The 71,053-nt window shown below is 35.5% G+C and overlaps 8 protein-coding genes across 10 annotated transcripts in view; 4 read left to right on the forward strand and 4 right to left on the reverse strand.

The window, feature by feature from the left end:
• The first annotated feature begins 7,409 nt into the window (after positions 1–7,409).
• LOC148550307 (uncharacterized) lies at positions 7,410–15,816 on the forward strand. The gene is made up of 6 exons (XM_088494421.1): positions 7,410–9,001; positions 9,357–10,597; positions 11,846–12,064; positions 12,311–12,572; positions 15,235–15,346; positions 15,787–15,816. Exons 1-6 carry the CDS (start codon positions 7,410–7,412, stop codon positions 15,814–15,816), a joined length of 3,456 nt encoding a protein of 1,151 aa, XP_088350547.1.
• A 5,729-nt stretch (positions 15,817–21,545) lies between these two features.
• Positions 21,546–22,382, forward strand: LOC107606662 (uncharacterized). Its single transcript, XM_016308702.1, has one exon. It carries the CDS (start codon positions 21,546–21,548, stop codon positions 22,380–22,382), a length of 837 nt encoding a protein of 278 aa, XP_016164188.1.
• Positions 22,383–32,004: 9,622 nt separating this feature from the next.
• LOC148550308 (serine/threonine-protein phosphatase 7 long form homolog) lies at positions 32,005–37,626 on the reverse strand. The gene is made up of 5 exons (XM_088494058.1): positions 37,502–37,626; positions 36,220–36,962; positions 36,053–36,140; positions 35,539–35,951; positions 32,005–32,227 (listed from the first exon to the last, which is right to left on the reverse strand). Exons 1-5 carry the CDS (start codon positions 37,565–37,567, stop codon positions 32,005–32,007), a joined length of 1,533 nt encoding a protein of 510 aa, XP_088350184.1. The 5' UTR covers positions 37,568–37,626.
• A 3,415-nt stretch (positions 37,627–41,041) lies between these two features.
• Positions 41,042–43,499, forward strand: LOC107609346 (uncharacterized). Of its 2 annotated transcripts, none has more exons than XM_021107263.2 (2): positions 41,042–41,221; positions 42,452–43,499. In XM_021107263.2, exon 2 carries the CDS (start codon positions 42,458–42,460, stop codon positions 43,295–43,297), a length of 840 nt encoding a protein of 279 aa, XP_020962922.1. In that variant the 5' UTR covers positions 41,042–41,221; positions 42,452–42,457; the 3' UTR covers positions 43,298–43,499. The 2 variants fall into 2 exon arrangements, with proteins under 2 accessions (XP_020962922.1, XP_016166761.1); XM_016311275.3 differs by lacking the exon at positions 41,042–41,221 and adding an exon at positions 42,204–42,363.
• Positions 43,500–46,819: 3,320 nt separating this feature from the next.
• LOC107609347 (dolichyl-diphosphooligosaccharide--protein glycosyltransferase subunit DAD1) lies at positions 46,820–50,000 on the forward strand. The gene is made up of 5 exons (XM_016311276.3): positions 46,820–48,298; positions 48,390–48,437; positions 49,123–49,210; positions 49,402–49,445; positions 49,700–50,000. Exons 1-5 carry the CDS (start codon positions 48,215–48,217, stop codon positions 49,781–49,783), a joined length of 348 nt encoding a protein of 115 aa, XP_016166762.1. The 5' UTR covers positions 46,820–48,214; the 3' UTR covers positions 49,784–50,000.
• Positions 50,001–50,687: 687 nt separating this feature from the next.
• Positions 50,688–52,520, reverse strand: LOC107609969 (transcription factor bHLH51). The gene is made up of 2 exons (XM_016312031.3): positions 51,893–52,520; positions 50,688–51,408 (listed from the first exon to the last, which is right to left on the reverse strand). Exons 1-2 carry the CDS (start codon positions 52,181–52,183, stop codon positions 50,929–50,931), a joined length of 771 nt encoding a protein of 256 aa, XP_016167517.1. The 5' UTR covers positions 52,184–52,520; the 3' UTR covers positions 50,688–50,928.
• A 3,775-nt stretch (positions 52,521–56,295) lies between these two features.
• Positions 56,296–58,812, reverse strand: LOC107609457 (uncharacterized). 2 transcript variants are annotated; one of them, XM_016311444.3, is made up of 2 exons: positions 58,655–58,812; positions 56,296–57,219 (listed from the first exon to the last, which is right to left on the reverse strand). In XM_016311444.3, exons 1-2 carry the CDS (start codon positions 58,703–58,705, stop codon positions 56,560–56,562), a joined length of 711 nt encoding a protein of 236 aa, XP_016166930.1. In that variant the 5' UTR covers positions 58,706–58,812; the 3' UTR covers positions 56,296–56,559. The 2 variants fall into 2 exon arrangements, with proteins under 2 accessions (XP_016166930.1, XP_016166931.1); XM_016311445.3 differs by having other exon boundaries at positions 56,296–57,216; positions 58,655–58,791.
• Positions 58,813–68,096: 9,284 nt separating this feature from the next.
• The window catches only part of LOC107608689 (Clathrin, heavy chain), a 12,205-nt gene continuing 9,248 nt past the window's right edge, over positions 68,097–71,053 (reverse strand). The window contains exons 25-30 of the mRNA XM_016310395.3: positions 70,359–70,844; positions 70,087–70,257; positions 69,810–69,995; positions 69,267–69,389; positions 68,761–68,871; positions 68,097–68,580 (exon numbers count right to left, since the gene is read on the reverse strand). Coding sequence (XP_016165881.1) covers positions 68,410–68,580; positions 68,761–68,871; positions 69,267–69,389; positions 69,810–69,995; positions 70,087–70,257; positions 70,359–70,844 — 1,248 coding nt within the window. The 3' untranslated portion in view covers positions 68,097–68,409. The remainder of the gene's footprint in view (positions 68,581–68,760; positions 68,872–69,266; positions 69,390–69,809; positions 69,996–70,086; positions 70,258–70,358; positions 70,845–71,053) is intronic.

The following is a 71,053-nucleotide window of genomic DNA, read 5'->3' on the forward strand; positions in this document are numbered from 1 at the left end:
ACATAGTTGTATGGAGATTAGTATTAACTACTCAGAGTGCTTCATAAAATTCATATCTAATATTTTGAATTGTATTAGTAAATGAACCGATGGCTTTTGGAAATTTACGGGTAGCCATAGAAATAATTTTATTTCGTTTCATACAACTGTAATACATGGTAGAAAGTATATTGCATTATTTTCATGTTAAGATTGCCAACTCACCCAATTTACAAATAGTAGAAGCGTATTAGTTAAAATATGGAATATGGCAAATTAACCTTTATACAAAGGTAAACTATATATGAGTTTCCACCGATGTTTTATGAGTTATTTTTTTGTTTTATGAGTTACTTTTTTAATTTTTTTGGTGTTCACGATATTATATATTCTGATTGGTTAAGGATTAATCCTTTATGGATTAGGATTGCATTTAAGGGTTTATTATTGGTCAATAAATTATTGTATACATAAGGTGGAATATTTATTTAAATGGATGAATGAGCTAATAACTTGATCAATTCAAATTGATTTTTATGAGTTATTTTACTTGTCAAGTATTTCCTTGAAAATAATAATGTCAAAAAATTCAAATGACCAATTACTTTCGGAATAAGTTTGAACTTCTTAAATCACCTGGCCATAATACTCTATCACCAAATAACATACCTTCTAAATTTTCCATGAAATGTATGTTTGAATGGGATTTTCTTCACATCGGTTAATAGACGTATTAACCATACCACCAAAGATATAAAACCAAATATCAAACATACTATTATACATTAAAAAAAAGGGACTATTATTTATAGCTGAAATTTTATTTAGCCATTGTTAAGTGCCATTAAGAGGACACAACAAATATTTCATAACAAAAAACAATCAATCATGTCAGGTGGACACAAAAATTAATTATTGAAGAATACATGTTGAAAGTAGAGTGCACAATAAAAATAAATAGAATAGTATATGTAGAGAAATGCTAGATGGCGAATATAATTTATTATTTTTGACTAGTAATTAGTCATTAATATTTAAAAATATGAGCTAAAAGTATATTGATGAATTACTAAAAAAATTTAAAATTTATTTAGATATTTAAAATAAAATTATAAGATAACATAAAATAATTATTTAAAGGGTTAAGTACGATTTTGGTCCCTAACGTAGGGATTGAAAATTTTTTTCCTCCCCAAATTTATTTTGCTTACAAAATCGTTCTTAAGGTTTAACTTAATTTTAAAATCGTCTTTCAGACATTTATACCCTTACCCTTTATCACAATTTTGACATCTCCTCTCTTGCTCTGCTTCTTCATCTTCATATTATAAAAAACAAACCAAAATATTTAAAGAAATTCAAGCAACTTGCACTTTGAACAATAATTAACAAATTCAGCACTATCAATATTCCAGATTCAAGTCAAATCAAAAGCAGAGATTCATCAACAGAGCATGATATTCAGATATTTCATAGCAAATTCAGAACAAATTTCACAGCAAATTCAGATATTCCACAACAAGTTCAGAATCACCAAGCAAAAAATTCAGATATTTCACAACAAAGTTCACAAAAAATTCAGAAGTTCCACAAAAAATCCAGTTCACAAAAGAAGAAGAAGCAACCACAGCAGCTACAAGCAACGTCAACAGAAATTACAGAACAAGCCACAATTCATCACGGCGAGTGGGAAGGACCAACGGAACAGCGACGGGCGGCGAGGGTTGTGGAGCAGCGGTGAGAACGTGGGTAGCAGTGACGAGAGCGACGAGTAGGGAGGAACAACAGCGAGCGGTGAGGGGCGAGGACCGGCGGCAGTGGCGACAGCGGCGCATCCCTCTCTCTCTCCCCTTCAGCTGGCGCATCTCTCTCTCTCTCTCTCTCTCTCTCTCTCTCTCTCTCTCTCTCTCTCTCTCTCCACGGTCAGCGACGGTGACTCAACGACGGCGACGATCCCAGTACGATGACGCGGCTAAACGGCAGCGACGGCGGCTCCCTCCCCCCTCCCTTCCCGCTTCCCCTCGTGATCCTTTTCTCTTTCTTCTTCCCTCCCCCTGCCCTGGTAATCCCCCCTTCTTCAATCTGTTTTCTTTTAGGGCATTTTTGGAATAAAAATTAAAAATTTTGGTAAAAAAGACAATTTTAAAATTAAGTTAAACCTTAGGGATGATTTTATAAGCAAAAAAAAGTTGAAAACGAACAAAATTTTCAGCCCCTACCTTAGGGACCAAAATCGTTCTTAACCCTTATTTAAATTTATGTCCGTTTTTGTAATTTTTCATCTAAAAGTGATTTTAAATAATATAATCCAAACAATATTTAGTTTACTATAATTCATTTTGAATGAGAATTACCAAACATAAATCACGTTAATACCAACTCACTTTTAATCAAAATCAATTTTACAAACTTAATTTTATACAAACCTCTATTTACATACCGTAATCCAAACACACACTAACTCGCTCGTCGTTTAAACAAATATAAGAGAATCTTGGTTTGCTTATTAGTTAAGTGTGACTATATACACAATAAAGCTATATTTTTTATTATGTGTCACTTTTTGAAGTCTAAAAAAATGTGTATCCTATTAATAGAATATAGACACTTTCCAAGTGTAATACAAGAAAAATTGTTCTCTTAGAGATTAATTTCTTGTAGTCTAGCTATAACAAATTTCTTTTATAACTACCTTTAAAAATATAATTAAAAGTGGTAAAAAATATTTCTTTTACTAAATACTAAAAATATGGCCAAATTTTTAATCAATTGTCATCCTCACAAAAATATGTTCATTGACTTTTTTGTCATGCTTTTGAAGTATAGCAAGAAAAAATATGACCAAATCTCTAACCAATCGTCGCCATCATAAAAGAGTATGCTGACATGCCTTTTTCTTGTTGTAGTGTATTTAGATTCTCCTTCAATTAACTATTGGTGCTAAATTTCATTCACAATAAAAAAAATTTTGTCTATTGGGATCTAAAATTTATTTTACTCAGTATAATTGTTATTACTTATACATATTAAAAATTAATTTTTAATTTAATTTACTAAAAATAGTTACTATAATTTAAAAAAAAAAAGTAAATTATTGATTTTATCTCTAATGTTTGTGATAAGTTTTAAAGTTGTTCTTAACATTTAAATTGTCCTATTAAGTTTCTAATATTTTAAAATTATAAAAATATTATCATATCGTCAACTCTGTTAATAACATTAGAAATATAACTATTCATGTTGTCTTTTTGTATCAGCTTAAATTTTTGGGATGAGTGATTTCATGATATGAGATATCAGAATATTAAAATATAATCATTTATATTGTCTTTTTCTATTAACTTAAACTTTTTGAAATAAATAATTTTATGACATTTAATAAAATAGTTCACTAATAGAGATACATATATAGACGTTATTGTCTACTGTGGCAAACTACTCTCATATTATTGTTAGTGAATATTACTAAACTATAAATATAAATGCTACAATTCTTAAATTAGCTTTGATAAACTATTTTAAAAAGTAAAAATCTTATTAAATTAAGTGCTTGTTTGGGCACCATTATCTTAATAAAAAAATTTTAATGAAAAAAGATATTTTTTACCATAGAAAAAAAAGATGTGTTTAGCAAATTTCTAGTAGTAAAAGTAAAAACACTAGAAAAATAAAAAAAAAAATCTTTTTTTGAGAAGCTGCAATTTACATCTTTTTTTAAAGGAAAAATAGACAAAAATACACCCGAATTTTCACACGGTGGACAGATGTACTCCTCAATTTTTTAATGAGTCATTTGCACACACGAATATAAAACTCCGTTGTCAATTCTACCCTTCCGTAGCCTGAATAATTTTTCCGGTGGTGGTAAAAGCCAAGTGGCACGGTATTGTGTGATGTGGCCAATTTGATGTGACACAATGGAAAATAGAAATATTCATTATGAAATTTGTTGAAATAAATATAAGAAAAGGGAATAATGAAACTACTATTCATCCTCTTCCTTCTCTAATTTCTTCGAACCATAAGAACCCTAACACAGGGTGGAAAAAAATTCTTTCTTCACTCTCTTCATTTTCCTCTGTATATCTTCGTCCTTTCTGTCGTAACAGGGGTTTGTAAACTCTAATGTATGAAAATGTCACACTTTCAATGAAGGAAGAATATACCTCATGCTTGTGCCAGTGGTTGCGGTGACTCGTCTTCTGCGCCAAAAAATAGGAAGAAGAAGAAGTTCAACTACAACAATGACAAGTGCCTGCATGGACTTGACGCAGTGGTGCTTGAGTCTGCTACAGAGTGGAACCCTGGAAGATTGTTTCTTCGTTGTCCATTATGGGAGGTATATGAATTCTGATTTTGTTTATGATGACAAATGTTGTGAATTTTCTGCAAAATGGTTAAAATTATTGTCGAATTCATGATGCAGAAGGCTGAATTGAGGTGTGACTATTTCATTTGGACTGATGAAGTTGTTGATGCTGGAAGAGATTGCAGGATTCAGGGGTAGAGTAAAGAAAGAAAATGGAGGTCTGCAGAAGAAAGCAACTGGAAGGTAGAAAAAAAATAAAGAAGATGTTGCAAACAATTGATGGGATTAATCAAGAGTTAAAGAGCACTAGAAAATGGATGCAGTATGTATGCTTAGGGATAAGTATATGTATTCTGTGTTTGTTTATTAACACATTTCATTAGTAGTTGTAATTCCCTCTAAGTAGAAGGCTGTGTTGTCACTTTCATTTCCATCAGTATTTGAATACAAATGATTGTTTCAAGGTTATTAATACAAATGGTTGGTTCAATTTTATTTCTAGTACAATTCCTATGCAACAAAACAAACTGAAGATCTAATTCATTATGAACAATAAGTAAGCATAACTATGATAATCTGTCATTAACAACAAACTGAAACACAAGTCATGAAGCCAGAGGCTTAAACAACAAACTACAATTCCAACTTGCAAAATAGCAAACATGTCTATGTCTATAAGCATCAAAACAGAGGTCTACATCAAAATATTAATCGACTAAATCCAAACCACGGAAGTACATGTCTAAATTACAATACCATAAACATAGCCCTAAATGATAACAACAAATCGCCTTACATTTGGTAGGCTCAATCCTGCTGAACTTGATGCTTCTTCCTCTTTGAATATTGTACTTCCTCACGGATCTCTTAAACTCATCCATGGTAGCAAACTCCATCCCAAGATCCAGATGAACTTGGCCAAATGGTGCTGTTGAATTTTTCTGAGGCCACACACCCTGTTCACTATCATAATCATCCTCACAATCGGATGACATTGGACTGTGTAAATCTTTAGATTAGTACTGATGGTAGTCAGGGTCGTAGTCACTATCATCATCTGAATTAGAGAAATCAAGCTCCACATGAGGAACAAAGATCTTTGGTGCCTCATTCCTTCCTCATTGAACAAACCTTTGACCAGTCGGTGCTTGCTTCTTATACGATACTCTTCTATTCTTCTGACTGTTCTTAGATTGTTAGGTAGGCACTTCATTCTGACCATCATGCTGTGAACTATTAGGAGGTGGAACTTCTGCTTCAGTTTGCTACTGGGTTGTGTTTCGGTTGACGTTTGAGATTTCGGATTGTGACATTGGTTGGGTTGTAGGAGAAGGATTGGGAGATGCTGGGTTCTGAGTTTCATTGCAACTTTGGTTGATTTTATTTTTTTTATTGGCCTTCTTAACATACAACTTTTTCAGGGTAGGCTTTGTGTGGATTGCTATCTTACTTCTTCTTCTTGGAATTTCTTGTCGTGTAGGTTGTTCAACGGTATCTGAAGTTGGGCATGGCTTATCATCTACAACGTCTACCACTTCAACTTCCTCAGGTAAATCAACAATATGATCCCAATAAATATGGCATATTCTTCCATTTTCAATATCAAATTCATACATTCGGACTATATCACTTATAATAAAAATACTCAATATTTTTATTATTGGTCAAACCAACCCTTAAGAGCAATTTTGATTCGCATCCTCAATACTCATGTTGAATTTTTCTAAAAAGATCACAAACCTTAATCATATTAAGGAAAATTTTGTTTGTAACAAAATAAATCTTCAAAAATGCTTGCAAGAACAATTCTCGCTAAAGCCATTTGCCTAATGGCATTCCAACTTCTAAAGTTGTTTAATTCAAAATATATTGTCCAGTACTCCTACTAGTTTAAATAAAATCTTTGATAGTCATACTATCTTACTTTGGGCATCATACATCGTCTTAAGATGTTTAATAATAAATAGTAGGTTGTCTTTGAAATTAGAACTCATGGTTGTCAAAACAACCCATATTGCAGTAAAGCAATATTCCAAATACTTCACAAGTACGGACTATTCCATCACCAATTTTATTAGACAATATTATTTCAATAGGATTATCATGTCCATGATAACCCTTTCATACATGAGAACAGATCTCAATTTGTAGCCAATTTATTACTTTCAAGTATGCCATATGAAAGATGGACATATTTAAAAATCTAAAATATGAAAGTAAATAAGAAATCTATATTTCTGACAAAATTATTTAGAATCATGAATGAGTATCTTGGTTGTCAAGTTGTTACTCATACATATTCCAAATAAACATGATTAAATTATATCGCATATAATTATAATCCCAAATAATTATCTGGTTATCAGACAATTATTTAACTGAATTATATTTTATACCCCTAAGTTGTCTAGATTCAAGTATAAAATTAATTCTCCTTAATATTATCATATGCATAAATAAACTCTATCTTTGAGTACAAGTCTCCTGGTTCTCAGGTTGCTCCTTGTAAACAAGAGATAAATTTATTTTTTTGGTAATTTCCTAACTTTTAGAATTTATCTCTATTGTTAGAGATTTTTTTATCAATACTCATGGATTAAATTTTATACTCCTAGGTTGTCTAGGTAAAAATATAAAATAAAATCCCTAATACATCAAATGTATATATTGATTATTATCTTGAAAATAAAACTCCTGGTTGTCTCTTTATAATCAAGAATATTAGAAAAAATTAATTTCTAAAATTATAGTGTTAAAAACACATCAATCAAATCAAAATTTGATTTTTCATATACTAACGTTTAGCCTTAAAAAATTATCAAATCAAATTTGACCTTTTTAATATATATACACTTATATATATAAGAAACAAACAAAAGATATTTTGCATCTTATTCCTTTTATTGTGACCAAAATCACGATAAAATTTAATAAATAAAAAAAATCAAACAAAATATTTGATTATAAATATAACTTTTATATTAAAAGAATGATAATTTAATCACAATTAACTAATTAAAATAAATTAACTATTAATTTATTAGAAAACTATCTCAATGAAAATAAATACATCACATGCTTAGCTAACATAGAAGGTAATGACGTAATTTTGAATTTTGAAATGGAGAGTGGAGAGAGCGGGGGAGAGTCTTCGAGGGTGGCACATAGCGAGACAGCCGGCCATGCCGGCGAGAGCAATAAGGGGGAGAGTGGAGGTGGGCATGCATCAAGTGAAAAGGAGGGAATTAAAGGAGACAATAACAAGATTCAAGGTCAGCGGATATCGTTCAAAGATAAAGTTGTGGGTGTCTCAACAAGGAGAGCTTTGGAGGTTGCTGATTCTCTTGATGGGGATAAAATGGCTACAGTAGTTGGTAAGCAAGGCGATTCGGAGATACCAATTGTGACGTTCACTGAAGAAGCAAAGGAGATATTGGCAGAGCCCTACAAAGATGCCATCGTGATCAAAGTTCTTGGAAAAAACTTTAGCTATACGGCGATCACGCACAGGCTTAAAGGAGTCTGGAGAACCAAAGGAGGATATGAGGTACTAGATGTCGGTTTTGGCTATTTCTTAGTTAAATTTGATCTCTTGGAGGATAGAGAAAAAGTTCTCCTTGGAGGACCGTGGATGATTACTGGTAGTTATGTTGCGGTTAAACCTTGGAGTTCTTCATTCAGACCTTGTGAAAACACTTTTGGATCTACCATGGTTTGGATAAGAATCACAGGTTTAAACATTAACTATTATCAAGAGAAAGCCATGAAAATGATTGCGTTAGCTATTGGTAAACCGATCCACATCGATTTAGCCACCAAGTCTGCAGAGAGGGGAAAGTATGCAAGAGCATGTGTGCAAATTAACTTGGGACTTCCAGTCATAAAAAAGATTCAAGTTGATGGTCATATGTATGACATAGAATATGAGCACTTGAATTTAATTTGTGAAAAATGTAACTGCTTTGGGCATGTAACAAGAGAATGTGCGAAAGAGAACAACAATGACATTGGGAAGGAAACCATGGTGAAGGAGAAAAATTTGCCGTCACTGTTTTCGGTGGATAACAATAAGAAAACGGCAGAAGGTAGTCAAATCCCAGTAAAAAATCAAAATTCAACTTTTGAATTTGGAATTAATGCCAAATCAATTCCAATTATGGAGAAGCATGGAGCAGCGGGTCTTGTGCATGATAATTTACAAGAATCACGCATGGATAGGGATACTCAAGCAAAAGAGGATGAATGGGTTACAGTTAGTAGAAAAGGCAAGGAAAAAGTGGGTAAAGGCCCCAATGTAGTGCCAAAAAAAGCCAATGTAGCAATATGCTCCAATTTGGTGAGTAAGAAATTTTCTTTTGGGTCTAATAAAATGCATGCTGGATCCTCATCAAATGCAAAGGTGAAGTCTTTATCAAATGCAAAGGTGGAGCCTAAGGAAAAGAAAGATCCTCCATCCACGCTTGGCTCTTTGGGAACAACTCAGGTGGCTTTCAAGGATCAGAGTACTCCTTTTTTTAAAGCAGGACACAAAAGGCAGCGTCCTATTTCGCTTCAAAACTCACCTATTGAAGCATTGTCAACGGATTCTCGAGTACAAAAAGAGCTTGATAAAGCTAGTGCAACAACAAACTTGGAGAACCAACCTCAACAGAAGAATGATGGTTCTGCGACGCAAGTCCACCAGAAGACAATTGGAGACAGGGGTCCATCAACGTGAGGTAGAATGATTATAAATTCCAATTATTTAATTTATTTTTATGGATTGTGACCATTTAAATATTATTAGTTGGAATGTAAGGGGAGCGTCAAATAAGATGTCTCGGGTGCACTGTAAGGAGTTAGTACGAAAATTTCAACCAACTTTTTTTATTTTGGTGGAAACTCATATTGGGTTTGAAACTATGAAAGAATTTTGGGGGAGATTAGGCTATTATCCTGTAGGGATTGTAGATGCTGTTGGACATAAGGGAGAAATTTGGTTCCTCTCTGCTAATTTAAAATTTTCTTGTAAAATTCTTTGGGCTATGAATCAATGTGTAACTTTGGAAATTGATGGTGGTGGGTGAAGATGGATTTGCAGTGCGGTTTATGGCAGCCCTCAAGCCACTAATAGAGTAGAATTATGGAGTCATCTGCTTGATATTGGTTTGTGCATTCAGGACCCATGGGTGGTGGTTGGGGATTTTAATGATATTTTGAGTGTTCATGAGGTGAAGGGGGGTAATTACTATTCGACTCGCAGTAGTGTCTTTGCAAGTACTCTAGATTCTTGTGGTCTTTTTGATCTGACAACCTCTGGAAGACGGTTTACTTGGGTTCGTAAAATTCAAGGAAACAGAGAAATTGCAAAGAGATTAGATAGAGCTTGCTGTACTGCAGAATGGCGTCTTCTTTTTTCAGAAGCTTTTGTTGAAGTTCTCAGCCGTTCCCACTCTGATCATTGTCCCCTACTTATCCGATGTCAAGGAGTTCCTATCAAGAAAGGAAACCGGCCTTTTAGATTCCAAGCGGCATGGGCAACGCATCCTAATTACAAGGCCATTGTTCAGAAATCTTGGAATAGTACAGACTTTGGCATCCATAGGAAGTTGTTGGGGGTTCAAGAAGCTTCGTTGGAATTCAACTCTACGGTATTCGGCAATATTTTTATTAAAAAGAGGGAATTGGAGGCTTATTTGAATTGTATTCAACGAAAAATGGAGGCTGACGATGATCCGATTTTGAAGCACAAAGAGGAAGAATTGAGAGCTGAGTATAATCTAGTTTTGGCCCAGGAAGAATTGCTTTGGTACCAGAAGTCAAGAGATCAATGGGTTCGGTATGGTGATAGAAATACTAGCTTTTTCCATATGCAAACCATCATTAGAAGAAAATCTAACAAGGTTCATGGGTTGCTGGTCAGTGATGGGTCCTGGTCTGATGATCCGGAAGTTTTGCAAAGAGAGGTCGTTCATTTTTTCAAAAATATTTTTTGCTCTACTGAGCCTGTTGAAGTTAATTGCATGGGAGAAATTCCTATGCCATCTCTTAGCCAGGATGCTTGTGATAATTTGTCTAAACCAGTAACAATGTTGGAGGTTAAAGAAGCTCTGGATAATATGAGCTCGTTCAAAGCTCCTGGGCCGGATGGTTTTCAAGTTTTTTTCTTCAAGGAATATTGGGATGTAGTGGGTCATGAGGTGTGGCATAATGTTCAGAAAGCATTCTTAGGGGAGACTTTAAGCCATTCTTTGTTGGAAACTTTGATTGTTCTTATCCCTAAATGCGACCCTCCAACTAGATTGAAGGATTTTCGGCCAATAAGCCTTTGTAATGTAATTTATAAGCTAGTGACTAAAGTGCTGGTTAATAGATTACGACCTTTTTTGGATGAGATTGTTAGCCCAACTCAGGGAGGGTTTATACATGGTAGAGGAGCGCCTGATAATATTATTGTGGCCCAAGAAGTTCTTCACTTTCTTAAGCGGACAAAGTCTAGAAAAGGAGCTATGGCTTTTAAGATTGATTTAGAAAAGGCTTATGATAGAGTTGATTGGAATTTTCTTGAGCACACTCTTGAATCTTTTGGCTTTCCTTCTCTAATTATTCGGCTTGTAATGAATTGTGTTCAGGCTTCAAATCTTTCCATCCTTTGGAATGGGAATAGATTGGACAGCTTCCAACCTCGCAGAGGGCTCAGGCAAGGAGATCCAATTTCTCCTTATTTATTTGTTTTGTGCATGGAGAAATTGGCGTGCTTCATTTCCAAACAAGTTGACGAGGGTATTTGGGATGGTGTGGCTGTTTCTAGAGGAGGACCTAGAGTTTCTCACTTGATGTTTGCAGATGACCTCCTCCTTTTTTGTAAAGCAAAGAAAAATCAAGTTCGGAATGTTGTGCACACCTTGGAGTTGTTCTGCAAAGCTTCAGGTATGAAGGTTAACATTAAAAAATCTAAAGCTATTTGTTCTAGAAATATCTCTAATAGAAGGAAGGAAATGTTGTCTGGTGTTTCTCATATTCCTTTTACTAGTAAACTAGGCAAATACTTGGGGGTGAACCTTAATCATCCTTGAGCTGCTAGGTCTATTTTTTCGGACTCTTTAGAGAAGATCAAGAATAGGCTGGCTAGTTGGAAAGGTCGGCTCCTTAACAGAGCAGGCAGGCTTTGCTTAATTAAATATGTTGCTTCTTTTCTTCCTATTTATCAGATGTAAGTGACTCTTTTTCCTACTTCGATTTGTCAAAAGATTGATTCTGTGCTTAGACAATTCTTGTGGAAGGGAAAGGTGGGGGAGCGATGCTTAAATTATGTCAAGTGGAGCAAAGTTGTCACTCCAAGAAAATATGGAGGCTTGGGAATTAGAGATACCCAGTGTGTAAATTTTGCTTTATTAGGAAAGCTTGTTTGACAATTACTGCATAATAATGATAAGCTTTGGGTAAGAATTATGTTGGCAAAATATTTATCTGGGAGGTCTTGCTTTTCATCCAGTTTTTCTAATAATGTTTCAAGCACTTGGCGAGCGATTTATAAGACAATAGAAAAGCTTCGTGATGGTTTTGATTGGTGTACAGGCAGGATGTCTCAATCCTTTTGGTATCATGCTTGGCGACCATGTGGAACGCTAGCTCCTTTGGTTCCTTTTGTGCACATCTCTGATTCTCACTTGAAGCTAGAAGATGTCTGGTACCATGGACATTGGCGGTGGGATATTCTTTGCACAATGATTCCGGAAGAAGTTAAACTTGATTTGATGCTCTTTGATCCTATCAAGCAGGCAGGAGATAAAACAGGTTGGTTTTGGACAAACTCAAATACTCTCACCTACTCGACTAAAAGCGGGTATGAATGGCTATTGAAGAAGAAATTTGGCTGGAACGATAATGAAAATTGGCTTTGGCTTTGGCGCTTGAGAATACCGGAGAAGATAAAGTGTCTGCTCTGGCTTTGTCTTAACAATGGAGTTCCCACAGCTAGTTACCGGTTTCAAAGAGGTCTTGCTACTTCTGATTTTTGTCAGCGATGTTATCTTGCTCTAGAGGATATTAACCACTGCTTTAGGACTTGCCAAAAAGCTCGTCAGATTTGGATTAGCTTAAATTTGGGAATGACCGCTGAGGACTCTAGTTTGGATTTTGTGTCTTGGATTCGTTCTAACCTCAACAAAAATGAGTTTCTCTTTGCAGCGGCCTTTTGGTGGATTTGGAGGGATAGGAACAATGACATCTTCCATCAAGATGATCCATGGAGTAAGGAGAAAATTGTTCACTTAGTTCAACATGCTGCTCGCGATTTCTCTAAGTTTGTTACCAACCAAAAACATATTATTCCTTCCTCTTTGCAATATAACTGGGAACCACCTCCAATGAATGTCTGTAAAGTGAACTGCGATGCAAGCATTTTTGAAAATGGGCAATTAGCGGGCTTTGGATGTATTATTAGAGACAGCATGGGAATTTGGATGAAAGGTTGTTCTGCCAGTATACCTCTTTCTAGTGTTCTCTCTTGTGGGCTTCATGCTATTTGGAGAGGGCTTGTTATGGCTTGGGATTGCGAGTGTAAAGAGGTCATATGTGAAACTGATAATCTTGATGCATTTCTTCTTGTTTCGCGAGGCACAACCAGCATGATTACGAATGACTCTGATCTGCTGGCAAAATCAAAGAGATGCTTCAGCGCAATTGGACAGCTACTTTAGTGCTCATTCAGCGTACAGCAAATAGAGCGGCTGATTTAATGGCTAAGACTGCTGCTTTAAACAAGCAGGTGTACCTAGAGTGGTTACAACCCCCTAATAATTTAGACATTATTATTAGAGAGGAGTGCTACTCTTTCTCTTAGGTATTTTTTCTTTGTGTTATGTTCAGTCACCAAAAAAAATACATCACATGCTTAAAAATAATTTGAATTAATCCTATTAATTCACAAACTTTGAGAAAATATGAATAAAAATTTAAACACAAAAAAGTCAAAGCTCTGATATCACTGAAGGATTACCATGTGTTTATAACACGCAGCGGAAGAAAAGAAAGTAATCCTTAAAGATCTATTTTGTGCTTAAACTTTATTCCAATAATATACAATATATAGATCAGATCTAAATACCTGTGTACGCTAGTAAAAATCACTTTCTCCTTCGATGGTACGAAGGCGCTATGCGTATCCACACCGAGACCAACCTTTACTGTCAACTCCTTGACCAATGGACATCTGATCTAAATTGAGAAACCTCTTGCAATTCTTTGTACGCCATAAAATTTTTCTCCAAGAATCAGGCTCACATACGTTTATGTGTGTAGAGGTAACGGAATAAAACTCTTGTTATTCTCGTCTCATTCTCATTTTTCCTCTACTCTTGACGTACATATATATAGTATGAGATTTGTTATTGATTTTTAAATTTGAATCTCAATTCAAATTTAAATCATATCTTGAAATTCTAAATCTGAATCTTTCAAATTTATGAATCATATCATAACTCAATTTGAAAACAGAATCAGTTAGGATCTCATCCAAATTTAGAAATAGAATAACTAATTATTCTCAAATCTCATTTAATATTCTCAATTATCATACTATTATTATATTCTTGGTGCTAGCAAAGAATATAATAATATTCAATTTGAATTAATATAATTATTGATTTGATCAAATCAAAATAATAATTAAATAATTCTATAGCAAAGATTAGAACACTCGTTAGTGTGTGACCCCATAGGTTCAATACTAAGCGGGTAGTAAATTAGTCATACTAAATTTACTAATCAAGGTTGGCGTCTAGCAACACTCCTCAACGATCCGATAGTATGAAGTAATATATTTTTACTAAGAACCTTAGAAGAACAAAGTATAATTCCTTCCATCTTTTTAGCTCTTAGTTAACTCTTAGAGTATGGTTTAATTGTCAAACTCTAACTTGTTACCATTATTATAATGAACTATGAATGACTTAAGAAACTCATTTCTTTATTCATTCAATCCCCTTGGCCAAGGTTTTATTCATCTCAGTAATTATAATCATAGAGCTCAAACTCTTTACCGAGATTTGACGAATCCCTTATTGACTAATCATTAATTCTACAAGTATGTAAATTATACCCAATATCCATTCAACTAGCACCCTAGGGTATTAGGTGTCCGGAATCAAAGTATAATAAATACATTGTTAATTACTGTGATAGTTGCAGGTCAAAGGAAACTCTATTACTATGTTCATCTTGAGAATATCCTATTGACAAATATACGGTAATTATAACCATTAGGAATTTCCAAAGTGAGTCAGTTCAATGGTCATATCTCTATATGCACCATATATATATATATAATTTAATAAATAAGATCTATTAATCTTCATCCAATTAAGACCATTATATATATATTGATCTTTTTGGATTATTAATGTCCTTTTTAATAATTCTATGACCAAGAATAATTTAAATTAAATTATAAAAGATTTATCTCTCAATATTATAATCACTATCACAATGATAAATCTCTAAATTTAATCAAGGACGTTATTATATTAATATTTTAATATAATAACAATAACAAATTATTTGACACGTGATTGATTGAATTGTGGTCATACTACTTATTCCCAACAAGTCCTATACCTAAAATCACCCAGGATAGAATCGACTAAAAACCGTTAAGCTAGTCAGAAACTGACTGGTTGGATTGGATTAAGAACCGGCCGATTCTTTCTAAACGATGCCGCTTTTGTAAATTAAAAAAAAAAAAGAAAGTATACGCGTTCCCCACTTCTCCCATCCCCCAACTCCCAGCCCCCTCCTTGGTGGTTTCGTCCATTACAGATAGAAAATGCAAAGCAAAAGTGATCAAAACCCTAACTTCTTCCACAGTTCTACCATCACCGTCCGTGGTTGTCCGCGGCTTTTCTCTTTGCCTGTTCCAAACCTTATGTTCTGTCTCGGCTCGGCATCTATCCTTCATTCTCCCGCAGCTTCAAGTTGCTCGCCGTCGTCTCACCATGTTCGAGTTGCTTGCTGTCGTCTCGCCACCTTCGTGTTGCTCGCCATCGTCCTGCTCTCCGTTGCGCTTTACGGCTATCGAAGGTTAGTGGCCAGAGCTATGATAATGAGGCTGATATTGTGATAATCTTTCGTAGGTTTTTCAATGACATCATTAATATGCAATGTCGTACATACTTGAAAGAAACTATTATTTGTCTCTTTATTCCAAGCTTCCCGCATAAAAAATTCAATTATTCTCTACATACAAGTTATTTTTCGAAACAAGTCATTTATATTCACGAACGCACGTTCTTGTTTGTGCCGATGCTGCACGTTCTTCTTCTTCTTTGTTATTTTTCTTTTTCGTTATCGTCATCACTAACACGACCTCCTCCTCTTCCTCCTCTTTTTTCATTGGAATTTCTTCTTCTCATTCCTTTTCCTCCTTCTCCTCTATCATCTTCATCATCATGATCATCATCGTTATAGTCATCGTCATTATCTTCTTCTTTTTATACGTATCGTTGTTATCGTTATTGTAGAATTTTGGCCATATTGATGACGTTGCCTGATTCAAAATTAAAGAAATTTTTTTGTGCATTTGTAGCGAAATTTTGATGTAAGTTCTGAATCTGAATTGTTATTGTGATGAATCTGTTCCATTCTCGTTTCGATGTACGTTGAAAATATTGAGGTGTATTTATTTTAAAAATATTTCGGTGTATTTTTATTCGGATAAGTTTTGCATAATTCAAAATTCTTTCTCTTTCTCCTCCTCATCTTCTGCTGCTGCTTCTTCTTCTTTATCATTATCATCATATTTTTTTTCTTGTTTTACCTTCTCAAGTTTCTTCTTGTTTTATTCTCTTAACAATAATAAAAATAAAAAAAATCAAACAAAGAAGAAGAAGAAACACATAATACTGTAAAATTACTTGGAAGAAGATGAACCTACATTCATTCAACTAAAAGAAAAAAAAAAGAAGATGAAAAAAATGCATTAAAGAAAATATTTTTGTGCATTTGTAGCAAAATTTTAATGTAGGAGTTCTGAATCTGAATTGTTATTGTGATGAATCTGTTCTATTCTCATTTCGGTATATTTTGGAAAACTTTCAGTGTATCTTGAAAATCTTGCAGTGTATTTTGGAACTCTTTCAATGTATTTTTATTTTGATAAGTTCTACATAAATCAAAACTCTTCCTCTTCCTCTTCATCATCATCATCGTTTTTTTTCTTATTCATCTTTTTTTTTTTATTTTACCTTCCCAAGTTTCTTCTTATTTTACTCTCTTAACAAGAATAAAAACAAAAAAAGATCAAACAAAGAAGAAGAGACACATAATGCTATAAAGTTACTTGAAAGACGATGAACCCACATTCATTCAACTAAAAGAAAGAAAGAAATAAGGAGAAAAAATAAAAAATGGATTAAAGAAAATATTTTTGTACATTTATAGCAAAATTTCAGTGTTTGAGTTCTGAATCTGAATTGTTATTGTGATGAATATGTTCCATTCTCGTTTCGGTGTACGTTGAAATTTAAATATTGCGGTGTATTTTGAAAATATTTCGGTGTATTTTTATTCTGATAAGTTCTGCATAATTCAAAACCCTTTTTTTCCATCCTCCTCATCTTCTTCATCTTCTTATTTCGTATTCTTATAATTTTTCTTAGGAGAAAAAAATCAAATAAAGAAGAAAAAATATATAATATTAGAAAATCAATAGAAAGAGGAGGAGGTAAAAAAATGCAGCAACAACAATAGTAATAAAAAGAACGACGATGAGGATGAAATACGCGAAAAAAAAGAAGGAGAAACACAAAGAAGGAGAAAAAGGAGGCGGAAGAGAAGGAGGAAAAGGAAGAGGAATGCGATATACAAATGTTGGAAGAGGAACGGCGTGATTTTACGCACACATTATGTAAATGAGTTTTGTTGGATTAGGATTAACTTGTATGAACTTATATGTCAAAAATGCTTGTATATATAGCAGGACTGGTAAAAAATTGGGGTCAATCGTTTTACCTTTGAACTTCCATTATATCAATTATCATGTTACTAACTGTTATACTGGATGAATAAAAAGCATGTCTAATAAAACTCAAATGTCAATAAGAACTGGATAATTCTTATGGTATCCACAATATCACTGAGGCCACTATTTCGGATGAGGTTAACTTATTTCTAATTGTGCTCACCTGCTAAACGAAACACTTGAAAATCTGCAAATGCACCTATCTAATGCAAGAGGCAATGCCTTGTTTCAGATGAAGCATTGGGAGCCTTTCTCTCCCCATTCCTAGTTTCTTTTAGTTTAATGGAAAAATATATGAATTGAATTAACTCAATTAAATTAATTCGTCTTTTAATTTAATGAGCTTTTATTTAAATTGATAAACTCAAAAATTATTAATACATTTTATAATTTATAATTTCGATTATAGATGATAGTATCAATTAATAAATATTTGATGATAATAAGTATTTATTTGTATTTCGAATTGTTGTACTTTTATACTTATTGTTTTTAATTCAATCGAATATTTGTTATTGGTTTGGTTAATTCGATCAATAACTTTTTTTTTTTGTTTTTTGTGACTATCTTAATGAGTTCAATAGTGATATAATTGATTAGATCAAATTTTATGTTACATTTTGGTTGATGTAGTGTTCTAAATTTGAAAAATATTTTAAAATTTATATTAGATTATAATTATATTTTAGGATATTTATTTATAATTTATTTATTATTTTATTATAAAATAAATTTTTTTATTAGACTACGATTGAACCAGTAAACCAATAAATTAGTAGTTAGAGTGATTGGATGATCAGTCCAATTTTCAGAACCTTACATCTAATAGTAATCTAAGCACCTTTCTAAGAAGAGTGTCCCAAAAGTAAAATTTTAAGTTTAAATTTATATTTTTGACGCATGTGACAATCAGCACAATTATTACCTTTCCTATAAATATTCACAAAAAAAATAGTCTAATTTTTCTTTCTTCATCTAAAGATGTCTTTGATCAAAGTATTAGGATGGTTATCAAAATTCCTTTAGCTATTGATCATCTCTACTCGTGCTTTTGCATCACCTTGAATCTAGACAAAAAAAAAATAAATAAATAAGAACACACTCAGATAACAAGAAAATAAAAAAGTTGTTTGTGCGATCATTAAATATGCATGAATTAGTTGCCTTCTTCCTTAAATGATTTATCAATATATAAAGTTTCATATCTCTTCTTCAATGTTAGTTGGAATAATTTTCTTTTTTAGTGGTTGCACATATCAATGCTTTTAGCTGTTGACTTTGAATAGAATCCTTTCCTTGTTTAGCTTGATTGTAATGTGCAACAGCTATCCAATCACTCATGAATTTGATCTTGAAGCGTATTGATAGTACAACATTTTTTAAAAATAAGCTTGATATTATCTTAATGATATTTTCATTAATATTGCTGGTTTATACAATTCTAGCTTGTTTGATTGGTTATTTTTGATTGATTTCTACCTTGCTCACCATAATAGTTAGTTATAATAGGAAATAATTAATTATGTTTGTTATCACAAGGTATTAAATCAAATCTTGACTTAACATTTATAAATCATTAAATTTAAAATTTAGTTTCGTAGATTATTTTATGGTTCAATCATAAATGAATATCATAGTATTTTTGTTCTTTTAAAGATTTTTTTTCTTCTAAAGACTAAATGTTAAATGATCGAATAAGTAAATTAAGAGTTTTAAGTCTTTTAACATATTTTTTTTAGGGATAAGTACTTTTTTCGTCCCCAAAGTCTGGAGTCAAAATTGATTTCGTCCCTAGCCTTTTTTTTTTGTTAAAATCATCCTCAACGTTTAAAAACGCTTTAAAATCGTCCTTTTCTATTTTTTTGGACCAAATTACCCTCATCATCATCATTCTCCTACCACCACCACCACCACCACCACTCCCTCACCCTTCCGGTAACCCCCACCCCCCACCCCTCACCCCTCACCCTCCACTCCTCACCGCCTCCCCTCACCGCCTCACCTCACCCCCCACCCCTCACTGCCTCCCCCTCACCCTCTCACCTCATCCCCCACCCTCACCGTAACCCCCCCCTCACCTCACCCCCCACCCTCACCGTACCCCCTCACCGTAACTCCCCCCTCCCACCCCTCACCCCACTCGGTCATCATCATCATCATCATCATCATCATCATCATCATCATCAGATTTCATCAACAACAACAAATTTCATCAAAAATTTAGAAGTTTAAATTTCACCAACAACAAATTTCATCAACAACAACAAATTTCATCAAAAACCACAGAAAAAGAAGAAAAGAATAAGAAGCAGCAGAAGGCAGAAATCAAAAACAGAAAAACAGGGGCGGCGGGGGGCTGGACGCAGGGGCGACGGCGGGCTGGACGCGGGGCGGCGACGAGGGGCTGGACGCGGGGCGGCGTGGAGCTGGACGCAGGGGCGGCGGCGGGGGGCTGGACGCGGGGCGGCGGCGTGGGGCTGGACGCGGGGCGGCGTGGGGCTGGACGCGGGGCGGCGTGGAGCTGGACGCGGGCGGCGGCGTGGGACTGGACGCGGGGGCGGCGGCGGAGGGCTGGACACGGGGCGGCTGCGGGTTGGGGGTGATGGAGTGAGGGTGGGGGTGGGTGTAGGAGGAAAGGAAAATTGTGTGGGGGGGAGGAGAGAAACGAAGAGATCTGATGGGGTGGGGGTGGGGGTGGGGGTGGGTTTTTCTTTTTTTTTTTTTATTAATAGTTAAGGGTAATTTGGTCCAAAAAAATAGAAAAGGACGATTTTAAAGCGTTTTTAAACGTTGAGGATGATTTTAACAAAAAAAAAAGGCTAGGGACGAAATCGATTTTGACCCCAGACCTTGGGGACGAAAAAAGTACTTATCCCTTTTTTTTATGAGAAATGTTAGAGGATTATCATGATTTATTATTTTTGGTTATCAATTAACCATCAATAATAAAAGTATAGGTTAAAGTATATTGTTGGATTATTAAATTAAAAAAATTGAGTTGATGAGTAATAATAATGATAAAAAATAATAAATTCTAATAATTTTTTAATATTTTCTTTATATTACTAAAACAGGTTCAAAAATTGTTTATTTAGTAAGCAAGCCTAATTCAAAATAAATAAATAAATAAATGGAGAATTCAACTGCACAAATTGTGCTGAATGGTTCATCCAAAAAATCAAAATATTGAAATCTAGTCTAAGTTCAAATCTCTCTTATTATTGAGGTACACATAATATTTTATATTATATTGATAATCCTTTTATAAAATACGTATTCTAATCATACTGATAAAAAAACAGGAAAACACATGTATTTATTTGAATTTTATCTTACAATAAGTTAAAGACAAAGGTAAACCAACTTTTATTTGTAACTCAAACTGATCAGCTTTTAACTAGAACTATTGCCTCAAGCCCTCAACTCATTCAATGCATGATGCAAGTCCTCAAAGGGTAGGAAAGCGGAAGGTAGTTGTTCATACCCTATTCCAACACTAAGATATATGTCTATATAAAAGGTCCAATCTAAATATTGGCCTTTACTCGACACCGATTTTCTGTCAAGAAGTCGGATCTAGCGACGACTTGCTCTAAGGAAGTCAGGAGCGAAGATTAGCTGGTAGATAAAGTTTATTCAAATAAGTAATCGCCCCTAAAATTTCTCAACCCACTTCTAGGAGTCATATCTCAACTTCCCTAAGATAAAGGGACGGTTATCCACCTTAAAAGGTGGAACTACTCCAACGGTGGTTATTGGTTCACCACTATAAATACACTGACACCCTCAGGTATCTCTAAGTTCCAATACTCTCTAAACTTGCTTAGACCCTTGCTGAGTTAGGCATCGGAGTGTCTTTGCAGGTACTACCCCATTCACTCATACATACAAGTCGGGTGGAAGCTCTCAGGCGCTAACCCAGTCGAAGTCTTCCTCCTTCAGACGATTGGGCCAACCCAACGAATCCAGCCCACTATTCTCCGGTTACCCATCGTAACATTGGCACCGTTGCCGGGGACCCGAGAGATCAACCAGTAATAGCGGATGACTCGCATGAAGATGGCCACATAGCGTCCGATTCCGAGCAGGAAAATCAGGACGTGGGAAACAACAATGAAGACATTGACCTTCATCAAGAGGTGACCAATCAACATAGAGAAGGCACCTCAGGGTTGAAAAACCCAAAGGCAAACTCCTCTGAAGGGCGCGAATCAGGAAAGGAGGGACAACCCCATGCAGGTGATTTCATGGGATTGTTCCATGGTCACCAAGGGCACCTGGAACAGTTGGAGCAAGAGTTGGAATGACAGCGAGAGGTGCATGGAGAGAAACTTGAGGAACGAGATAGATCCATTCAGCAATGACATTATGAGGGAAAAATTTCCAAGGAACTTTAAAAGCCCTGACATAGATCTCAACGATGAAACCACTGACCCAAAGTATCATTTGAGTAATTTTAAAAGTCGGATGTACCTAGCCGACGCCTCTGATGCTACTCGCTGCAAGACTTTCCCGACAACCTTGACAAAAGCAGTGATGAAGTGGTTCGATAGTCTTCCTTCGAGGTCGGTCACCAGTTTCGACGACCTCTGGCGAAAGTTCCTGATGCGATTCTCCATCCAGAAGGACAAAGTAAAGCACGCACTAAGCCTCCTGGGAGTAAAACAGGAGGTCGGAGAACCTTTGAGAGACTACATAGAGAGGTTCAATAAAGCGCGCTTGGAGACCCAAGACCTGCCCACGGAGGCAGTGATTATGGGCCTAATAAATGGACTTCTAGAAGGTCCCTTCTCCCAATCCATATCGAAAAGGCACTCGACCTCCCTAAGTGATATACAGGAGAGAGTTGAGAAGTACATCAACATGGAGGAAAACACCAGACTTCAAGAGCCGAGCTGGCGATCTGGGCACTCTCACTCATCAAAAGAGAAAGAAAGAGAGCCCAAGAAAAAAGAGGAAGTCGGCCCCGAAAGGCCTAAGAGATATCACTCTTATACTCCTCTACGAGTTTCGCTAGTTGATGTCTACAGGGAAACTTGCCATACTAAAAGGCTACCACCCCCTAGGCCTATCAAAAATAAAAAGGGGGGGGGGTAGAGTCGTGGCGACTACTGTGAGAACCATCATAAGATATATGGTCACTCAACGAATGATTGTTATGACCTCAAAAATGTGATAGAAAAGCTGACCAGAGAAGGTCGGCTTGATAGATATCTCATGAAAAGGTCAGACCGTCATGGAAAAAGGAAGCGAGATGACGAGGACCGAAGAGATCCACCACCACAAACCCCAGAAAGACATATACACATGATCTCGGGAGGATTTGGCGGAGGTGGCATCAGAAAGTCATCTCGCAAGAGACACCTGAAGGAAGTCTACCAGATCGGAGGCAAAGCTCTCGACCTACCAACTATTTCTTTTACCAAAGAAGATGGGCAAAGAATCATTCATGGACATGATGATCCAGTGGTGATAACTATGATCCTTGCCAACGCCCATCTTCACAGAACCCTGATAGATCAGGGGAGCTCGGCCGACATCCTCTTCAAACCAGTATTTGATAAGTTGGGATTGGATGAAAAGAAATTAAGAGCTTACCCTGACACCCTGTATGAGCTGGGGGATACACCAATAAAACTACTAAGATTCATACCCCTTCATACAACTTTTGAAAAATGGGCAAAATCTAAAACTCTGAGCATCGACTTCATAGTCATCGACGTGGGGTCAACCTACAATGCCCTAATCGACAGAACTACCCTAAATCGGCTCGAAGCAGTGGTATCCACTCCCCATCTTTGCATGAAATTCCCGATATCAGAGGGAATAGCAACCATTAGGGGAGACCAGAAATTGGCAAGGAAATGCTACAATGAAAGCTTGAACCTGAGATGAAAAGGCAAGGAGGTGCACACAATAGAGCTTGGAGGAGTCAGAGCTAAGGAGGAGCGGCGACCACAACAGGGGGAAAGAATGAAGAGGTATAGGTCGGAATAGAGGAAGGAAAAAATACCAACATAGGAGCTAATCTAAAAGAAGATTTGAAGTAGAAGCTTATAAAGCTCCTACAAGAGAATTCCAACCTCTTCGCCTGGAAAGCCTCCGACATGCCTGGGATAGATCCCGAACTCATGTCGCATAAGCTATCAGTATACCCCGGGTCGCGACCTGTTCATCAAAGAAGACGGAAGCTCAAACCAGAGCGAGCTCAAATTGTAGAAGAGCAAGTACAAGACCTCCTAGAAGCTGGCTTCATCAAAGAGATCAAATATCCAGCACGGCTGGCAAATGTAGTGCTAGTCAAAAAACAAAACGGCAAGTGGAGGATGTGTGTCGATTGCACCAACCTGAACAAGGCGTGTCCCAAAGACCCATATCCACTTCCAAGCAATGATACCCTGGTAGACTCTAGCTCAGGGTATCAGTACTTGTCGTTCATGGATGCATACTCGGGGTACAATCAAATCCCGATGTATAAGCCGGATCGAGAAAAAACATCATTCATCACGCCTAGGGCAAACTATTGCTATGTGGTCATGCCCTTTGGGCTGAAAAATACTGGGGCCACATATCAAAGGCTAATGAATAAGGTGTTCGCACCTTACCTTGGGGGATTGATTGAAGTCTACGTAGACGACATGCTAGTAAGAACCAAGGATGAGACCGACCTCCTGGCTGACCTTTTGCAAGTTTTCAGTACTATAAGGATGCATGGGATGAGACTAAATCCTGCAAAATGCACCTTCACGGTGGAGGCAGGAAAGTTTCTAGGATACATGCTTACACAAAGGGGAATCGAAGACAATCCCGACAAGTGTAAAACAGTCCTAGAAAAGCCCGACTTGCTTAAAGGAGGTCCAGCAGCTGAACGGCCGACTTGCCGCACTCTCCAGGTTCTTAGCAAGATCAGCACTAAGATCCCTACCACTCTTCTCTCTACTAAGAAAAGGATGCCAGTTTGAATGGACTCCTGAGTGCGAAGAAGCATTTCATAAATTCAAAAGGTTCTTAAGCCAACATCCCATCCTGTCCCGGCCTAAAGTTAGGGAAGAACTCGTCCTGTATTTATCCGTAGCAGACAAAGCTGTAGCATCAGCTCTAATACGAGAAGACGTGGTCGGGCAGCATCCTGTATACTTCACCAGCAAAGTCTTACAAGGCCCTGAATTAAGGTATAAAAAACTTGAGAAGTTTGCATATGCCTTAATAGTAGCCTCTTGGAGACTACGACCTTATTTTCAAGCACACACCATAAGAGTTCGAACGAACCAGCCCATGAAGCAAATCCTTCAGAAAACAGATATTGCGGGAAGAATGGTTCAATGGGCTATAGAGCTATCCAAGTTCGACCTCAAGTACGAAACTCGAACGGCAATAAAAGCCCAATACCTCACCAACTTCGTGGCAGAATACGTAGGGGACCAAAAGGAAGCCCCCACGACATGGGAGCTATACGTGGATGGATCCTCCAATAAAGTCGGAAGTGGTGCAGGCATAATAATAGTCAACCAAGGGGTAACGCAAATAGAAGTCTCCCTCAAATTTGACTTTCCAGCTTCTAACAAGCAGGCAGAATATGAAGCCTTGATTGCAGGGTTAAAGCTGGTGGAAGAAGTCGGTGCAACAAAAGTAGTCGTATTTAGCGACTTTCAGGTGGTGACCTCCCAAATAACTGGAGAATATCAGGCTAAAGACCCCAACATGAGGAGGTACTTAAACAAAACCTTGGAGCACCTTGGACGATTTGCTGAGATCGAGGTCAAACACATAACTCGAGATCTCAACAGCAGAGCAGACTCCCTCTCCAAGCTAGCAAGAACCAAGCCAGAGGGAATAATAAAAGCCTGATTCAAGAAACTCTCTGTCTCAAAGGCAGAAGTCAAACAAGATGTCCTTGAAATATCCGGATTGGACCTCGGATGGATGAACCCACTAGTCGAATATCTGAAATTCGACATCCTACCCAAAGGGGAAAAGGAGGCTAAGAAAATCCGGAGGGAAGTACAAAATTACACCTTAGTGAAAAATATCCTCTATAAAAGGGGGATATCAACACCATTACTGAAGTGCGTCCCGACCGCAAAGATGACTGAAGTCTTAGAAGAGGTCCACAATGGTATCTGCGGGAATCATCTCAGAGCAAGGTCCCTCGCTAGGAAAATCATCCGAGCCGGGTTCTACTGGCCGACTTTGCAGAAAGATGCCACCGAGTTCGTGAAGAAGTGTTAGCCATGCCAAATGCATGCAAACTTTCATGTCGCTCCCCCCGAGGAGCTCATAAGTATAACTTCTCCATGGCCTTTTGCTAAATGGGGATTGGACCTATTGGGACCCTTTTTCCAAGCGCCTGGACAAGTAAAATACTTAATAGCGGGAGTATACTACTTTACAAAATGGATCGAAGCAGAGCCATTAGCCACCATCACCGCCCAGAGAAGTCGGAAATTCCTCTACAAGAACATTATCACAAGGTATGGGTCACCTACTCCATCACCACTGATAATGGCACTCAGTTCACCGACTCCACCTTTAGAAACCTGGTAGCCAGTATGAAGATCAAGCATCAGTTCACCTTGGTAGAACATCCACAAGCAAATGGATAAGTCGAGGCAGCCAACAAAGTTATACTGGTAGGGTTGAAGAAAAGGTTGCAAGATGCAAAAGGAGCCTGGGCTGAAGAACTGCCCCAAGTATTATGGGCTTATCGGACTACGCCTCAATCTGCCACAGAAGAAACACCCTTCCGACTTGCTTATGGCATAGAAGCCATGATACCAGTTGAAATCAATGAGCAAAGTCCAAGGATGAGCTTCTACGATGAGGTCGGTGACGTACAGGGGCACAAAAAAGAACTCGAGTTACTCCATGAAGTCCGGGAACAAGCCCAGATAAGAGAAGCAGCATTGAAACAAAGGATGACAAACAGATATAACAAAAGGGTCATTCGAAGAAGTTTCACCCCAGACGACTTGGTTTTGATTAGAAATGACATTAAAGTCAACAAATCTGGGGATGGAAAGCTTATTGATAAGTGGAAAGGACTATACAAAATTAGCGAGGTCATAGGAAAAGGCTACTATAAGGTGACCGACTTAAATGGCACCGAGCTACCCAGGTCGTGGCATGCTTGTAATATGAAGATGTATTATAGTTAAAAGCGAACCCCATTCTCTGATGTACTCTTTTTCCGACTTCATGATTTTTTCCCAAAGAAATGGTTTTCTTGAAGGGGGTTTTTAACGAGGCATCAAAATGGGGGCTAAGGGGCAACAATTTGTCAAACCCCTTAGTAGCAAAAAGTACCTTTGTGAATAAGTAAAAATCTTTTTTCTCCATATCTCTTTATAAATTCTTTTTATGTTATTATCATTCTTTCTACGAAACGCGCCGACTTAAGCTCGACAAAACGTAAAAATCCCATGAACCGACCTATAAGGTCGTCAGGATAAAACGACGAGGTACAAGTCGGTGTAAAGAGATTATAAAAGTAGATCATAATAACTCGGAAGCATTATCGACTTACAAGTCGGCAAAACCGAGAAGCATGGAAATGCATCGCAAAAATAGCCTAAGTTAAAGAAGCTCAATAAAACAAAAATTGAGTATAGGGAATACAAAAGAGATAAGAAAATCCATAAAAAAAAAAATCAAAGGCAGAGGTTATCCCAAGTCTTTGAAAAATTCAAAATAACTTAGACAAAAGACAGTCAGCCAAGAAAAAAAAAAGATTTTTCAAAGAAAAAAGATCAAAAAGGTTTTTTAAAACCTAAAGCATGCACACACCAAAAATATCCTAAACCCTTATCCAAAAAAGGGTATTTTTTAAGCAAAATTTTGTTTACGGCCACGAAGGGCCAGGAAATGTCAGAAGCAAACCACCACAACAACAGAATATTAAATTGTTTAAAAACAAGGGGCCCACAGGCCGAGCCTCAATAGCCAAATCTCAATTAGCAGGAAGGTCAGCACCACCAGAAGGCATAGAAGTCGGGTCAGCAACAGGGGAGGACGGAACAGTCTCATCAGCAACAGGAGTCGAAACGCCTGAAGACGTTGGCTGAGACCCATCTTGTTGATCCTCACGAAGAGGAGATTCTTCAAGTCTCTGCCCACGGGTCTTCATCTCAAAATCCGTCTCAGGGCGGGAAGGAGAAATGATAGCACCATCCACCACAATCTTATCAGGATCCAGAAGAGAAAGGTCTAGGCCAGGAACGATAACTTCGACCTTTTCCTTAAAGATCCTCCAAGCTTCCTCCGAGCTTTCCGCCACGGAATCTTCCAGATCCTGATAAGCCTCCCTACCCTTCTCCAACTCCCGCTGAAGATCGATGTTGTCGGTGAAGACTCTGACGTAGTTTTGCTCCGCCTTCTCCTTCATCTCCTCCGCCATGGCACACTGGGCCATTAATTTCTTCTCCCTATCTTGAAGTTGGGACCTCTCCTCCTTTAAATCAGCAACTTCCTCCAAAATCCTATTCTCTTCCTCCTGATAAAAAAGAATCCTTCCCTCCAGCTCCTCAACTTTTTGGGTAGAGCCCAAAGAGCTTAGGGGATTCTTCTCAAAGATATCAAGGAGTTTTGTGCATACCCCAGCTGCTCGAACACTCCCCTGAACCAGGATATTAAGATGGTTTCGAACGAAAACATCATCCATATTAATATGGGGAAAGATGTGATTCCGAACGAATTGAGGACCATCAAATTCTTTGGAAGAAGCACCTGAAGTCTTGCGCTTCTAAGGGGAAGATCGGGTAGGAAGGATATGAGAAGGAAGAGAAAAGGCAAAAGTAGAAGTTACCATAAGAGGACGAGAAGAGGTCCCCAAATCACGAGGAGGAGGGGGAAGAGTACCGGCAGCCCTGGTAGCATCAACCCAAGCACGAGACCTCCTTTTTGCATCCTGAACCTTCTGATACGAGGCACTGGAACCTTTCTTCACCATCTCTGAAAAGAAGGAAACAAAAAAAGTTAGACTACTACAAATCGGAAACAGCTAGTTACAAGTCGGAGACAGCTAGTTACAAGTCGGAGAATGTCAAAAGTAACAGTAAAGCTACCTAATTGGGTTCGTACAAAATTTGGAGACCCCTGAAGAAACTTTTTTGTATCCAAATAAGGGGCTCTTCCCCAAACTTATCGGAAGAACCCCACAACAGCCTCCTCTACTTCATCCAAATCATCCAGGCCGTATTTCTCTACCAGAGAGGCCTCCAACCAATATAAAAGGAAGCAGGGAGAAGAATTATCATAAAGGAAGAAGGGATGGTGACCCTCCACGGCTAGGACCTTAACAAAGAAGTTCTTAAAATCATGGAAAGACTCATCAAAGATGGAGAAAACTTTCCGACCTTGAATGGCTCGGAAAGAAATCCACTGATGTTTATTATTTTGCCCCCTTAAAGACGTCGGAAAATCCAACCCTCGACTTATAAGTTGGTAAATTTTCATAAAACCCCTGAAATTGGGGTGAAGCTGGGTGGGAGAAACTCAGCAGTAATTCAGAACCTCTACCTCAAAATCAGAAAAAGGCAGAAACACCCCCAGACGGGTAAAAAGACTCTCATACATAAAAAAGAAATGAAGGTCATCATCAGCAACGCTCTCAAAACACACCCGGTCTTCAGGACCTGGGGTAGCCAACTCATACTTTGGTTCATCAGCATCAGAGCAACAGATCCTATGGTGAGTACAGAGGTCGGTGATATAATATGTGTCCACTAAGGGTTCCTCCCCAAGAACGGTATCATCCATCCACAGCGAAAGGGACTCAAAGAAAGACATCTCTTATAGTTTGTTAAAAAGACAACGAGACCTACAAAGAAAAAATGGAAAGAATAAAAAATAGGGTCTCTATAAGGCCAAAAGCAGTTTCTCAAAGAAAATCACTGGGTCTGCTAACAAACTCATTACTATCGCACAAAACTCCTCTAAAAGTGCATATTAGAGCATTCAACAATAAAGAGGAGAAAGAAAAGGGCTAACCTTTGTATAGAGGTAACGACGAGCAAGAACAACAGCAGAGTACATCAAGAAAGAAGAAAAAAAGCTTCTCTTTGGAAGGAGTAAGGATTGCAGGCAAGAAAACTCAGAAAACGAAAAGAACAGAGGAAAGAGAGAGAAAAGTATTTATAAATGCAACAGGGACAAAAGAGTAAAACGAGACTATCATTAAAGATATGCGCCGTTACTAATGTAACCGCTCCCTACGTGTAAATACGAAACCCCTAAACGGACGCGACGTTTGATTAGACGCGGCTGTTGAAGTTTTTTGAATCACGTCGGTTTTAAAAATTACGTCGGCTATAGGCCCTAGTTAAAATACTTGAATCCAACTCTTAAGAAAAAGAGATTGTATTCGAGTAGGGATACTGTTCATACCCTTACCCAACACTAAGGCCCATGTCTACATAAAAAGGCCCAATCCAAATATTGGCCTTCACTCGAGACCGACCTTCTGTCAAGAAGTCGGATCTAACGACGACTTGCTCTAAGGAAGTCGGGAGCGAAGATTAGCTGGAAAATAACGCTTATTCAAATAAGTAACCGCCCCTAAAATCTCTCAACCCTCTTCCGGGAGCCATATCTCAACTTCCCTAAGATAAAGGGACGGTTATCCAACAACGGTGGTTATTGGTTCACCATTATAAATACATTGATACCCTCAGGTATCTCTAAGTTCCAATACTCTCTAAACTTGCGTAGACCCTTGCTGACTTAGGCATCAGAGTGTCTTTACAGGTACCACCCCCATTCACTCATACATACAAGTCGGGCGGAAGCTCTCAGGCACTAACCCAGTCGAAGTCTTCCTCCTTCAGACGATTGGACCAACCCAACAAATCCAGCCCACTATTCTCCGGTTACGCATCGTAACAGTAGTGTTTGGCTGTTTACCTTAACAAAATATCAGCAAGAAAATATTATTTTTGTCATCATTTTCTTTTTTTTTTCTTTTTCTTTTTTTTTTTTTGGTGAGCATTCTTTTTTGGTATCGATTCTTAATGCAAATTATTCTTTAAAATAAGCTAATTCTTAAAGGTAGAAAAATCTTTTAATATTTAATTAGTAATTAGCCGCCTCTTGGGTGAAATCATCACTTATTCAACCCTTAACTACTTGCCTGTTTTCTTGTTAATTCTAACTAACTAACCAACCACTTTTAGTTGCAGTTAGATGTTGTGTTTGTTACGACTATTTTTGTTTATTTTTTTCTAAATGTTATCAAATATTCAAGTAGCTCTTGATTCACAATTCAGTTAAATAAAAAAGTATATATATTAAAATAGATCTTTAAAGAATTTTACATCCAATATTTCTGTCTTTAAAATTTTTATTACGATAAAATTCATAAAATATATAAATATTTCTGTCATATTTTATAGGACTTATTTTTTTAACTTAAAATAACAGGTGTGAGTAAGATAAAAATTTATATTTTTACTTTTATAAAGTTCAAAAATTTTAACATAATAAAAAATTTTAGAGACTTACATGTCTAATGCAAAATTTTTGTAAGAACCTATCTGAATATATATGTATAAACATCTTGCTTTGGAACCAAAAAGCATGCTATTTGTTTTGGCCAAAATCAATGTTTTAAAATTTTTAAACATCTTATTAATTACGGAAAACTTCTACTACAGTATCTTTTCATGAAATAATCTCATTAAGTATACCTCGTTTTATATAAATATTTTTTTGATATTAGTATTTTTTTTTTAAACAACTATACATGAATTCGTTTGTTTTATTAATTAAAAAATAATTTAAATATATAATTAATGAGTAACAATGGTATTTTTATACTGGATGTCAAAAATATTGAATAAATGGTCAAATTAGTTTTTGAAAGATTACTCATTCTTCTCTAAATTAGTTCTTGAAATATTTTTTTAATCAAATTTGTCTTTCAAAGATTTTAAATTAATTACTTTATTAATTCTTCCGTCACTTCTGTTACTAATGACATCATCAAAATTTGTTAACATGACACATTAATATCACAATACACATTTAGTAGTCCTAATTAGTAGGTAACATGATAAGTTTATGAATTTAGATCAAATCAACTTTAAATTGAGGAATTTCAATACCTCAAGTTGTTCCCTCAATTAGGTTTTAAATTTAATCTAATTTCATAAACTTATGGGCAATTTACGCATCTAAATTGTTTGATCTCCAATATTACGCAAATAAATTGTTTCAGTTTTTAATACGCAAATGCATTGTTTCTATATTTTATGTAAACCGCTACTGCCAGTAGCGGTTTACGTGTGAGTGTGTGTGTGTGTGTAAACCGCTACTGGCAGTAGCGGTTTACGTGTAAGTGAGTGTGTGTAAACCGCTGCTGGCAGCAGCGGTTTACGTGAGTGTGTGCATGTGTGTAAACCGCTACTGGCAGTAGCGGTTTACGTGTGTGTGCGTGTGTGTAAACCGCTACTGGCAGTAGCGGTTTACGTGTGTGTGTGCGTGTGTGTAAACCGCTACTGCCAGTAGCGGTTTACGTGTGTGTGTGTGAATGGGGCTGCCTATATAAACCAGAGAGGGACCAAATGTGAAGAAGTAGAGTGTTATTCACAAATGGAGGGAGAGGATAGTTTTGTGGCTCTGGTTCACTGCTCTGGAAAAATTCAAAAGAGCAAAAGGCATGGTGTAAAATTCACAGATAGAGAACCGCTTAGTGTTTTTATTCGATCTTCGAATACGTTGGCGGAGATTAAGCAAAGCATATTACGGAAGCTCGGTGTGTGTGGGACGAAGTGGGTAAAAAAATTATTTTACAAGATTCCCATTGATGTTGTCTCAACTGGTGTGAGATATGAGACCTTCGTGATCGGGTCGGATGAAGACTTGCATGTCTTGTTTCACTGCAGGCGTAGTTTTCCGGAGGTGAGGGTAACTGAGCTGTTTGCAAAGTTGGAAGATGGTGTGGATAGCTCAGGGGCATCGGCCCCAAATCCTCAGTCGATCCCAGCCGGTGGTGCCTCAACATCGATGCCTGTGGTAGCAGTGGCAGTTCCGAATCCGGAGCCCGAACTTGCTGGGGCTGTTCATGCATATGTTGGTCCTGTTGTTCCTGATTTTGAATGCGATGCCGGACCGGATCGGGTTGAGAACGCACTGTTTGACGATGATTTGGATGAGGAGCCTGTCGATATTGGTGGGGACAGTGATGATGATATTCCAAGAGGCGGACGTTCAGCCCATGGATGTTCCGGTTCTGCAACACAGGAGTACCCTCCCCACCTCTCTTCTTCGAACTTGGAAGCCATCGGCCAACAGCAGAATGTTGATGCAACATTCGAGGGGCAGGGGATGCATGATGGGACAAATATGTCTGAATTTCAGATTGGCCAATCCTTCCAGAGTAAAGAGGAAGCCGTGTTGAGTGTGAAGGATTACAGTATTCGGCGTGGAGTTGAGTACAAGGTTATGGAGTCCGACAACCTGAAATACCAAGGGAGATGCAAGGAGTTTGGTAACGGGTGCACGTGGTTGATTCGGATAGTCATGCGGAAAAGGAAGGGCACATGGGAGGTTAGGAGGTACAACGGTCCGCACACGTGTATGGCCACATCGATATCAAGCGACCACAAGCAGCTTGATTATCATGTTATCTGTGCGAGGATCTATCCATTGGTTCGAGCTGATGCGTCGGTGTCTATTAAGGTGTTGCAAGAGGCCACGGAGGCGACTTATGGATTCATGCCTAGTTATCGGAAGGTGTGGTTGGCGAAGCAGAAGGCAGTAGCGCAAATATATGGTGATTGGGAGGAGTCATATGCAGATCTGCCTCGGTGGATCCTTGGAGTCACATGCACGATGGAAGGTTCGATTGCTCTATTGAAGACGTCCCCGGTTAGGGTGGGTGACCAAGTTGACGAGGATAGAGTTTTCTTTCATCGGATGTTCTGGACGTTTCCTCCGTGTATTGAGGCTTTCCGCCACTGTAAGCCGCTGATAAGCATCGACGGCACACACCTGTATGGCAAATATGGCGGGACGTTGTTGTTGGCGATCGCACAGGATGGTAACTCAAACATTTTGCCTGTTGGGTTTGCACTCGTGGAGGGAGAGAACGCAGATTCTTGGTCGTACTTTCTATCGAACCTTAGAAGGCATGTCACTCCACAGCAAGGTATTCTCGTGATCTCTGACAGACACAACGGCATCAAGGCTGCGTTAGAGAGCCCCGATAGTGGTTGGCTACCCCCGCATGCTTATCGGGCATTTTGTATTCGGCATGTTGCTGCAAATTTTGCCCTCACTTTCAAGGGGCAGGATGCGCGGAGGTGGTTGGTAAATGCCGCGTATGCGAAGACGGAAGCAGAATTTGACTATTGGTTTGATATAATGAGGACGGAGAACCCGGCTATGTGCGAATGGGCAAACAGAATGCCTTATGAGAGGTGGACACAGCATAAGGATGGTGGGAGAAGATACGGTCACATGACCACCAACATCTCTGAGTGTGTGAACTCTGTCTTGAAGGGCACAAGAAACCTCCCGGTGACGTCTTTGGTTAAGTCGACATATCTCCGGCTGGCCGAGTTGTTTGTTGTCCGTGGCCAGACGGCAGAGGCACAGTTAGGGTCCGGGCACCGGTTTTCACAGGCAGTAGTTAAGGCCATTGAGCGTAATCTGAAGGAATCAAGGTGCTTCACGGTGACAGTGTTTGATAGGCATCAGCTTGACTATACTGTGGCTGAGACGACTCCCACCGGGAAATTCTCTTTGGGTAGCTATCGGGTTTCTCTGAGGGATCGCACCTGCGATTGTGGATACTTCCAGGCGCTGCACTACCCCTGCTGCCATGCCCTCGCATGCTGTGCGCAGTCACACCTAGATTGGGCAACTTATGTTGATGAGGTGTACACCATGTCTGAGGTCTTTAAGGTGTATGAGATGTCCTTTTCACCATGTATTCCAGAGGGGCTTTGGCCACCATATGACGGGCCGACGGTTATACCCGATCCGGGCATGAGAAGGGCTAGAGAAGGACGACCACGGTCCACCCGCATCCGCAACAACATGGACGAAGCCGACACCAGCCGACCTAAGAGGTGTGGTCTGTACAGGCAGCCCGGTCATACCCGACGGGTTTGCCCTCAGCGAGGTTCAACTAGTGGGATGTAGATTTATCTTTACTTATTTCGTTTATCATTTATGAGTTTTTAGTCTTTTTGTTTTTTCTTGTGAATGATAATATCGGTAGTTGTGTTTCACTTTTCTAGAGATATTGTGCTTAATTTCCATCTTAGCTAACAGATCGATAAAGAATAGACTGTCTCAACATAATCATAAAGTAAAAACTGAACAATATAAAAGTCCTTCCAACAAGACTAAAAATAAGGCCCAACGGGCATAAAACATAAAGTAACAAGTACCCATTATAACAGTCATACAAATATAAAAAACATAAAAGTCCTAAATCAGAAAATAAACTACATAGCGAGAAGTAAAAAACAACAACACATGGTGCTAACCATCGCGATCATCCCTCGCAACATCATGAAAGTCACCAAGGAGATGAGATCCTGTCCAACATCGAGCCGGACGTCTGACTCGAGTCGGTCGGGCTGCTTCCTGTCCAACATCATCACGTGGAGGGTCTAACCCGTAGGCGGACTGGGGGGTGCCCCCCATAGTGAACCAAGTATCCAACGGACTACCTGCAGGCACGTTCAGATCTACCCCATACTGACCTTGATAATCATGTGGCTGGGAATGCATCTCCGTCATATGTGGCTGGTAAGCTCCGGTCTCCATCTGCACATCCGGCATCTGCTGCTGGTAAGACTGGCCACCAAACTGCACATTCGACGTGCCAGCATCATTCCCAATCAACTCAGCAAAGTCTGCATAAAACCGTGGACTGACCAGCTGATCATCTAAATCCATAGTCATGGTCGGTGTGAACTCCGGCATCTGAGAATAAGCTCTGCTAGTGAATGTATCCCCTCCAGCCTCAGTCGCTGCGGTCCCACTCACTCCGCCTGCGTGCTGTGTATCATCCGGAGTTCTCCCACGTCTGGCATTAGACCGACGAACACGGTGATCGACCTCAGCTCTAGCATCTCCGCCTGCGTCATCCTCCTGCATCGCATCATGTAACCACCTCCACTCTCGACCGGTGTCCCTAGTCCCAACACGACGGCGTCTCTCAACACGATGGTTGTCCGGCATATCAGGTAGCTGTGATCTGCGTGGAACCTGGGAGGATCCTCTCTGATATGCCTCCGGAGGTATCTGGGTGCCTCTAGGATCGGCAAATGCAGCCCCAGGGCTAAGGAATCGCTGAGCCTCTCGGTACCACCAATCTAGGTAATCTGCAGATGGGCCAGGATCTGCCACTCGCTCAATGGAAATGACGGCATCAAGTCGGTTCTCCCAATGCTCATGCCATTTCTGATAGTAGTGGGGAAACCACCTATCGCCACCCCTACCGTCCTTAGCATGCAGCCAGTCTACGTTCAAAGCATCCTCGGGGGTATGTTGTACTCCGCCCAGCTGTGGAACAACCCTGTCAACCTGATGCCACTCGATGACCGCAAAGTATATCAAGGCAGTCACGGCTCGCCACATGCGACTGTGCTCCTCTGTAAGTATCTCTGGATGGACCACGGCAAGTACATCAAGCACGGAGTAGGGCTCCCACACAATCTGAAATTTAAGAACTCATCAAGGACTACAATAACAAGTATATATCTAGTCACGAATAGAGATCAAACAAAAAGTAAAACTCTTGCTGCTATAAAACTTACATCACGAGCGGTCAGTCGATCCAATGCAAGCCGATACCTAATGACCCTCTGCTCCTTTCCATCATTAGGAGGTAAGTAGGCAGACCACCTAAATTTAAGTGATATGAGACACCAAATTTAAAATATGCCCAATAAATTTGTTAAACTTAAAAAAGCATAACCCAAACCTTGATGCCAGCGGGAAAGAGAAAACCTCAAACCCGGCCAGCCTAAGAGACGGAAACCGCCAGAATATCCAACTCTGAAGTAACTGGAGCGGGCCCGCAAGATTAGTCACATTTCTGTTTGCTACCTGACACATACATCGGTACAGCCACGCCAAAGCGGCCGAACCCCAGCTATACCTCCCCATGCCATCAAGGTTTGCCACAAATGGCAACCATCGTATATGAACCCGGTTCGCACTCTTGTCCCCAAATAACTGAGTCGATAACAGCATCATGATGTAGGCCCGTGCGTATATGCGGACAGTCTCCTCGCTCGCATCTGGTGGTAGCACCCTAAACCTCTCGTGGAACCATGTAAAGTGTACTGTCATCTGCTTGACCTTATTCGGTGGGGGCCGCTCACCGAATAGGTCCTCAAACCACTCCCAAGCTGGTCGGCCACCCTCCATGTATGTCTCAAACTCACCAAGGCAACCACTCACAGCCTCCCCATCCACAGGAAGCCCTAGCTGAAATGCCACATCCTGCAATGTCACTGTGCATTCTCCGAAAGGCATGTGGAACGTATGCGTCTCAGGACGCCACCTCTCAACGAACGCACTAACGAGTGGCTCATCCAACCAGAACCATTGGCTATTTAGCCTAGCCAAATGGTACAATCCAGCCCGCTCTAAATACGGGATGATCCTTTCATGCATGGGCATATTCTGTTGCCGCCTCACACTGTATATACACCTATTGGGCTGCACAGAACAACAAACGAAAACAGAGTCCAATTAAATTCTCCTATCCTTAAACAGATTTCCATATCTAACCGAATACGAATACCTTAAAACATCAGCAAATTCTCCTATATAATATTTAAAAAAAATTTCCTACTCACGATAGGGAAAATGACAACACAAATAATTTACTTATTAAGATCCAGAAATTTTAAAATATTGTAAAGAATTTAAATTTAAAACTTCATATCATACAAATATCCTAAACAAACTATAATAATTCACTAATGTCAACTATCCCGTTCCCTAAACTAAACCAACATTAATTAGCGGGCATAACATTCATTGAATGGAATTAAATTTCAGGTAACTAGGCATATCTATAACTAACCAAGAAAAACTAAAAACACTAAACCAAGATTAGTGAACTAACATCCTAGCATGCGAACCCTAAATTCAGGATACAACGACTAATCTATAAATTCTAATTCCTCTACCTAACCCACCGTTTTTCTAACTAAGATATGCAAAGACTACAAAAAAAATAAATATTAACTAACCTCGTCACCAATAGAACCGGCAATATGCGCAACGCCGTTCAGTCGGTACAGGTTCCTGCCTGCCATGATAACTCGCCAGAAGTCGCCGCTGAGGAACCTCGGACCCGCTCACAACTTGCTCTGACTTCTCTCTACAATTTCCTCTCTCTAGAAAACTCCTCAAACCTTCTAAACACATAATCCGCGGGTGCAACCACGGTTTATATAGGCAAACCATCACACGTAAACCGCTACTGGCAGTAGCGGTTTACACACACGCACACACACACGTAAACCGCTACTGCCAGTAGCGGTTTACACACACGCACACACTCACGTAAACCGCTGCTGCGGTTTACACACACTCACTTACACGTAAACTGCTACTGCCAGTAGCGGTTTACACACACATACACTCACACGTAAACCGCTACTGGCAGTAGCGGTTTACATAAAATATAGAAACAATGCATTTGCGTATTAAAAACTGAAACAATGTATTTGCGTAATATTGAGGATCAAACAATTTAGTTGCGTAAATTGCCCTAAACTTATCATTCAAATAGTCAATTAAGATTTTTGTGTAAGTTATAGTATCACTTAAGATGCCATGTTAAATTAACAAATTTTGTCATCATCAACAAAGAAAATGATAAAATGACTAATACGACTAATTTAAAATTTTTAACAAATGAATTTGATTAAAAAAATATTAAAAATTAATTTAGATAAAGAGTAATTTTTCAAGAATGAATTTAACCATTTATCCCAAAAATATTCAGTATATAATGTTTTTCTTCATAAAATAACCTTACTTTAACATTGACTTTTGTGTTAATAATTTTTTTAATTTATATACGCAATTGTTCTAGGAATAGACTATACGCTCTTTTGGATATCGAATCTGAATATTAGTTAATCCAAAATACACATCTACAATAGATAATAACAAATGATTTCCCCAAAATTAAGAACGACGTACTCTCTTATATAGTTTACATAGAAAGAGCAATAATTTGAAAATCTAATTTATCTTTCTAACTATCCCGCTAATAGTTAAATGAATAAAAAAAAAAAAATTTAGTCACAAAAAAAAAAAATGAATAAAAATTTAAATACATAATTTTTTTAAAATATTAAAAAATAAAAATTTCAAAATTTTTTTATTTAGAGATTAAAAAAATAAGTTAGAATTTTTATTAATTTTTTTAGAGTTTTAAATTTATGCTTTACACGAAAATTAAATAATTCTAATCTTAATTTCTTCTTTAAAATTAATATTTCCAAAACCTAAATAAATTTGTGTATACTAAAAGGTGTTTAATTTTTTGTGTTTTTTTTAATGATGACGATGAGAAATTTTGGATTTCAAATATACTATATTAATAGCTTATTGTGTTATTTCCCTTTTTTTTTAATTATTCATATATTACGCAACCGTTGTACCCATCTTTTTCATGGTACAAAACATTAACAGCATGTTAATTAGCCAGTGCCGGTCGAAGCAAGACTCGTTATTTATCATAAATTTAAGACGACGGGTTTGAACAGCATGGTTAGCTGATTTGATATGATGGATACCTATATGTTAGATAACCTCAACACCAAAATATATTATACTTTCGCATTTAATATTAAACTACTCTTCTACCTTAACCTATAACAACAATAAAGAAATCTCATAACTCATAAATTCAACTCAACAAAATACATAAATTCAATTATAATTTTAGTCTTTATTATCTTATCTTATTTTTATCTTTATCTTATCTTTATTTGTTTTTATTTTTCATAGGCCAATATTCTATATATATTTAGTTTTACCTTCATAATCTACATTCTACAAGACAATTCAATCAATTAACAATTAATAAAAATTTGCATTCTTTTCTTATTCTTTCAAAAAAAGAAAGAACAAATAAGAGCGTAGAGCGCAATAAAAAAAAGCGCGTGAAGCTCAATAAAAATACAGATGAAACTACTAAAACAGATACAGATAAAACTTTCAGAAGAAGATACAGATGAAACTATCAAAAAAAGGTGTAAATAGGCCATAATAACTATTCTATGAATGATAGTTGTTTTTGTTAGAACAAATATAACCAAAATTAATATTGAATTGAATTTTTATATTCTATTAAATTAAATTTGTGGGTCATAAAACTTTTTTATTGTTATCAATAAAATAAAATGAAAGAATAGTTTAATATTTAAAGAATACAAAGATACTTAGATACCTCAAGTCCTGACCAAATAATATAAATTAAAACAACTTCAACTCCACCTTACTAGCTAGTAAACCATTGAACATGACCCCAAATTTGCCATGCAATTATGATGTGGATATATATACCTCAACCTTCTTTCTACTCAATTTTCGTTCTAAGTAACGTTGGGGAGTGGAAAAAAATAAAAGCCACGAGCAAAAATAAATATTGAAGAAATCTATCACTTAAAAATAAACAAAAAATGAAAAACATAAATAATAAGAAATGAAATTTAACATTTAAAGTTTTATAGTTATCCAAACACATTTTTAGATTTTTACTATGCAACCTAGCCACCCACCCACTCATACACGTTACAATATTACAAAACCAAATTTCCCTGCTCTCATCTTCATATAACTAACCTTCTCTCTAGCTACAAAGTAAATGAGTTCACTGAAAAAGAAGACCACGGAAAAAAATCTTCCTTCCTTTGAGTTAGTTAAACTTAAAATATTTCTAATTCCACTTTCAGAATCTCTTTCTCATTCCATTATGAAATTTCTATACAACTATATTAGATCTACATTAAAATTAATTATGAAAATAAGTTATGACTTATGAATCCGAATTTCGAACCCAAGAGGGCAAGAGAATTTGACCCAAAGTGTTAGAAAATTAATTTAATTTTTTAATTTGTTTGTGAGTAATACATATATTAATTATAATTATAAATTATGTTATTTTAAATTAAATGACTTATATAATGAGTCACAAAAAAATGACTTATATAATGGTGATCTTATTTATTGTTATAAATGCTAAAATGAATAAGTCATTATTACTTTTGATTTAAAATTAAATGAGAATAAAATTTGTTCCTTAGATAATTATCTTTTAAATTTTAGATATATTATGTTTTGAACTTTAGATACTATTTTATTTGGGGTTTAGGATTTAATGAGTACCATGCTTAAATATAAATAGACTTTCAGAATTTCGATCTCAATATACCAAATTCGTCTTTGTTGTTCTTTTTCCATCAAAAGAGTTGCAATTCAGCCACCTAAATTGAGATAATTCTTCCGACTAATTTCTAATTACTACTAATAAAAATATGCTTTTGCAATATGATATATTTTTGATGACTTAACATCAATAATCTGAACTAATAAAATAATTTATTTCAACACAAAGTCCAGCTGGTTCATCAGGCCCAAACGTCCTGGTACTTGACAAGTCGGCATGTCATCAACCGATATTTAAATTTAAATATTAATTACCTCCGAACCAACTAGAAGATAAAATAACTTGATTGAACTTATATAAAGGAGAGTCACATGCTTCTTCAGGTAACACATCCTTAAGTCACAAAAAAAAAAACACATCCTTAAAATTCTATCTCTCAGATCAATTTTAACTTAGTGTCGCAGTGTTTTTGCATATTACCCTTACCATTTACCGATCAGAATCGTGAAGCCAACCAGCATGAAGAATCAATAGAGAAACTGTGGATCCCGTGATTTATTTTCAGGTAATTCACTAATATAAATCATTAGTATAAAATATATATTCATTAAAAATAAATTAAATAATATAATAATATTTTTAACTTAACGTGACAATCATAGGATTTCAATTAAATATTTTACAAATATAATTAAAAAATAAAATATTTTATTTTTAAAATTTGGTAATCTTATACTAATTGAAATTTGTTGTACAATTTTTTATCAATAGAAAAACTGTCACTTCTAACAAAATTATTTTCTGTTATAATTTAAAATATTTTAAATATATTTTTGTTATTAACAAATATAAAAGATAATTTTATTTAGAGTTTAATTAGATACTTTTGTTAATGATTGGATAATTTCATGACTTTTTGTGATTTGCTCTAACCAAATTTTACTTTTTGACATGATCAGTTATCAAAATAATTAAATATATGGAGGATAAAATTGGAAATAAGAGAATAACTGAAAAATAACTTAATTTTGAAGTTTAAAATATCTTCTTATCCCCAGTATGTACTCTGTACTGTTATTGTTATGCATCTCTAACTGCAACAACAATCATGCAGTTACTACTTACTACATCCATCTGTTTTACCTCTTCCTTAGAAACACATCAATCCCCTAAGTCATAACCATATATTCCTGCACTTTAATAACCGATGACCGTTCCCACCTTCATGTTCCACTTTGACCTACCCATGAGTTAGTTAGCCTCCTTCCTTGGCCACACACATCAAGATTATGGTCACAGAAGGAATAAATACAACAATTAAATCCCATTTATGCACCAAACAAAATAGGAATTACATAGTCAAAGTAAATTAATATAATGTATATAGAAAGTGAAGAATAGTCCATCCTAACTGCCACACTCTTGGAAAATGTTATTCATCCCAACTAATTAAAATTAATTAAGTAATTTAATTAACATGACGTATGTATATCTCCGAAGCTTGTTAGAGTTTCTAGTTTATAGGAAATGGCGTTATTTGAGTCAGTTAGAAAAGAGTGCGGCAGTTATAACGTCCTCTCCCATTATTATGAATCTCCCTAACCATCTAAAACCCATTCCTCTTCCAAAAATAACTAACATGTTTTAAAACTCCCATGCCCCATGAAACAAGAAACTAAATAATCCAAAACAAAAGCGCTGTTCAAGGTTCAATGCCAACTCCAACTCTACCAATTATCTTTGCTATTAACAGATATATACCATACTAATCTTATTCTGGAATTTCATCGAACAGGTTGCGATGATGATCGAAGACAACAACAAATTTGACGAAGAAGCAGATCGAATCAAGGGGTCATGGACTCCCCAAGAGGATGCAACGCTTCTGAAGCTGGTGGCGCAGCACGGAGCACGGAACTGGTCCGTCATAAGCAACGGGATACCGGGCCGATCGGGAAAGTCATGCCGACTGCGGTGGTGCAACCAGCTCAGCCCCGACGTTCAGCACCGACCGTTCACCCCTGCGGAGGACGAAATCATCCTTAAGGCTCACGCCGTACACGGCAACAAGTGGGCCACCATCTCCAGACTCCTTCCTGGCCGCACCGACAACGCTATCAAGAACCACTGGAACTCCACCCTCCGCCGCCGTAAAGGTGTCACCGTCGCCTTTCCCGGCGCCGGATTCCCCTCCGCGGCAGCAACCGACGCCTCCGCCAGCGGAGGATTATCCGGATTCTCTTCTGCCGCCACGTCGTCGTCATCAGATTTCAGTCCAACATTTGTTTGCCAAAAGCGCAAGGGCGAGCAGTTAGAGTTGCCACAGAATGTCAACAAGAAGCCGTGTTTGGCGGCAGTTGCCGTCAACAGTCACGCGGAGGAGGAGGTTCGCCAAAAGCGCAACGCTGAAGAAGAAGAAGAAGGCGGCGTGACGACACTGAGTTTGCTCCCGCCCGGAGAGAAGCCTTTGGGCGCAGAGGGAGTGTGGCGGAAGGAGGAGGAAGTCAATCGGTACGGCGAGCATGCATGGTTGATGAAGATGATGCGGCCCATGATAGCAGAAGAGGTTAGGAGATACATTCAAAGCTTACAAAAGACTCAACCACTCTTTGAGCCTGATCCACCTAGTAAAAATTTTTAATTAATAGACAAACATATTAATAATGTATATCTTTTCTTCTTTTCGTTGTTTTCATGTATACATTTGTATTTTACTTTCTTGCTCATCCCTTTCAATAACTGTTGCCTAGACGCCTAGTGTTTGATTTGTTTAGTTAGGATGATGATATTAGTGAATGTAATGGTAGATTTTGAATCACTCCATTACGGATAGCTCATTGTTAACTCAGACTTTTAATTTTTTACAAGTATCTATCGTATTAAGATAGTTTTTTTTTAAGTAAAGTATTGTGATCACTAACGAAGATGCACATGTGGGGTTTAATTTATTCACCCCAAACATTAACATTATTACGTCGGCCTTAATACTTGCTATTCCTCACCCCCTATCATTTTTCTTTTCTTCGGGCTTTATCTTAGTGAATGCATTGGAGGTAGTTTGTGGATCAATTTTGCCTATGAAGGAAAAGATTGCAGTGTTATAGTCTTCACGGATGTTGATTTGGTACATGTATATATTTTGTAACAAACAAATATTAATCAAAAAATTATTTTTTTTAAATTTTATTTAATGTATCTTGTAATTAAATAAGGTAAATTTAAATTATGTGGCCTAATTGTTTGAGTGAACTACCAACTCGACCCATGTTTATTTCGCAAAATGACAAAGTAATCCCTGATGAATAAAGCAATCCACTTCGGTCTCTGTCCCATACTTCCGTGACACAAGGCGGTCCCTATGATGAATCTCCGGTAACTACGAACGGAAAACGTTAAGCTGTCACGGTGAGTGTGTGTTGGCTTGCTTATGTGGATGAATGTTGTACACGTGGACACCTCAAATAGGGAGTTAATTGTCTCCATCCACCTCAACCAAAACGACATCCCTCTTCCATCTTCGCTCAACTGCTATACCGGAATGGGCCTCCTAACCATGCGAAGATGGAAGAGGGATGTCGTTTTGGTTGAGGTAGATGGGGACAATTAACTCCCTGGCCATTTGAGGTGGATGGGGGCAATTAACCCCTAACCATTTGAGATGTCCACGTCTGCAGCATTCATCCACATTAGCAAGCCAACACACGCTCACTGTGACAGCTTAACATTTTCTGTTTGTAGTTACCGGAGATTCACCCACAGGGACTGAAGTGGATTGCTTTATTCATCAGGAGTTGCTTTGTTATTCTGCGAAATAGACAAGAACCTAGTTGGTAGTTCACTCTAATTATTTTTTGTTTCTATATTATTTTTGTGAAAAACAAATGATACACAAACCTATTTTTTTGTTTTTCTGATCAATAGTGCATGCAACCAAGGTGGATGGACATGGGAACGTACAGATACAGGGTTGTTGTCATGGTAAGATTTTTGGGGTTCGTAGAAAATATTTTCTGTGGTCTTGAATTAGGGCATCAATATTTTTGTGGGTTAACACTCTTCTCTAATCTACTTTAGAAAAGACAATTAGTTAGGTACAAATATCTTAAATGAAGCTTCAATTTAGTGTGTGTAAGTGTATATGTCCTAAGGGTGTTTAAAATTAATCCAGACCGAATTAAACCGATCAATCGAATAAAAAAATCGAAAATCGAATAAACCAAAAAAATTGAAAAAAAAATGTTTTGCAATTTTTTGGTTCGATTTTCGGTTCTAACTATGAAAACTCCAACCGAACCAAACCAAATCGGTGGGATAAAAAACCCTAAACCAACCCCACCCACTCCTGACCCCCCCCCATTTCCATTTAGCGCGACCCCTGTCACCTAGTCCTAATGTCACGCCTCCCACCCCCAATCGAAAGTTCCAAACTTAGCGCTCTCCTCTCACAGTCGTGCTCTCTGCAGTCTTTATCGGTGCGCTCAGCCACCCACGTTCTCTCTGTAGTCGCGCTCTCCTCTCATGGCGCCCAGCCACCCACGTTCTCTGCAGTCACGCTCTCCTCTCACGGCGGCGAACCCACGTTGTTGCAGCATCTCCCAACGCCGGCGAGAGACCGTTTCTCCCACCACCTCGCAGTGAAGCCTTCCTCCCAACGTCGCCGAACCACTTCGCGGACAGAGCACCACGAAACCCTTGCCAGATCCAGCACCACCCTCGCCACCCACAACACAACACCTCCCAGTCTCCCACCCAGCCACCGATTCAAGTCAGATATGAAGCTCGAGCCACCGAGTCAGGTATGTAATTTGACTAATTTCTAACTTGCTGATTCATTGTTGCTGACTTGCTGTTTGTTGATTCATTGCTTACCAATTGCTATTTATTGATTCATTTTTGCTATTTATTGATTTATTGCTGACTTGGTATTGCTGCTGGTTATTGATTCATTGTTCGATTTATTGATCTCAATATGGTAAAAAGATAAATTTGAATAATGAAAAAATAGAAGCATGTTTGAAGTATTAGATTACTTCCGTCATTGAATCTAATGATTTAGTATATGTCATGAGAAACTGGATATTGTTGAAACCAGGAACGGTCTTCCCAGCAGCGTCGAGCCACCGACCCCAGTTCCCACCGAGCCACCCAGCACAACACCAGCTAGCAGCCTTCTTTCCGCTGATTCAACTGAGATATGGAGCCCGAGCCTCCGAATCAGGTATGTAATTAAGTAATTTAACTAATTTATGTTCAATAAATCAATAATCATTGATGGATTGTTGTTGGTTGTTGACTTGTTTATTTTATTGTTGTTGCCTTACTGACTTGTAAATTGTTTGATTTTGTAAACAGGATCTTGATTTGTAAATTGCTTGTAAATTGATTTTGTTGTTTAATGTATTTGTTCATGCAGTTTGATGTTAGTTCAAGTGAGAATATGGGTGACACCAGATTGCCGATTTCAATAGTGTATTTGTATTTGTTGATTTCAATGTATAAGATTTTGTAAAATAGTATGGTAGTATTTTTTTTTAATCGATTGAAAAAATCGAACAAACCAAACCAAACCAAACCGAAGCGTAGTTTAATTAGACGATCGGATCGGATGACATTTCTCTCAAAAATCAAACCAAACTACATTGCAAACACCCCTAGAACTATGTCCAAAAAAAAATAAAGCTTCAATGTATATTGAATTAATTTTTAATTTATTAGACTGAAAAATATCATGGAAAACAAACAAAATTACCCTAAAACTAACACTGCACAACAAACACAACATTTTTTACTTATCCCATAGTTAACACGATCTCAAAACCTGCGTTCAAAATTCTTTGTAGTTGTGAAAGTCACAAGCACCCACCTTTCTCCACTATAACAGGTTGTTCAACCAAATGCAATAGAGGATATAGAGATAGAGAGAAGAGGCAGTTGTAGGGCAGGGAACAAAATTTAATAATAATGATGTTAGATAAAATAATTTTTAAAATTTAAAAATATTATAATAAATATAAATATAAAAACTAAAATTAAAAATTTATTAATGTATGATGTCATATTAAATTTTTAAATTTTAATAAGTATAAGATAATTTTAAAAATTTCACCTCAAATGCTTTTAAAAATACTAATCTTTTAAAAATGACAAGCAAAAATATAAATATATAATTTTTTAATTTTTTTATTGTTCACCAGAACTAAATTTTATTTAAAGATTTAATACTAGTTAATAAATTATTACACACATATTATATAAGGTAAAATTTAAATACTCATTACTTATTACCAACTCAAATTAATTTATAATTTTTTAATTTATTAAATAATTTTTTTAATTTACTAAACACACAACAAAATACTTAGAACTTTTTACCGCCGCAACCCTTTTACTTTTTTTGGTCAGATCCAGGCCAGCATCCTGGAAATGTGAGCTCCAACCCGGAACCCGACCCGCCTTTCAAACTTCATCTTCCCTCTCTAGTCTGCGTATGTGCGTCTCTCCAATCCTCCAGGCAGACCTTCATCCGCTGCAAACATGCCGCTGTCCCCCGCTACACCACCGTCTCCCGCTTCGCTCGCTTCTCCGTCATAGGCCGCTTCACCGCCGTCGCCCAAACGGGTTTCTCGCACCAACCCTAAACCTTTTTATGGTCTTGGGATAAGTCCAAATTACCGTACCCGAACCCACAACCCCAAACTGATCTTCTCTCTCACGGATGTTGAATCTTGGCGCCGAGAAGCACTTCCATGGCCACCATGACTTTACCATGCTTAACCCATTATCGATTGATTCTCGAGTTTGGAATCAAGAAGCGAAACGGTTGATGAGGTCCGAATCGGTCTCTCTGTTGGCTTCACCTCGGCAAGAAGCTCCGCCTCAGAGGTTGAAGGGATTGATTCCGTTGAAGACGTAACGCCGGTCCATGCTCAACTCACGCCGGGGAACTCCATTACATCTTCCACCCAAGCTTCGTACCCTTCCTTGCTGCTACTTCGATCTCTGCCTGGTCCATCCCTTGCACGCCATTGTTCGACAAACCTTGCGCGGATAACTTGAACTCTCCGTGTCCACCGTAATGTTCCTCTTTCTTCCGCACGCTCCTTCATTTCTTGGACCCTGAATGAATGAAGTTGCCACTGCACTTTTCAGTCAGGTTTGTTCGCTGGCGCCGCTCTCACTGACGCCTCGTTGCAGAGGGTACGGGAGGTGGCTCTCCTCCGGTGGTCATTGATGCCTCCTCCGGTCTGTAACCCTATGCCTGGTGTGTAGCAATTGTAATCTTTTATTGGGCCTTAATTGGGCCGAACAGTAAAGCAAACTCTTAAGGGGATCCAAAAAAACAATGTAGTGAAAAGACAAATTTATCCTCATACCTTTGGGGAAGACGACGACTATAGAGACTAAAAACCGAGTGGCAGTGGAGTTGAGTTTTCATTTCAACGCTGAAAAGAGTGTTAGAACCCAGTGAAGAAGATACAGAGTGTCGTTCCTATTCTTGTTCCAATTCCGAATCGGAAGACAAGGATTTGCATTGCGATCTAAGAAGAGAGAAGAGAAAATGGCGAGGTCAACCAGCAAGGACGCACAAGACCTCTTCCGTGCGCTTTGGTCTGCGTATTCCGCAACTCCAACAAATCTCAAGGTGACTCTCATTCTCTTTCATTCTCTCTCTTTCGAATAATTTTCACAAACAATTGAAATTTCCTTAACCTCCGATTCGTCACTCTCTGTAGATCATTGATCTCTACGTCATGTACGCTGTTTTCACCGCTCTCATCCAGGTAATTCAACTCTAGATCTGTCGCTGTTTTTCATCAGATTTAGGGTTTCGCTATAGAGAATATTAGAACAATTTCATTACTCATTGATGATGAGTTTTAGGATTTTAGATGGTTTAGATATCTTCAATTCGTTAGGGGATATTGATTGATTTAGCCTGGTGTATGTTTTAGGCAGTGACATTAATGTTATGTTTATTTTAAATTTATACAAATTACAACTGTGAGGCTAATTTGTTGGAGTATGTTGGGGAATGTCAGAGTTGTCTCAGCTGAATATTATACTTGCTAATGTTTAGATTACATTTCTCCTCACTTCCTATGAGTATGTAATGTAATGAAGCTACAAAAACAGTAGTGAGAAATAAGTATTTCAGGGATTTGAGTTCTTTATTTTGCTTTCAGTTCCTTTCTCTTAGTCTGTCTCCTTTTTGGATTGATGTAACAGATTGCTTCTTGCTTTGCTCATGTCAGTTAGTCTCTACACACTCTTTTCACACCATTCCCCATTTTGGGATAGTTTGTTGTGGATTGATTCTGTTAACATGATGTGGATGCATTAAGCTCTATAGATGTGCAATAATCCCTTGTAACTGGTGTATACCTTAAAAATGAATGAGATGAGGAAGTTATTTTCAATCTTCAAGTTCAAATTTTAAGAGCGTTTCATTTTTTTGCTCATGAACAGGTAGTTTACATGGCTTTGGTGGGATCATTTCCATTTAACTCCTTCCTTTCAGGAGTACTTTCTTGTGTAGGGACTGCAGTTCTGGCTGGTAAGAGGAGAAGATATATAAACAGTTGGTTTATCTAGTTATGCATATTCACATACAACGCATGCACACACTCACACATAGACATATGCTTTGAGTACACTGTGAGACCTTGAAGCCTACTACATGCATAAACATGGATTGGCTCATTCTTGTGTTTCTTATAATTGTTATGCTCCTTTATTTTTTTCCAGTTTGTCTCCGTATCCAAGTGAATAAAGAGAACAAGGAATTCAAGGTAAAAATCCCTTTCATGTCTTTTTTGATCTGTTAAGGTGTATGAGTTGGATTGAAACTTCTAATTGCCCTTTCAAGATGCTGGTTTCGTTTATTCATACTATTTTAAACACCTTGCATGATAATGTAGGTTTGAAACTTGGCAGATCAAAGCATAACAGAAATGATGAAATTAAGTGATATGTTTGTTGTCTGCGTTTTAGTTCCTTCACTTGACATATTCTTACAAAACTTTGCTTATGCGTGCTACTGTAGGATCTTGCTCCTGAACGTGCCTTTGCAGATTTTGTTCTCTGTAATTTGGTTCTCCATCTGGTGATCATGAACTTCCTTGGTTAAATTGGATTTGTGTGGGGTTTTGCCTCCAATTGAACCCCGAAGGGTTAAAATGAAAAGTAGAATACCTGGACCTTGTTTTTGTTATAGTATAATTTGTAGATTCAGTGACATTATGAGTCCTTGTTTTGAACAAAGAGATGCTAGATGTTTACTATGCGATCTTTTACATTAATTTTTGAATGGTGAATTACTCATGGTGTTGACTTTGATGTCTAAAGATGAGTCTTGGTACTACCTTTAAAAAGAGTCTAGCTGTAATCTAATTTTTTAATTGCTCTCTCTCTCACTCTCTAATTGTGTATGAAATAGTGCCTCCATCTTGATCACATAATCACATTGGAAGAAATTTATAAATTTCATGCATGTCAAAGCTGTCCCCAAGCAGCAGAAGACAACACAAAATATCATGGATAATGATTTGGGATCAAAAAGATCAGAACAGATAAGGGTATATGAAACATTGATCTGTTCAAAGATAACTAAGTATCTAAATTTTTTTCCCCTTTTATTGTTTTAGAATATCGATTTTTTGCAGTAGGCTAGTACCTCATTGGATCGATTTAAACATGGAACTATTGTTTATTTTATGGGTTTAGTTAAAATGTATTTAAAAAGCACATGTTAATATAATTATTAGTAGAAGTTTATTTATTTTTTAATATATATATATATAACAAATTCATTAAAAATTTAAAAATTGTATATTTTTCTTGGATTCTTTAAAGTAAGAAAGTTGATAAAATGATAAAGTGAAGGGTTAATCACTATTGATTTTGTAACTTCTATAAAATGTGTATTTCACTATCGTAATTTAAGAGTGATTGATTTTACAATTCATCATTTTACCAACTTTTTCACTTTACCCATGTTTGAGAGGGGCCAGCCGGCCAGCTTCCAAACAATGTATCAAAATTCATTTTCCTATTTTAGAATGACAACTGTGATACATTGAACTTTTTTACTTAACGTTGCCACAATAATTGGAGGCACAAGACCATCACTTTCCTTGCAAAATAAACTTGCTTTTTATACCTACCTAATAATACTAATAGGTATACAAATTCAAAAATGAAAAATAAATGATTTCACCTACTGAAATTGACCCTCTCTAATAGGAGGTAAAATAGAATAAAAAATTGTAGAAATCACTGTATGAAATGTGAAGGCAAGAAGAACCTTTGCCTCTTACTTCTTGTGGGACAATTTGATGTCATGGATGATGAAGCAATTTTGTTAACAGCAGATTTCAGTGATTGTTTGAGAGTGTTAAGGCAAACACCATCACCACCTTCTTCATTTTCCTTAGAGCATAGCACCAATATGCTCTTGATTCTGCCACCAACACTTGCTATGTCAGCTTTAACTGCTGTGAGACTCAACCCTTTTAGGACTTGAATGAGTTCACTGAAAAGTTCTGGTCTATCATCACAGCAAACTGAAATTACAATGTTGTGCTTCAGTATCTTCACTTTAGCATAGCTTTCATCTTGATCAGGGTCACACTCTATTATTGTTACTTCATCAGTTTCACTTGGAACTGTGATGCTTTTGCTCACATCCATCGCTTTTCGCTTTAGATCCTTCACATGATCTACTACACTCCCTAGTAATGCAGCCTTGTCCATCTGCATCCGCAACAAAACTTAATTAATTTGATTCTGCTTTTGTAGTATTCATTCCGGCATAATTCAAAGTTGAACTTATATTATTTTTACACTTCTAGTTGAATTGATTTTGAAAGCATAATCAATTATGGAATTTATGCAGTCTAGAAAACAAAAACATGTATAGCTTCTCTAGTTTTCTATCTATCAAGGTTGATGAAGTAGAATTCAAATGCTTTAAGTTCTATCATGGAACCTATTAAAGCTATTAATAGCATAAACTAATGATACCTTGCATATCATGTCATTTTCCTAAGGTAGGTAATTTCTATTTTCTTACTAGAATTCAATGGGTGAAAAAGAAGAAAAAGAAAATCTAAACTCTGAATAGCATAACTGATAGAAGTAAAAGTAAACTATATGCTTTGCCAAAAAGGAGAGAAGTAACTAACTATGTCTATGTCTATGACACTATTGGAATATGAATTTTGAAAAACAATATTACCTTATCAGACTTAGGAATCAGTTTTCTAAGAGTTGCAAGCTGTGCATTGATCCTGTCCCTTCTTCTTTTCTCTGCTTGGCTATGGCTCTTAGAAGCACTTGCAGCTCTATCTTCTGGAAACCCTTCAAAGGCTAAAGGCCATGGATATTGGAATTGAAGAGAGGCAAAGGCTGAGTCATAGGCATGAGGCACTATCTGTGTTGGTACTGAAAAGGAAGGATTATTGTTACTGTTTGGTGCAGAGTTGTTGCATTGAGATTGAGGCCATCCAGAATAGTAGTAGTTTTCCATATTCAATTCAACAATAATGTGAAATCATTTCTAAAGCTTCTTCTTTGAGTTCTGATCCCTTTTATTATCTCTCATTCACAACCACTGTTTACTTAAATGTGTGGGACTTCTTGTTATCTTTGATGGTGATTGGTGTCATTATGCAATTAAAACTTTAATGGGGTCAAATGAAAATCATGTTTGGATGTATCTGCCTGTCACTTCAGCTAGATAAATTCTCCCTCTAATAATAAATCTTGTGGATTTGGACTTCTTATAGAATCAGAAGTTGAAGGAGAAGAAAAAGGACCAAAAGAAGGAAAAGGTAATCTTATATTTGAGAGTGAATGCCACATACAGGGAGAGTCTCAAAATATTTGATACTCATGATAAAATCAAACTTATATACCCACTTTTTTTCTTTTTTTGTTATTATCACTTTCCAAAAAATTTCAAATATTCTAAGAATATTGGTATTTCAGTTTATTTAATTATTGATTTTTTTAATATATAATATATATTTTATATTAAAATTAACGACTAAAATTATTAAAATATCGGTATTTTTAAAATGCGAAAAATGCTTTTTAACTAATATACCTATTTAAAAATAAAATTAAAATTACATAACTTCTTATTTTTGTGTGATAAATAATTGAGATACAAAATTGCTGCAATTCTCCAACACTACCAAAAAATGACCATTAAAAAAAATTAAAAAATGAACAAATTAAAAAGAGTATATTTTGATGGTGCCTATCTTTTATGTCAAATTTTGAGATACAAGCAATGTTATGAAAGTGAAAAAAGGATTATGGTGTGGCCTAGCCTAACAGGTCTTATCTTATTTAGGATCCTTGCTGACTAAGCATTGGAGCAATAAATGAAATAGTGCCAGCAAGTAGTGCTGGGAATCACTGTTGAAACTTTGTTATCACTTGACCTTGTAACAGTAATAGAGAGATCAGAGATGTAGTGGATTGTGATCAGTATCTTATTCTTTCTATCTATAACCACAAAGTTTTTTGTCTGTTCTGATTGTAATAAACTAATAATAAGCATTGGGATCCTTTTGTGGATTATGGTGCAGATCCTAATTGTACTTATCCTGAACTGAAAACTTTATTTGATTAAAGGTTTGTGTTTAGCCTTATTATGCTTTATTCACATGTCAAGATTGGAAGCCTTTTGTATGAAATTGCATTGTAATTAAGGATAAAGAGAAATTATTTTCTAAAATCTTCTATATAAATAATATTGGATAAACAATAAATATTCAAACTAACTATTGAATAAATATTTAGGGTTTATAATTCAGATTTTGAATACAACAATTTATTAATCATTCAACCTTTAAAAGATATTTAAATTCGTAACAGATTAGTTTTTGAATTGTCAAACACGGAGATATCATAAAAAATATATAAAAAAAAGCAATAAATATTCTATTAAGATTGTAAAACAAAAGGTAATATAAAATATTAAATATAAAATTAAGAGATCAAATAGTTAAATATAAGTAAATATTGACAAAACAAAATATGTTAGATGTTCAAATAACATTATCTTAATAAAAAATGTTAGGAACCAAGAAGGTATTAGCCAAAAACTAGTTAAATATCTCTGGGTGAATCCAAAATTTCTACAAATTAACATATATAGATGTTTCTTCTGCTAAGTATCAAAATGTTTCTTTTTCATACTAAATAGATATTTTTTTATATATTTTTCGAATTTTTTGTATTGGCTTCGAGTGTGAAGTGTGAAAAACGGGCTTGATTCTGCGCCGTGAACCTCGAAGCAGTTTTGGAAGTATATTACTCAAAAGTTGATTTTAATTAAGCAGTAATTAATAATAAATATTGTAAATTTAAAAAAAATTAAATTAATTAAAAATAAAATATAAATTAATGTGATTTTGTTTAATTTTTAGCTGATAACGTCTTGGTTCTATATATTTTTCCTATCTTAATATAAAAATATTTTTTAGCTTATCTTAGAATGTGCTATAAAATAATGCTTCAACAATCTTTATCTATAGTTGTTTATACATAGTGAGTAATCAAATACAACGTGTTAGGATCCTTCACTCTCTATCATTCAATATACCTTTTTGGTTTTAACTTTTAAGTTCATCAATCATTCAATATACTTCAACACGGAATTCCATGGTGAGTTTTAGTTCAATTCACCAAGCATTCTCCATGTTCCATAATTATAGCCTCTGCTATGAGTACAAGCGTGAAGGAGGCTATAGAAAGAAAACAAGCACACAATCACAAACAAGATCCCAAAATTTTCTTATATAATTAGACAAATGCATCAATGAACAAGATTGCTAAATAGATCATGGGTCCCATCATACCATTCTCATCACCATATATTGGACGGCCAAGTGGAGTAGTCCAATTTTCCATGATTTCAAAACAAGTCTTGGATTTAGAAATCCAACATCTTATATAAAAATTTCACGTGATTAAAATACTGGATAATATTATTCTATTTTATAAATTAAATTGACTTTCTTAGAGATTTAAAGGAATATATTATAATATCAATTTTTTTATCATTAATTAAGAAAGTAAAACTTGATGTTTAAGAAAATATAACTGGTGATAATTTTTTCACATAAAATGGTGTATTCCTTATTATATGCTTTATTTACTTGTTTTTTTTTTTTTTTTTCCATTTTATGGTGAATTCCTTCTTGATTGAAAGTTGAAAGTTGAAAGCATGCCACCCAATAAAAGCGGCTTATTTTGTAGACTTTAGTGGCTGTCTGATTGAAAAGATAGCAATCAAACAAAGGAAGCTTCAATTACAATCAGAAGGGGGGTCCCATTATCACTTACAATTGTAACTCACACAATTAAAGCACCTTAAAGAAGTGATATGACCACTGATCAACCACTCACTTTGCTAGGCTCTATTATATCTCTCTTCCAATTTGTGTGGTTTCTTATGCTTCCGTATTTTTCTTCTTACATCTCTTTCATTATGTCTTTTTATTTTTTTTACCACTCATTCCATTTTCATTTTATTTTATGTCTAATCCAAGATTTAGGATTTGGCCGGGGTCCCATAATCTCCAATCATATCTATAATAATGTTTATCTAGCTATGTATTTACATATCGTCGGCAATGAAGTCAAAAAAATATGGCAAACAAAAAGGATGGCCAAAGTGAGACATTGATTCTTGTTTTTAGATGATAAGAAATGAAGCATGCATTGTCCATCAACGAAATGAGAAGCATTAGAAATTCTTAGGTTTTCATGTAATAAAAATTGTAAAGTATTTCTCACTTAATACAATAGTAGTTAGTATACATGTTTATAAGGTTTCAAAACATAACAAATCTCAAAATACAATTGATTAATTTTTATCATGAAACCACTTGTCAATGCAAGAACTCTTTTGGGGGCTTCAAGTATTGCATTTTAGATTTTTATTTTTTTTTAACTTTAATATCATTTCATAAAATCACTTGTTTTAAATATTAAAATTATTAGGTAAAGATACATGAATGATTATATATGTAAAATCTTTTAGGATCATTTTAGTATGTCTATGTTATGGTAGTTATAATATTCTAAAAAGTGTAGTTAAAATTAAAATAATACTTTTTTATTATTTAGCAATGCTTTTTAAAAAGTGTTGCTTAAAAGTATTACCAAAATATAAAAAAGAAAATTTTAATTTTAATATAACACACACTATATAACTTTGGTCAGACAAGGTTGAAATAATAGTAAGAAGAAGAAGGAGAAAAGACTCAATCATTGAATGCTAACAGTAAATGGTTGAATGCTGTGTTAATTAGTAGTAGAATGCAAATAAATGAAGACGTAGCTTTTATTAAATTATAAATGTGGGAAAAGACACAGAGGTTACAGCTAACCGTTCTTGATTTGTCTTATTCCTCACAACAGTCACAATGTGACTATGCATTCTTTAATTGTGTGATTCAATCAATAAATGGAACTCAATCCTACAATCCAACATTGCTGACCTCATTTTTCTTAATTATTTCTCCATAAGGGAAAAAAAACAAGAACAACTAGATTTACACTCACAATTCGCATAGGACTACACTGAATATATGTTTTTAAAATTTATTTTGCAGATGATGATAGCTTAATGATGTATCAAATAATTATATAACATATGCTTTTACTCTAATGTTTGTACATTCATGTATATCAGAATCTTTTCCTGAAGCAAATTTTACTCCTAGCTTGTGAAACTCAGTGCCTATAATCTTAGTAATGTAACTGAGATTTCAATAATTCATACTTAATAGTGCTTGAAGAATCTGAAGCTCATCCAAAATTACATAAAAATCACACAGCTACCCTAATTGTCTCTCTGCTTGGTGAATTCTTGATAACTTTGTCTCAGTACTCATTGAAATGGATGGCACCAACTTTCCAGACAAAGTAAGTTGTTGCAAACATCACTGTGCTGATGAAAACAAATGAGAAAGCAACAATGAAGAGATCAAATCCCCCGGGGAATGAGAATGTCAATCCTGCCTTTGGAAGCCCTCGCTTGCTGTCGTCAAGCATGTCCATAGGGGCTTCCGGTAGCCGAGACCTCTTCTTTCCCCGGTCACTTTCTTTTAGAGCATCCAATACCCTGCTTCCCATGTCTGATTTTTTGGATGTTTTTGATTCTGTGTATCGGTTTAGGACTCGAGCTGCCCTCAATCTCTCTCTCGCCGTCAAGGGCAACCGTTTGGGATTTGATTGAGGGTTAGAAAATGCTGCTGATCCTTGATTTTGGTCAGTTGAAACCTCAGAAGCATCTGATGTCCGAGATTCTAACTCAGCATTGACATTAGCTTGTAACTCGGAGTTTTCGGCCGGAGGATCCTTATTACTGATGCCTGCTTCGAGCTGATCGCTGTCTGCGACTGAAAGACAATGACCAAATCTTTTTTCTTTGGAAAACATTCTTGATACCGGCACTGCCAAGAAGGGTGTATACTGAGTGGCCTTTGGTAGCGAAACTCCATTAGAATACCATGATGACTCTTGATATTTCGCTTGCAACTTCTAATGAAAACGAAAGCATTGTATAGGTAACAAAGACTAATGGAAATCAACGATAACATAACTAAATCTTGCTGAAGCAGAATAGGAAAAACACAGTAATCTTTGACAGTTCCTTATTTGTTAGTGCTTTTCCTTCCAAAAAATGATCTCGAAATGATGATGGTTATGATTATTAACAAACCCTCAATTTTTGCCATCAAAAAAGCTCTGCATATATATTGCAAATTTTTACATAGCTGATCCTGGAATCAGATTAAAAAATATGTTGTGTTCATCCGTCAGAAGTAAACATTAGACTTACTGAATCTCCATGGCTTGGATCATAACATAATGGTAGATCCAAAACAGGTAAACCAATGGAAATACCGGAACTAGTTTGACGATGTATTTGGTTGGTTATGTTGATGAAACATGACCTTGCAAGATTAGCAACAATACATTGGAATCACAGTTTTCAAAAGCAGCATCACATTACTAATACTCTCTGCTCTTAATTAAAACATAATAGCTTTTTTCATAGTTACCTCTATGATAGCCTTTAAGTTATTTAAGTATTATATAATATGGGACCCGAATGCCCAAACCTGATAGACCTCATCCTTTTTCCCTTTAACATGTTGCCTTCTCTTTTCTGACTCAATTTCAAAACCTTAAAGATATTCTTCTTTCCATAGCTTAAATACACAACCTTTTATCATCATATTCAATGAAATTCTTAGGTGGTTTGAGAGCAAATCAGTGTTTTTGCTCTGATGAATTAATTGTCTTTCACATTAGCATTATAGGTCACTATTATTTTTAATTTAAATTTTAAGAAAATTAATGAAACAAAAAATTACCCCAAACTAACAACATAAATGACACAGAACAAGAGCATTCATTTGCTCTCAGAGCACACAAGAAATTTTCTCATATTCGTGCTCTAGTGGTTAGATGCATCTTCACAAGGAAGCTTACAACAACAAAAACAAGAAGTTAACAATAAAGCCTTGACCCACTGATAGGGTTGGCTATGTGAATCAAACAAAACAACATTGGTGATCTATATCATAATATTCATATGTTTAAACCACAATTATTTAAATATTCGAATAATTTTTCCTGTGCCTTTCTTAGGTCTTTTTCTACCCCTAGTCATAGGAACCCTAGAGACCTTCTTCATCAGAATTATCCAAACATTTATGTTCTATAGGAGCATTCTTCCAACAAATCTTAGCAAGCATAAGAAGTTAAGCATACTTGTAAAACAACTCTCTAGCACAAAAATAGGATTTTGTGAAACCAGTAATGTAGAATTATTCCAATGATTCGATTATATAGTAAGTGAAATTACTTTGAGAAAATTAGCAGAAAGAAGCGCATATACATAGAGATAGATAAAGAGGTTGATAGTACAAAAGTGAATGGTGAAGAAGTAAAGAGTCAAAAGACATACCAGTGAGTTGAAGCTCATCATCATGGGATGTGTTGATAATGATATGGCCATGTTCAAGTTCAAGTTCTGCTACTTCAGTAACCACCCATTTCCATGTGATAGAAATATTAGCCACAAAAAGAGTGGCCTTCCTTTTAATTGATTAATTGAGCTTCTAAAATATCCTGCTGCCACAACACGCTGCATAGCGCGTGACCGCACGTCCTTCAAGGGAGTAAGGGACCCAAGTTCATTCAAGAACAAGCACTCCTATGGTTTTTTTTTTTTCTTAAAAGAAAGAAAAAAAATTTACTAATAATAACATTAATACGTGTTCTTATATTTTAACCAAACCTTTTCTTAAACTAATAATTTAATTATTTTTTATGCATATACAATATGATTAAATTATAGTATAATACTTTTTAATAAATAATATATTTATTAAGGAGGATAAATTAAAGATATCTTTTTAGACTAATAATATTTGTTGTTTCTGAAAGAATGTTAAAATTTGTAGTTACACCATCCATCTTATCTAAAGCTTCGCATAATTTCTGCTCTTTGGATTTACCCACCTTTCTCATCCCGAATCTAGGTAAAATACTAAAATATATATTACAATAGCCAGTACTCAAATAAAGATCCCAAAAATAATTTTATGGTAAAGATGTCTACGTGGCAAAATCTAAATCATACATTCTAAAGCCACACTTTTCACTTAAAACCATAACTTTTCACAAAGAAAAGCGTCACCTAATGGAAAAAAGTAAATTAAAAGATTTAAGAGAAGAAATAATTAAATGATCAAAATTAATAGATCAAAAATTAATGATTTTAACTAATGTTAACTGTAATGACACCGAATTCTTAAAATCAATACAAAATGATTTTTTTCAAAAATCTTTATTTTACTATAAGTTTTATTGAAAGACTTCAAAAACCTGAAAAAACTTATATTTCACACGGAATTTTTAAAAAATGTTACCATAGAAATGATTCCCCACATTTTTATCATACTTTTAACCCACAATTAAATTCTATAGTAGATATGCTTGAAGAAATATTAGTATCCATAAAATTTCAAAGAAATAAGGAAAAAGAGAATCTCAAAGAAGAAAAATTTCAAAATATAATCAACATAACAGAATTAAAAGTAAAATCACCATTGAAATTATAAAATATTGAAAAAAAATTAGAAGAAGTTACAATACTTTTTAAACAATTAAAAATGGCTCAAGAAAATAATATTATAGAACAGGGATTTCAAATAGAAGAAGAATTAGTAAATTCTGAAAATATAGAAAATATAGAAAATGAAGAACACATCCTAGATTATTCAAGTGACGAAGAACCAGCAATTCCAATACAAGTAAAAAATGAAGCTGGAACATCTAAGGATAATCAATCTCAATTTAAATGGAAACAAGTTTTGATAATTATGCTTTTAAAAAAGGGTTTACAAATAAAGATTCAAAATATACAAAAATACCATCAAAATACGTTCCTAAAATCCAGGAAATGGAAGGAGAAAGAATGCTCGATTTAGACTGTAAAAAGAATGAAAAATAAATTTTCGAGAACTGGTTGAATTCCTTCTTATTAGAAGCCTTTACTAATCCAAACTTAGTGAATTGTCTGGAAGAGACATTTGAAATTACATAGGATTTCATACTAAAGGAACTGTAAGAGATTATATGACATCAATAGAAAACCAAATAATAGAAGGATTAGCAACAAAAACAACAGCTTATGATAAGATATTATATATAATGATGATTCTATATAAAGAATTTTTTGGAAAAAATATTATAGATCATAGACAAGAAGTCTATAATAAAGAATATCAAGAAGCAAAAAACCATTTAGCTAATATTCAGATATATGATTTATGTAATGTGGAGTCCTATATATGTGAATATAGAATACATTATTATAAATTAAAAGAAGAAGATAAAGACCATTATCTTAGTATGTATATAACAAACTTCCATATCCTGCTAATGAATTTATAATGGGAAGATTTATAAGAGAAATAAATAGAGGGACAATTGAAAATAATTTTGGTGAGGCAACATCTGCAATAAGAGAGGAAATAAAAGAACGTTGTATGCAAGAAGCGACTCAAAAAAGATTTGCAAATATAATTAGAATTTGCTGTCAGAATAATGAAGAGATACCCCAAAAATATGGTCTTTATAAAAATTTTCAAAAAAAAAAGAAAATATCAATTTAGAAAAAGAAAATACTATCCAAACTGGAGAAAAAAGAGGTATTTTAGAAAAAGAAATAACAATAAAAACAAAAGACAAAAAAATGACTATTGCCCAAATAAAAAAGAAAATTGTAAGTGTTAGTATTGCCAAGAAGAAGGACACTCTGCAAATGAATGTCCAAAAGAGAAGGATAAAAAGGATCTTACCAAACAAATAGAAATTGCTAAGTTTTGTTTCATGGAACCATTAGAAGAATGTGATGATAACTTAGACTATATTTTTGAATATGTCTCAGAAACAGACTCAGAGACTGAGTAATAATGTCACATTTATTACTATAAAAATAACAGAAAAGTTTATAAATGCTTTCATAGATACTAGAGCAACACAATGCTTTGCTAGTACAAATATAAAACTTGATTGGAAAAAATTAAAGAAACCATTAAGAGTTAGAATAGCTGACAAATCAATACATAAAATTGACCAAAAAATAGAGATGGCTAAAATATTTATTCAAAATTATAGGTTCATTGTTCCATCTATATATATGTTAGATTCTGGAATGGATTTTATCATAGGAAATAACTTTTTAAAGCTATATCATCCATTCATTCAAGAATTAACATATATAGTTTTAAAAGCACCACACGATTCTTCAATAAATTAAAAATCAAAACGTATAAAAATACCAACTACTACTATAGATAAGATCTTAAAATTTAAAATATTTTCTATATTAGAAACATGTTATTTAAATTTATACTTTCAAATAAATATTCCAAAAAATAATCTCGAAATAAAGATAGAAGAACTTTTGGATGAAATTTGTGCTGAAAATCCTTTAGATATTAAAAATACAAATAAAGAATTAGTAAGCATTAAATTAAAAGATCCTACAAAAGAGATAAATGTTCCAAATAAAATTCCTTATTCCGCAAGAGATAGAGAAGAGTTCTCATTAGAATGTAAAGATCTTTTGGAAAAAGGAATTATAAGATTAAGTAAAAGTCCTCATGAGGCTCCAGCCTTTTATGTCGAAAACAATAATGAAATTAAAAGGGGAAAACGAAGGATGGTAATTAATTATAAGAAGATGAATGAAGCAACTATTGGTGATGCTCATAAACTTTCAAGGAAAGATTCTATTTTAGAAAAAATCAAAGGAGCAACTTGATTTTCATCTCTTGATACAAAATCAGGATATTGGCAATTTCGTCTAGATGAAGAAACAAAGAAATTAATTGCTTTTACTTGTCCAATAAAAGAATCAACAAGTATGTTGCTCTATGAATGGAATGTATTACCATTCGGATTAAAACAAGCCCCAGGTATTTATCAAAGATTTATGGAAGAAAATCTAAAAGAGTTAAATGAATTTGTTTTAGTTTACATTGATGATATATTAATTTTTACAAAACAGGATAGAGAAGATCATCTTCAAAAATTATTAATAGTTTTAGAAAGATGTAAAGAAAAAGGATTAGTTCTTAGCAAAAAGAAAGCAAGAATAACAAAACAGGAAATAGAGTTTCTTGGATTAATTCTATCCACTCAAGAAAAGTTAAAATTTCAACCAAATGTTTTAGAAAAGATAAATTTATTTCCTAATAAAATAGAAAATAGAAAATAATTACAAAGATTTTTAGGGTGTATAAATTATATTTCTGATCAAGGATTTTTAAAGAATATAACAGAATACACTAAAAGCTTATTTCCAAAAATAAGTACTAAAAAAGAATGAAAATGGGAAGAAAAAGATAGTATGCAAATTCAAAGAGTCAAAGAATTATGTGAAAAACTTCCAGAACTTTATATTCCAGAAGAAAATGACTACTTAATAGTAGAAACAGATGCTTCAGACATAACCTAGTCAGAATGTCTAAAAGCTAAGAAAGCTATAAGAAGTTTGGAACAAGAAAAAGAATCACTAGATTCTAAATATTCCCCAAAGGAATTACTTTGCAGGTATATTTCAGGGACTTTCACTCCAACAAAACAGAGATATACTACTCATGAAAAGGAAACTCTAGCAGCAATTAAATCTCTTAAAAAATAGAAAATTGATTTACTACCCAGAGAATTTACATTAAGGACAGATTCAAGTTACCTAACAGGTTTCATACGATATAATTTAAAAGTTGATTATAATCATGGACGATTGGTAAGATGGCAATTATTTTTGTTACAATATCCAATAAAGATTGAATATATTAAGGGTGACAAAAATGTTATTGCAGATACATTAACAAGAGAATGGAGTTCGTCTACAACGCATTAGATCAAGAAATTCAAAAATATGAGCAAGAGCTCGAAAAATACAAGCATTGTCAGCAAATAAGAACACAGATCCAATCTCTCAAGAAGGCCATTCAAGCAATGAAATCAACACAACAACCGAAACCATCAGAGTTTAGCCAACTAAGCATGGTGGACAAGTCAGGTGAAGAAAAAATTTCAGAAAATATAACAATTGCTGAAATTATTAAAAAATCCACCCAGGATAAAAAATATTATGTAATTTATAATGGCCCCATGAAAGGAGTATATGATGCCTGAGAAAAAGCAGCACCATTCACACATCAATAAAGGATAATTCATAAAGGAGAATTTTTAACATTGGAAGAGGCAAAAGAATCCTTCATGGAATATGAAGCTCTTCATCCAGAGCAAACCCTAAAAAGAGCAGATAAAGCTCCAATTCAAACCCAGAGAACAGGAATAATAAGAAACATTCCTACAAGGACTGAAATCAAGGAAAAGAAAAGGGTCTGTAGATCAAATCTCAGAGAAACCCTTAATATAGTCCTGAATTGGACTGAAGAAAAAAGGGCAATTTTGGGATACTATCCTATTGCCAAAGAACAGCTAACAAAGCTGGTTATCTTTCCAGATGCTTCCCCATCTGACACTTATCAGTTCTTCTAGTATGGATTAATTGATACAATTTTAATTTTTAATGATCTAAAAATTATTAGTGAGTTTCCTGCAGAATTTGTTGATGCAGTAAAGAGATTTAAAAATATGATTGACAATGTAAATCCAAGGGATGTATCCCTAAAATTTACAAACAGTCAACCTATTTTTAATGAAGAAGAAGAATGCTTGGTTCCAGCACACCAAGTAATATTCATGTCCGTCTTCCCAGAAAATTTTCAACCAATTGATCAAATTCAAGATCTAACAATTTACAGTCATGAAGGAAGACTAGCCAGCACATTAGCAAGGGTCTTTGAAAGAACTCAAAAAATAACAAAGGAATCTCACACAAGGATTAATTATAAAAGTAGAAATACTCTGCTCGTGTCCAGCAAAAGAAATGAAATTGAAGAAAGAGAGATGAGACTCTTGGTAGAATTTGAATCAGCATTCTACAACTTATCTAGACTTTTAGAAAAATTTCCTGAAGGGATAAAGAGGAATCTCTGCTATTTGATAAAAGATAGAGAAGACCACAAGTGCCAGCTATGTGCCTCAGAAATATCTGAAGAAAGCAATAATGAAACGGAATCAACCCACATGGTAAAAGAAGAGGACAATACATCTGAAGCCCACATGATAAAAGAAGAGGACAGTGCATCTAAAGCATCCCTCAATATTATTGCATAATGATGTAAGCGCTTAGGTCATAAAGCACTAATAATGTAGCTGGTGCAAGATAACAAACAATGACGTAAGCAATGACGTCATAAGAAGGGTAAGGATGGGAATTGTCCATCAGACCCAACTATTATAAATAGGTTGCTTAGGCAATTGAAGAAGGCATCAGAAAACAGAAAGCAGAAGGCTAAGAGTACTCATATGCTAGAAGAGCAAGGAGGAAGCTACTGAGGCGATTCTGTAGTCTGACAAAGAATTCCCTTAGGAAAAAATAGTTCTAAACTTCCCTCTGGAGTTAGTATCTACAATCTCCCCTCTGGAGATAAAAACACCTTATGTAAAATATACTAAATAAAGGAAGTTTTTCTTCAGAAAAGGTACATCTTCATCCTAATCTTTTAGTTATGAATTATTTAGAAAGTTTAAAATTAACGGAAGAATCTGATTATTATAGATTAACTGCTTTATTAGATAATGAAAAATAGGCTGTTCTAAAAACAGAATTAAATCTCAAATCAAATGAAAATTTTAATAAACAAAATCTTTTAAAAGAAGTCTTTAATAGAAAAAATATAATATACTATGAAAAAAATTCAATTTGAAGCCCCTATAAAGATAAAATTTGCCAATGGAGAACTTGAAATAGCTTTGATAAATGATGAAGAATTGAGTAAACATATTGAGAAAATTAAGGATCAACAAAAAAGATCTAAAATTGGATGGATTCATATTAGTACTATACAAGTCTTAATCAAATCTACATATATGAAAGGAATTAATTCACCAATAAGTTTAGCAATATGTGACAAAAGAATTACTGATGACCCAATAGATCAAATAATTGGATTTGTTCATGAAAATTTGGCAAATGTAAATGTTAAATTCAATGCCCATCTTGGATATGTTATACCTTTATCAACTGAAAATCTTGGAAGATCTATAAGTTTGGCTTATAAATTTCACAGAAAGAATCTAATGGAACAAGATGATGAACCATTTTCAATTACATATGCAATAAATTATGCTTTAACAAATAGCCATCATAGTATAATATTTAAAAACAGAGAAAGAATTTATGTCGATGAATTATTTCAGAAAATTGTAAAAATAGAAATACCAAAATATAAAGCTATTGAAAACCCAGTTTTATTACTAAAAGAACCATTAGAAAAATTGGTTTCATCGAATTTTCAAATAAGAGAATCTAAAATTAATAGCCCTTTAAGTTTATCTAAGTTAAAAATTAAAGAAGAAAATTCTGAAATAAAAGAATTAACAAAAAAGGTCGAAAAATTAAATGAAACCCTAAATACTAAATTATGACAATAAATAAAGAAGAAATATATGTAACATATCAAGACAAGAAACAAGAGCTTTTTGAAAGAGAAAATCGTTTGAATTATTTACAGTTTTCTGAAATAAATCAAAGAACATTTGAAGCTCTAAAAATAATCTATGACAAGTTAAAAAGAGAAGTTGAAGAGCTAGAAAAATTAATAGAGTCTCTAGAAAATAGTGATGAATCGATGATAGAATTTGCAGAAATTCTAAAATAAATAATGAAGCATAAAAAGATTGAAAAACCAGAAAATAAAATAAAAAGAAAAAGGGCGAAAAAATTAAAAAGTAAAATAGAGGAGTATAAAAGGGAATTAAATAATTTTCAGATCGAAATTGATGATCTTATAATAAAAAGGATAGAAATAAGAATAAATATAAACAAGTTGGAATTAAACTTAAAAAATTTATAAATGCCTGGAAAACCATATTATGACTTAAAAGAATTAAAGCTGTTGAAAGAAAAAATGGAGAATGAAGTTGAAAAATTAGAAAGATATTTAGAAACAAGAGAAAGTGTAGAAATAAAAGAAGTTTTTAAGGATTTGAGAAATTATATTAAAGAAAAAGACAAACAGATAAAAGATTTTATATACAATAATCCATGCAAAAAAGAATATCATAATTATGATAGAAATTAAAACAGAATTAAAAAACTATAAATATGAAATCAGAATTATAAATATACATCAAGGACTAGTAATAAATGATCATATAACAAATACAAGAGAAATAGTAGAAATGGTCAATACTTTAGATTATGAAGTTGCAAATTATTTTTATCAAAATCCTTTAAATAAAACACCACCAATTGAATCTATACAAATTATAAACTTATTCGAAGCAAAATATGAAGAGTTAATAGAAATTTCGAAAAGGAAATTAATGGAAAAATCGAAATTGAAAAATTGGTATCAGAGCCAAGTTAACGATTAAGGGTAACACTTTCTCTTTAAGCAACACTTTTAGTGATACGTTTTTAAATCAATAACAACTACAAAATAAAAAACGTCTTTACAAAAAGTTAAAACTGACAACTTTATCAGAGTAGCCACCTTACCGAATAGTAAGTAGCATACTAACAAGAACATTGACTAAAACAATATAACACCACCCAAAAAGGCTAATTTTTTCTAAGTTCGATTTAAGATTTTCTAGATTAACACCTCCACAAAATCTGCAGAACTATCAAGTAGAAAGTGCTAATGATTTAGACCACCAGGCAAAGAGAAAATTCAAAACAAATAGTCACAATTTCTTTCATTTTTGTACCTTTAAAAAGTCAATCATATTCACCCAAGTAAACACCATAATGTATATACTTGAATATCTTCTTGCGAACTATTATGGTCAAGGTGCATAAAAATTAAAAAAATATATCAACCATAGTAACGTTGAATTGAAAGATATCGGGATGAGAGAATACATATTAGTTGGCCTTTGTAATTTGTAATCGAGTCCCCAGCACTTGAGCCATTTAATCCTCTCAATTACATTCACTTGAAAAAGTCTTAAAATTTCAATTGCACTAGAAAATCAATCGGACTGAAAAAATTATACCGCATTAGTTCCACTCCTTTCTCTTCGAGATATTCGTCTCATCGTGAGTGACTTGTCACATATCCTTCTATACGAGAATGAATCTTCTCAATTGTTAAAAAGAATTGAGAATGCAAAGTATGACCTCTAACCCTTAATTGCTTTTTTTTTCATATTTATTATTAGTCTCACTTATAAAATTAATGGTGAAAAATCACACTTTACGCCCTCAATTGTTAAAAAAAAATGAAAAGGATCCATTTTTCTCCTATGCTTGACTAGACAAAATGACGTCATTTTTTTAGTTTTGGTGCTAGACACTGAATGAAACAACACCATTTAATCTTAATAAACCATAAAATATTTTATCCTCACAAAAAATGTGTGACCATTAACATTAAATAACATCATTTTTTCAAACATTTAACATCAAAATTAAAATATCATCTCGTCTAATTCAGCATGGAATGAAGTGGGGAACTAATCTCAGGACCACTTTAGAATTTCACTTAGAGTTGTTAAAAATTTGTCATTAATAGCATAAAAAAACCTGCAACAAAAGCAATGGCAGCTGATAATAAATACGGTTAAACATGAAATAAGTAGTGCACCCAAAAAAGAAAAAAAACGCCTCGCAAATTTTAAAACAACCTGCACACTAAAAGCAAGTAAACTTGTAGTTAGAGGTTACACCGGAATGGAAGAGTCGACTTAATTGAGGGGTCAGGACATGTGCAGTTGTGCACATCATGATGGGATTCAGAGTCGGTAAATTTTGGTATTAAACATGGGACGAGTTCATTTAATACAATAAAATGGTATTATACAGAATTTCATCAGCTAGCTAGGGCCAGAAGCCCAAAAAATGCCGCATCTACAAACAAAAAGAAACTAGAAAGACTATTATGACACAACCATCGCCAGACACCTGAAATTATTTTATAAATTGAACCTAAACCACCACGCTAAGCAAGGAAAGAATACTGCACCAAAATCCCAGAAGAAATTCTATGCGACCGCCGAAGCTGCTAAATTACTCTCCATGAGGACCTAGTTCACACTAAACACGACATGGTTTGATACCTGTCAATAACTGCTACCCATGGGTGGCATGCCAAAAGGAGGCATTGGTGGCATCCCTAGTCCACCCATTTGAGGAGGGGGAGGAGGAGGACCATAGCCTCCTCCCATACCTCCTCCCATTCCAGGCATTGGTGGTGCGGGCAAAGCAAGTGGCAACAATTGAGCATACATGTTCTGCAACAGAAATCATATCCCAGAATAAGTAACCCAAGGGCCGTATTGAAGTCAAGGATAAGGCAGCATTTTTGACAAAAGAAGGAAACAATTTTGAAAACTTTGCTTCCATGGAAGTCACAAGTACTCAACAAAGCCACGGCAAAAATTATATTAACAGAAAACAACCAAACCAATTACCTGTTGTGCAACAACATCCTTTTCCTCTTGCTCTTTAACCTTCACTTCATTCTGCGCTTCAATTTTGTCCTTCACCAGCTCATCAACCTTGCCAGTATATTCACGGATAAACTACAGAAGCAAAGGAGATACGGTGAGAGAGTAGTACTATATGACAGAAATAATAATAAGAAAATGTGATAATCAATCAAAGAATTGATAGAACAACAAGCGTAAGACAACCACAAAACATCACTGGCATGCATAGAAGTTTCTATTATTTCCTCATTTACCCGCAAAGTGCAATATCAAAGTAACTGTTCAAGACTATCTATAGACTACCAAAGACCTTGCAAAGGCAGTCAAATCCATTATACCACCATAACTCCCTGAGATGTCAGGGAGGGAGAAGGAGCACTAATTAGTCTGTAAAGTTTTGTAGCCTATTATCAACATATTGTTAGAGAATAAAATACACGTGAATCTAATTACAAGTGATACTACTCAACGGAACAGAAAATGCATACCTGCAAGAGATATGGGAAGGCAAAATCAATCATATTGTGCATCCAAGCCAGTTCAAGAACAATGTCAGCCCGTATTAAATCATAGCAAACGAAGAGACACGAGGCAAAGCATTCCTTCTTTCCCTGCACAAGTTTGTGAAAGAAAAGTTAGAAGACTCAATCGTATAACATAAAAGATTGGAATATCACTATATTAGCATTCAAATGGGCCATGCCAAGAAGTATTAAAAAACAATTCTTCAATCAGAAGTTTTTGACAGCAAGACGGAAAAGGATGTCAGAAGGAGGAGTAACTATAACCTTGACTAAGAAATTATTATCAAAACCAGGTGTCAACAATTATTCTGCTTGACTTAAAATTGCACATGCTACAAGTCGTACCGCTAATATGCAATTACCAATGTAAATTGTAAAAAGAATGGACATATAGTAACATTTCCATAAGATCTAGTGCCTTGTGCCATTACGCAGTGCATTAGCAGAGAATAAAAGGATAATGAGAGAAAATAAATCATATATGCAATCGGAAACTGAACCTGGTACCTGATCAATGAAATAAACGAGCAACTCCTCCGCAAGTTCACGATCACCAGATTGTGAGGCTGTCTCCATGGCATCCTTATAGAGGTTATCCTTCTTTGACAAGGCAATAGACTGTTTCCACCTACCTGCCTTCTTGTAGATATATGCAGCAACACGCCGCATCTCAAGAAGCTCATGCTTTTCAATCTGCAGCATATAGTAATAATAATAATCAACTATTAGGTTTCTGTAATTGAAACTGAGCAGTAAGCAGTAGTAATTAACAAATGTAGTCTACCTTTTGTGCAAGGCCTATTTGGTCGAAGTTATCATGCAAATCAATGGACTCGCGCAATCTATCATAGTCTTCCTCCTCAACATATATTTCATTCAAGGCTTCGTTAACAGCTGATACATTATTGCTTTGAACAGCAACCATGTATGGCTTCACAAGACGCAAATGACCGGCCTATGGTACATCACAGGGAAAATAATACAACACATTAGTATTATATACCGAGCAAGTGATGAAGCAAGACTACTAAATCATTCAGCTACTATCAAAGATACCTTTCGCATGATGTCAACAACACGTGCATGGTCCACACGAAGTGCTAGGACATTCAGAACATCATTAATAAGATCTGGATGCTCTTGCAGATAGAAATGGACAGCCTTGTAATATAACTCCACATTAGCAACTTTCACAATAACATCTTTGAATTGCATGTGGTCCCACGCTTCAGGTGAATGGTTCATGATGGTAGTTGCAGCATTATCAAACTCATCATATTGGATGTACAAATAGGTTAATTCTTTCCAGTGCTGTTGTTCGTCACATGCTCTAATGAGTTTTGGAATATTGAGACGAGTTGAGAATAGTTTGATATGCTCCATTAGTTTCTCAGGGCGGTATCTAGCATACAGAACTCCCAACTCGGTGAAGATACCCATATGTGCCCGTTCTAACCCTAAACCACTCTCCATGAGAGATATGAGCTCATTGAAGCAACCTCTATTTTGGTAATATTCACTGACCTCCTCCAAGTCATCCACCTACAAAATTAACAATATAGAATGACATGATAAGCATTGGAAATTCCATAAGTTCATTACCAGTATACCAACATCAAGCTCTTACGATAACCACAAAGACCTCAGACCTTGGTTCAACTTTTTATTCTAAAAGCCAGATCATTCAAACACACTAAACTGAAATCAGATTGCATCGTATAAAGAACAACCTTCCCACATCAGTATATAAA

This window comes from Arachis ipaensis, chromosome B7 (assembly GCF_059453495.1).
Source record: "Arachis ipaensis isolate K30076 ecotype BB chromosome B7, ASM5945349v1, whole genome shotgun sequence".
Taxonomy (NCBI): Eukaryota; Viridiplantae; Streptophyta; class Magnoliopsida; order Fabales; family Fabaceae; genus Arachis; species Arachis ipaensis.

Bases quoted from the DNA above. Each gene is read 5' to 3' on its own strand.
- LOC148550307 (XM_088494421.1), top strand. From the start codon at position 7,410: ATGGAGAGTGGAGAGAGCGGGGGAGAGTCTTCGAGGGTGGCACATAGC. The intron at 10,598-11,845 runs GTAATGTAATTT...ATTGGTGTACAG, and splicing joins TTTTCGGCCAATAAGCCTTT to GCAGGATGTCTCAATCCTTT. The intron at 12,065-12,310 runs GTTGGTTTTGGA...ATCTTGCTCTAG, and splicing joins GCAGGCAGGAGATAAAACAG to AGGATATTAACCACTGCTTT.
- LOC107606662 (XM_016308702.1), top strand. From the start codon at position 21,546: ATGGTCACCAAGGGCACCTGGAACAGTTGGAGCAAGAGTTGGAATGAC.
- LOC148550308 (XM_088494058.1), bottom strand. From the start codon at position 37,567: ATGGCAGGCAGGAACCTGTACCGACTGAACGGCGTTGCGCATATTGCC. The intron at 36,963-37,501 runs GTTAGTTAATAT...TGTTCTGTGCAG, and splicing joins CCGGTTCTATTGGTGACGAG to CCCAATAGGTGTATATACAG. The intron at 35,952-36,052 runs GTAAGTTTTATA...CTTAAATTTCAG, and splicing joins ATCGACTGACCGCTCGTGAT to ATTGTGTGGGAGCCCTACTC.
- LOC107609346 (XM_021107263.2), top strand. From the start codon at position 42,458: ATGATGATCGAAGACAACAACAAATTTGACGAAGAAGCAGATCGAATC.
- LOC107609347 (XM_016311276.3), top strand. From the start codon at position 48,215: ATGGCGAGGTCAACCAGCAAGGACGCACAAGACCTCTTCCGTGCGCTT. The intron at 48,438-49,122 runs GTAATTCAACTC...GCTCATGAACAG, and splicing joins TTTTCACCGCTCTCATCCAG to GTAGTTTACATGGCTTTGGT. The intron at 49,211-49,401 runs GTAAGAGGAGAA...ATTTTTTTCCAG, and splicing joins AGGGACTGCAGTTCTGGCTG to TTTGTCTCCGTATCCAAGTG.
- LOC107609969 (XM_016312031.3), bottom strand. From the start codon at position 52,183: ATGGAAAACTACTACTATTCTGGATGGCCTCAATCTCAATGCAACAAC. The intron at 51,409-51,892 runs GTAATATTGTTT...TTGCGGATGCAG, and splicing joins TGATTCCTAAGTCTGATAAG to ATGGACAAGGCTGCATTACT.
- LOC107609457 (XM_016311444.3), bottom strand. From the start codon at position 58,705: ATGGCCATATCATTATCAACACATCCCATGATGATGAGCTTCAACTCA. The intron at 57,220-58,654 runs GTATGTCTTTTG...CGTTTTCATTAG, and splicing joins TGATGAGCTTCAACTCACTG to AAGTTGCAAGCGAAATATCA.